Below are 72,089 nucleotides of genomic sequence, written 5' to 3' on the forward strand. Positions count from 1 at the left end.
TTTCTTCGTCGGGGCACCATCACTGGAGCATCGCTGAAGAACTTGACAGACGGCATTAGGGTTCCGACGATTGGGGGGCGGGGGGGCTGTGCGCACATGTTGTGCAATGGGTGCTAGTACTTGGCCCTTATATTGGCCCCCTATCCCTCATCAAACCTTGAGAACTCATACCCCCTTAAAGAGCATTTGAGATTTTATAGGTTTGCTGCCATAGCCATTAAAGTGTCTAAAATGGGGACACTTTTTTCAAATGGTCACAAAATCTTGTACACTTTGAGCTTTTACCTGAATTTTTTTACGCATGACAACAAATATACAAGGATCACATCTACGAAGTTTGGGGCAAAAACTACTTTCAAAAAAATTTTAAAAAATCCCGAGCCACAAAAAGTTTGAAAAATCGTGAAAAAGAGAAAACGAGTCGTCTTGCCATGAAACTTCACGTGAAGGCTAAAGGGACCATTGTATGAATTTACAAGCCATAAAAATGGCATTGGCATGTAGAAATATGAAGATGTGCCTAAACCCACCTGCCACCCTATTAATCCACGTCTTGTGCATCCCGTATCTCTGGCCTACGTAATGCCCGACTGCCCGCCCGCCCGCTCATTTTGTCGGTTGGCTTAGGCATACGGAGTTCATTCCCAGTCTAAGATCGGACCAAATTGAGGGTTGCAGCAGCAGGATCAGCAGCACGCAAAGGGGGACCCGGCTATCCTTGGCTTGTGGATCCCGCCCCTCTGGCCGGCTGAGCGCCCGCACGCTTGTTTCGTGGGTTCACTTAGGCATACGGAGTTCATTCCCAGTCTAAGCATACGGAGTTCATTCCCAGTCTAAGATCAGACCGGACCGAGGGTTGTGACAGCACCTGCTGGGCTCGGGCATGTGCTGGTGCCACATTTTTCTTCACCGGGGCACCATCGTCGAAGCATTGTCGGAGAACCTGACCGGCGGCATTAGGTTTTCGACGATCGGGGGGGCCGGGGGGTGTGCGCACATGATGTGCGATGGGTGGTGGTACTTGGCCCTTATATTGGCCCCCGATCCCTCATCAAACCTTGAGAACTCACACCCCCTTAATGAGCATTTGAGATTTTATAGGTTTGCTGCCATAGCCATTAAAGTGTTTAAAATGGGGACACTTTTTTCAAATGGTCACAAAATCTTGTACACTTCAAGTTTTTAGCTGAATTTTTTTGTGCATGCCAACAAAAATACAAGGATCATGTCTACCAAGTTTGGGTCCAAAACTCCTTTCGAAAAAATTTTAAAAAATCTCGAACCGCAAAAAGTTTCAAAAATCATGAAAAAAAGAAAATGAGTCGTCTTGCCATGAAACTTCACGTGAAGGCTTAAGGGACCATTGTATGAATTTACAAGCCATAAAAATGGCATTGGCACATAGAAATATGAAGAGGTGCCTAAACCCACCTACCACCCTATCAATCCACGTCTTATGCATCCCGTCTCTCTGGTCAACGTAGTGCCCGACCGCTCGCCCGCTCATTTTGTCGGTTGGCTTAGGCATACGGAGTTCATTCCCAGTCTAAGATTGGATCAGACCGAGGGTTTCGGCAGCAGGATCGGTAGCACACAGAAGGGGACTCGACCGATCCCCGGCTTGTGCATCCTGCCCCTCTGCCGGCTAAGCGCCCGCACGCTTATTTCGTGTTTTCACTTAGGCATACGGAGTTCATTCCCAGACCAAGATAGGACCAGACCGAGGGTTGCGGCAGCACATACTGGGCTCGGGCATGGGCTGGTGCTGCATTTTTCTTCGTCGAGGCACCATCGTTGGAGCATCGTCGGAAAACCTGACTGACAACATTAGGGTTCCGACGATTGGGGGGCCGGGGGGTGTGCGCACATGATGTGTGATGGGTGCTGGTACTTGGCCCTTATATTGGGCCCCTATCTCTCATCAAACCTCGAGAACTCACACCCCCTTAAAAAGCATTTGAGATTTTACAGATTTGCTGCCAGTAGCCATTAAAGTGTCTGAAATGTGGACACTTTTCTCAAATGGTCACAAAATCTTGTACACTTCGAGGTTTTAGCTGAATTTTTTATGTATGCCAACAAAAATACAAGGATCACATCTACCAAGCTTGGGGCCAAAACTCCTTTGGAAAAAATTTTAAAAATTCTGAACCGTAAAAAGTTTCAAAAATCGTGAAAAATAGAAAACGAGTCGTCTTGCCATGAAACTTCACGTGAAGGCTTAAGGGACCATTGTTGGAAATTTACAAGCCATAAAAATGGCATTGGCATGCAGAAAGATGAAGATATGCTGAAACGCACCTACCACCCTATCGATCTACAGCTTGCGCATCCTGCCTCTCTGGCCGACGTAGTGCCCGCCTACCCGTCCGCCCACTTGTTTCGTTGGTTGGCTTAGGCATACGGAGTTCATGCCCAGTCTAAGATCATACCGGACCGAGGGTTGTGGCAGCAGGACCGGTAGCACGCAGAGGGGGACCCGATCGATCCCTGGCTTGTGCATCCCGCCCCTTTAGCCGGCTGAGTACCCGCACGCTCATTTTGTGGGTTAACTTAGGCATACGGAGTTCATTCCCAGTCTAAGATCGGACCAGACCAAGGGTTGGGGCAGCACATGCTGGGCTCGGGCATGTGCTAGTGCTGCATTTTTCTTCGCCGGGGCACCTTCGTCGGAGCATCGCTGGAGAACCTGACCGACGGCATTGGGGTTTCGGCAATCGGGGGGGCCGGGGGGTGTGCGCACGTGATGTGCGATTGGTGCTGGTACTTGGCCCTTATATTGGCCCCCTATCCCTCATCAAACCTTGAGAACTCAGACCCCTTTAAAGAGCATTTGAGATTTTACAGGTTTGCTGCCAGTAGCCATTAAGTGTCTAAAATAGGGACACTTTTTTCAAATGGTCACAAAATCTTGTACACTTCGAGTTTTTAGCTGAATTTTTTTGTGCATGCCAACAAAAATACAAGGATGACGTCTACCAAGTTTTAGGCCAAAACTCCTTCCAAAAAAATTTTAAAAAATCCCGAACCGCAAAAAGTTTCAAAAATCGTGAAAAATAGAAAACGAGTCGTCTTGCCATGAAACTTCATGTGAAGGCTTAAGGGACCATTGTATGAATTTACAAGCCATAAAAGTGGCATTGGCATGCAGAAATATGGAGATGAGCCTAAACCCACCTAGCACCCTATCGATCCACGGCTTGCGCATCCCGTCTTTCTGGCCGGCGTAGTGCCCGCTCGCCCGCCCGTCCGCTCGTTTCATCGGTTGGTCTAGGCATTCGGAGTTCATTCCCAGTCTAAGATCAGACTGAACTGAGGGTTGCAGCCGCAAGATCACCAGCACGTGGATGGGGACTCGGTCGATCCCCGGCTTACGCATCCCGCCCCTCTGGCCGGCTGAGCGCCCGCACGCTCGTTTCGTGATTTGACTTAGGCATACGGAGTTCATTCCCAGTCTAAGATCGGACCGGACCGAGGGCTACGACAGCACATACTGGACTCGGGCATTTGCTGGTGCCACATTTTTCTTCACTGGGGCACCATATCGGAGCATCATCAGAGAACCTGACCAGCGGCATTGGGGTTCCGGTGATCGGGGGGGTTGGGGGGTGTGCGCACATGTTATGCAATGGGTGCTGGTACTTGGCCCTTATATTGGCCCCCTATCCCTCATCAAACCTCGAAAACTCACACCCCCTTAAATAGCATTTGAGATTTTAAAGGTTTGCTACCAGTAGCTATTAAAGTGTCTAAAATGGGGATACTTTTTTAAAATGGTCACAAAGTCTTGTACACTTCGAGTTTTTAGCTGAATTTTTTTATGCATGCAAAAAAAAAATACAAGGATCATGTCTATGAAGTTTGGGGCCAAAACTCCTTCCTAAAAAATTTTAAAAAATCCCGAACTGCAAAAAGTTTCAAAAATCGTGAAAAATAGAAAACAAGTTGTCTTGCCATGAAACTTCACGTGAAGGTTTAAGGGACCATTGTATGAATTTACAAGCCATAAAAATGGCATTGGCACGTAGAAATATGAAGATGTGCCTAAACCCACCTATCACCCTATCGATCCACAGCTTACGCATCCCGTCTCTCTGGCCGACGTAGTGCTCGCCCGCCCGCCCACCTGCTCGTTTCGTCAGTTGGCTTAGGCATACTGAGTTCATTCCCAGTCTAAGATCAGACCGGACCGAAGGTTGCGGTAACAGGATTGGCAGCACGCAGAGCGAGACCCGGTCGATCCCCGGCTTGCGCATCCCGCCCCTCTGGCCAGCTAAGCGCCTGCATGCTCGTTTCGTGAGTTGACTTAGGCATACGAAGTTCATACCCAATCTAAGCATACGGAGATCATTCCCAGTCTAAGATCAGACTAGACCGAGGGTTGCGGCAACACATGCTAGGCTCGGGCATTTGCTAGTGCCATATTTTTCTTCACCGGGGCACCATCGCCAGAGTGTCGTCGGAGAACCTGACCGACGACATTGGGGTTCTGGCGATCGGGGGGGCAGGGGGTGTGCGCACATGATGTGCAATGGGTACTGGGACTTGGCCCTTATATTGGCCCCCTATCCCTCATCAAACCTGGTGAACTCACACCTCCTTAAAGAGCATTTGACATTTTACAGGTTTGCTGCCAGTAGCCACTAAAGTGTCTGAAATAGGGACACTTTTTTCAAATGGTCACAAAATCTTGTAGTGCCCGCCCGCTCCTTTCGTCGATTGGCTTAGGCATACAAAGTTCATTCCTAGTCGAAGATCAGACCAGACCGAGGGTTGCGACAGCAGGATCGGTAGCACACAGAGGGGGACCCGGTCGATCCCTGACTTGTGCATCCCGACCCTCTGGCCGGCTGAGTGCCCACATGCTTGTTTCATGGGTTGACTTAGGCAGACGGAGTTCATTCCCAGTCTAAGATCGGATCGAACCGAGGGTTACGACAGCACATGCTGGGCTCGAGCATGTGCTGGTGCCACATTTTTCTTCGCCGAGGCACCATCACAGGAGCATCGTCAGAGAACTTGACCGGCAGCATTGGGGTTCCAACGATCGGGGGGGCCGAGGAGGGTGTGCGCACATGATGTGCGATGGGTGCTGCATTTTTCTTCGTCGGGGCACCTTCGTCGGAGCATCGCTGGAGAACCTGATCGACGGCATTGGGGTTCCGACGATTAGGGGGTGGGAGATGTGCGCACATGATGTGCGATGGGTGCTGGTACTTGGCCCTTATATTGGCCCCCTATCCCTCATCAAACCTGGTGTACTCACACCCCTTAAAGAGCATTTGAGATTTTATAGGTTTGTTGCCAGTAGCCATTAAAGTGTCTGAAATAGGGACACTTTTTTCAAATGGTCACAAAATCTTGTACACTTCGACTTTTTAGCTGAATTTTTTTTTTCATGCCAACAAAAATACAAGGATCATGTCTACCAAGTTTGGGGCCAAAACTCCTTCTGAAAAAATTTTAAAAAATCCTGAACCAGGAAAAGTTTTGAAAATCGTTAAAAATAAAAAACAAGTCGTCTTGCCATGAAACTTCACGTGAAGGCTTAAGGCACCATTGTATGAATTTACAAGCCATAAAAATGGCATTGGCACATAGAAATATGTAGATGTTCCTAAACTCACCTACCACCATATCGATCAACGGCTTGTGCATCCCGTCTCTCTGGCCGGCATAGAGCCCGCCAGCCTGCCCGCTCGTTTTGTCGGTTGGCTTAGGCATACGGTGTTAATGCCCAGTCTAAGATCAGATCGGATCGAGGGTTACGGCAGCAAGGTCAGTAGCACGCAAAGGGGGACCCGACTGATCCCCGGTTTGTACATCCAGCCCCTTTGTCCAGTTGAGTGCCCATACGCTCATTTCGTGGGTAGACTTAGGCATACGGAGTTCATTCCCAGTCTAAGCATACAGAGTTCACTCCCAGTCTAAGATCGGACCGAACCGAGGGTTGTAGTAGCACATTCTAGGCTCGGGCATGTGCTGGTGCCGTATTTTTCTTCATCGGGGCACCATCACCGGACTATCACCAGAGAACCTGACCGACGGCATTAGGGTTCTGACAATCGAGGGGGTCGGGGTGGTGGGCACACATGATGTGCGATGGGTGCTGGTACTTGGCCCTTATATTGGCCTCCTATCCCTTATCAAACCTCAAGAACTCACACCCCCTTAAAGAGCATTTGAGATTTTATAGGTTTGCCCATCCGCCCGCTTGTTTCGTCGGTTGGCTTAGGCATACGGAGTTCATTTCCAGTCTAAGATCAAACCGGACCGAGGGTTGTGCCAGCAGGATTGGCAGCACGCAGAGGTGGACCCGGTCGATCCTCGGCTTGCGCATGCCGCCCCTCTGGCCGGCTGAGCGCGCACATGCTTTTTTCATGGGTTGACTTGGGCATACGGAGTTCATTCCCAGTCTAAGCATACGGAGTTCATTCCCAGTTGAAGATCGGACCGGATCGAGGGTTGCGGCAGCACATGCTGGGCTCGGGCATGTGCTGCTGCAACATTTTTCTTCGCCGGGCCTGATCGGCGTTGTTAGGGTTCCGATCATCGGGGGGGCCGGGGGGGTGTGCGTAAATGATGTGTGATGGGTGCTGGTACTTGGCCCTTATATTGGGCCCCTATCCCTCATCAAACCTCGAGAACTCACACCCCCTTAAAGAGCATTTGAGATTTTACAAGTTTGCTTCCAGTAGCCATTAAAGTGTCTAAAATGGGGACACTTTTTTCAAATGGTCACAAAATCTTGTACACTTCGAGTTTTTAACTGAATTTTTTTTTGCATGCCAAAAAAAATACAAGAATCACGTCTACCAAGTTTGGGGCCAAAACTCTTTCCAAAAAAATTTTAAAAAATCTCGAACCACAAAAGGTTTCAAAAATTGTGAAAAATAGAAAATGAGTCGTCTTGCCACGAACCTTCACGTGAAGGCTTAAGGGACCATTGTATGAATTTACAAGCCATAAAAATGGCATTGGCATAGAGAGATATGAAGATATGCCTAAACCCACCTACCACCCTATCGATCCACGGTTTGCGCATCCCGTCTCTCTGGCCGCCCGCCCGCCCGCTGGTTTCATCGGTTAACTTAGGCATACGAAGTTCATTCCCAGTCTAAGAATGGACTGGACCGAGGGTTGCGACAACAGGATCACAGCAAGTAGAGAAGGACCGGTCGATCCCCGACTTGCGCATCCCGCCCCTCTGGCCGGTTGAGCGCCCGCAGGCTCATTTCGTGGGTTGACTTAGGCATACGGAGTTCATTCCCAGTCTAAGATCGGACTGGACCGAGGGTTGCGGCAGCACATACTAGGCTCGGGCATGTGCTGGTGCCGTATTTTTCTTCGCCGGGGCACCATCGTCGGAGGATCACAGGAGAACCTGATCGGCGGCATTGGGGTTCCGACGATCGGGGGGGCCGGGGGCATGTGCGCACATGATGTGCGATCGATGCTGGTACTTGGCCTTGGCCCCCTATCCCTCATCAAACCTCAAGAACTCACACCCCTTAAAGAGCATTTGAGATTTTAAAGGTTTGCTGCCAGTAGCCATTAAAGTGTCTGAAATGGGGACACTTTTTTCAAATGGTCACAAAATCTTGTACACTTCGAGGTTTTAGCTGAATTTTTTTGTGTATGCCAACAAAAATACAAGGATCACGTCTACCAAGCTTGGGGCCAAAACTCTGGAAAAAATTTTAAAAAATCTTGAACCGTAAAAAGTTTGAAAAATCGTGAAAAATAGAAAACGAGTCGTCTTGCCATGAAACTTCACGTGAAGGCTTAAGGGACCATTGTTGGAAATTTACAAGCCATAAAAATGGCATTGGCACGTAGAAATATGAAGATGTGCCTAAACCCACCTATCGCCCTATCGATCCACGGCTTACGCATCCCGTCTCTCTGGCCGGCGTAGTGCTTGCCCGCCCACCTGCCTGTTCGTTTCGTCAGCTGGCTTAGGCATACGGAGTTCATTCCCAGTCTAAGATCAGACCGCAACCCTCGTTTCGCGGGTTGACTTAAGCATACGAGTTCATTCCAGTCTAAGCATATGGAGTTCATTCCCAGTCCAACATCGGACCGGACCGAGGGTTACGATAGCACATGCTGGGCTCGAGCATGTGCTGGTGTTGCATTTTTCTTCGTCGGGGACCATCGTCGAAGCATCGCCGGAGAACCTGACCAACGGCATTTGGGTTCCGGCGATCGGGGGGCCGGCGGGTGTGCACACAAGATGTGCGATGGGTGCTGGTGCTTGGCTCTTATATTGTCCCCCTATCCCTCATCAAACCTCGAGAACTCACACCACCTTAAAGAGCATTTGAGATTTTACCGGTTTGCTGCCAGTAGCCATTAAAGTATCTGAAATGGGGACACTTTTTTCAAATGGTAACAAAATCTTGTACACTTTGAGTTTTTAGCTGAATTATTTTGTGCATGCCACCAAAAATACAAGGATCATGTCTACTGAGTTTGGCACCAAAACCCCTTCCGAAAAAATTTTAAAAAATCTCGAACCGTAAAATGTTTGAAAAATCTTGAAAAATAGAAAACGAGTCGTCTTACCATGAAACTTAACGTGAAGGCTTAAAGGACCATTGTATGAATTTACAAGCCATAAAATGGCATTGGCACGTAGAAATATGAAGATGTGCCTAAACCCACCTGCTACCATATCGATCCACGGCTTGCGCATCCCGTCTCTCTAGTCGGCGTAGTGCCCGCCCGCCCACCCGTTCGTTTTGTCGATTGGCTTAGGCATACGGAGTTCATTCCCAGTCTAAGATTGGACCGAAATGAGGGTTGCGGCAGCAGGATCGGTAGCACATAGAGAGGGACCCGGTCGATCCCCGACTTGCGCATCCCGCCCCTTTGGCTGGCTGAACGCCCGCACGCTGGTTTTGTGGGTTGACTTAGGCATACGGAGTTCATTCCCAGTCTAAGCATACAGAGTTCATTCCCAGTCTAAGATCAGACCAGACCGAGGGTTGTGGCAGCACATGCTGGGCTCGTGCACGAGCTGGTGCCGTATTTTTCTTTGTCGGGGCACCATCGTCGGAGCATCGTCGGAGAACCTGACTAGCCGCATTTCGGTTTCGGCGATCGGGGGGTGTGCGCAAATGATGTGCGATGGGTGTTGGTACTTGGCCCTTATATTGGCCTCCTATCCCTTATCAAACCTTCAGAACTCAAACCCCTTAAAGAGCATTTGAGATTTTACAGGTTTGCTGCTAGTAGCCATTAAAGTGTCTGAAATGAGGACACTTTTTTCAGATGGTCACAAAATCTTGTACACTTTGAGTTTTTAGCTGAATTTTTTTGTGCATACCAACAAAAATACAAGGATCACTTCTAATAAGTTTGGGGTGAAAACTCCTTCCAAAATAATTTTAAAAAATCCTGAACCACAAAAAGTTTCAAAAATCGTGAAAAATAGAAAACGAGTCGTCTTGCCATGAAACTTCATGTGAAGGCTTAAGGGACCATTGTATGAATTTACAAGCCATAAAAATGGCATTGGCACACAGAAATAAGAAGATGTCTCTAAACCCACCTACCACCCTATCGATCCACCGCTTGCGCATCCTGTCTCTCTGGCCGGCGTAGTGCCCGCTCCCCCGCCCGCTCATTTCGTCGGTTGGCTTAGGCATACGGAGTTCATTCCCAGTCTAAGATCGGACCGGACCGAGGGTTACGGTAGGAGGATCGACAGCACGCAGAGAAGGACCCGACCGATACCTAGCTTGCTCATCCCGCCCCTCTGGCCGACTAAGCGCCCGCACGCTCGTTTCATGGGTTGACTTAGGCCTACGGAGTTCATTCCCAGTCTAGGATCGGACCGAATCGAGGGTTGCAGCAGCACATGCTGGGCTCAGACATGTGCTGGTGCCGCCTTTTTCTTCACCGGGGCACCAGCACCGGAGCATCACCGAAGAACCTGACCGGCAGCATTAGGGTTCCGGCGATCGGGAGGGCCAAGGGTGGCGTGCGCGCATGATGTGTGATGGGTGCTGGTAATTGGCCCTTATATTGGCCTCCTATCCGTCATCAAACCCCGAGAACTCACACCCCCTTAAAGAGCATTCGAGATTTTACAAGTTTGCTGCCAGTAGCCATTAAAGTGTCTAAAATGGGGACACTTTTTTCAAATGGTCACAAAATTTTGTACACTTCAAGTTTTTAGCTGAATTTTTTTGTGCATCCCAATAAAAATACAAGGATCACGTCTACCAAGTTTGGGGTCAAAAATCGTTCCAAAAAAATTTTAAAAAATCTCGAGTCACAAAAAGTTTCAAAAATCATGAAAAATAGAAAACGAGTCGTCTTGCCATGAAACTTCACGTGAAGGCTTAAGGGACCATTGTATGAATTTACAAGCCATAAAAATGGCATTGGCACACAGAAATATGAAGATGTGCCTAAACCCAACTAGCACCCTATCGATCCACGGCTTGCGCATCCCGTCTCTCTGGCCGGCGTAGTGCCCGCCCACCAGCCCGCCTGCTCGTTTCGTCGATTGGCTTAGGCATACGGAGTTCATTCCCAGTCTAAAATCAGATTGGACTGAGGGTTGCGGCAGTAGGATCGGTAGCACGCAAAGGGGTACCCGGTCGATCCCGACTTGCGCATCCCTCCCTTCTAGCCGGCTGAGCGCCCGCACGCTCATTTCATTGGTTGACAAAGGCATACGGAGTTCATTCTCAGTCTAAGCATATGAAGTTCATTCCCAGTCTAAGATCAGACTGGATAGAGGGTTGCGGCAGCACATGCTGGGCTCGGGCATGTGCTGGTATCGCATTTTTCTTCGTCAGGACACCATCACCGCAGAACTTAATCGACGGCACTAGGGTTCCGACGATCCGGGGGGGCCGGGGAGGTGTGCGCACATGATGTGCGATGGGTGCTGGTACTTGGCCCTTATATTGGTCCCCTATCCCTCATCAAACCTTGAGAACTCACACCCCCTTAAAGAGCATTTGAGATTTTACAGGTTTGCTTCCAGTAACCATTAAAGTGTCTGAAATGGGGACACTTTTTTCAAATGGTTACAAAATCTTGTACACTTCGAGTTTTTAGCTGAATTTTTTTGTGCATGCCATCAAAAATACGAGGATCACGTCTACCAAGTTTGGGCCAAAACTTCTTCCAAAAAAATTTGAAAAAATCCCGAACTGTAAAAAGTTTCAAAAATCGTGAAAAATAAAAAATGAGTTGCCTTGCCATGGAACTTCACGTGAAGGCTTAAGGGACCATTGTATGAATTTACGAGCCACCCACCTACCACCCTATCGATCCACGGCTTACGCATCTCGTCTATCTGGCCGGCATAATGCCCGTCTGCCCGCCCGTCCGCTCGTTTCGTCCGTTGGCTTAGGCATATGGAGTTCATTGCTAGTCTAAGATCCAACTGGACCGAGGGTTGTGGTAGCAGGATCGGCAGCACACAGAGGGGGACCTGACCAATCCCCGACTTGCGCATCCCGCCCCTTTGGCCGGCTGAGCGCCCGTACGCTCGCTCCGTGGGTTGACTGAGGCGTATGGAGTTCATTCCCAGTCTAAGCATACGGAGTTCATTCCCAGTCTAAGATCAGACCGAACCGAGGGTTGCGACAGCACATACTGGGCTCGGGCATGTGCTGGTGCCGTATTTTTCTTCGTCGGGGCACCATCGTCGGAGCATCGCCGGAGAACCTGATCGGCGGCATTAGGGTTCGGACGATCAGGGGGGCTTGGGGGGTGTGCGCACATGATGTGCGATGGGTGCTGGTACTTGGCCCTTATATTGGCCCCCTATCCCTCATCAAACCTTGAGAACTCACACCCCCTTAAAGAGCATTTGAGATTTTACAGGTTTGCTGCCAGTAGCCATTAAAGTATTTGAAATGGGGACACTTTTTTCAAATGGTCACAAAATCTTGTACACTTCGAGTTTTTAGCTGCATTTTTTTTGTGCTTGCCAACAAAAATACAAGGATCACGTCTACCAAGTTTGGGGCCAAAACCCCTTTCGAAAAAATTTTAAAAAATCCCGAACCGTAAAAAGTTTCAAAAATTGTGAAAAATAGAAAATGAGTCATCTTGCCATGAAACTTCACGTGAAGGCTTAAGGGACCATTGTATGAATTTACAAGCCATAAAAATGGCATTGGCATGCAGAAATATGAAGATGTATGCAAACCCACCTACCACCCTATCAATCCACAGCTTGCGCATCCCGTCTTTCTGGTCGGCGTAGTGCCCGCCCGCCTGCCCCCTCGCTCGTTTCGTCCGTTGGCTTAGGCATACGGAGTTCATTCCCAGTCTAAGAACAGACCAGACCGAGGGTTGCGGTAGTAGGATCGGCAGCACGCAGAGGGGGACCCGATCGATCCTCGACTTGCGCATCTCGCCCCTCTGGCCGGTTGAGTGCCCGTACTTTCGTTTTGTGCGTTGACTTAGGCATACGGAGTTCATTCCCAGTCTGAGCATATAGAGTTCATTCTCAGTCTAAGATCGGACCAGACCGAGGGTTGCGGTAGAACATGTTGGGCTCGAGTATGTGCTGGTGCCGCATTTTTCTTTGTCGGGGCACCATCGCCGGAGCATTCCCGGAGCATCGTCGGAGAACCTGACGGACGGCATTGGGGTTCCGGTGATCGGGGGGCCGGGGGGTGTGCGCACATGATGTGCGATGGGTGCTGGTACTTGGCCCCTATATTGGTCCCCTATCCCTCATCAAACCTCGACAACTCACACCCCCTTAAAGAGCATTTGAGATTTTACAGGTTTGCTGCCAGTAGCCATTAAAGTGTCTGAAATGGGGACACTTTTTTCAAATGGTCACAAAATCTTGTACACTTTTAGCTGAATGTTTTTGCGCATGGCAACAAAAATACAAGGATCACGTCTACGAAGTTTGGGGCCAAAACTCCTTCCAAAAAATTTTTAAAAAATCTTGAACCGCAAAAAGTTTTGAAAATCATGAAAAATAGAAAACGAGTCATCTTGCCATGAAACTTCACGTGAAGGCTTAAGGGACCATTGTATGAATTTACAAGCCATAAAAATGGCATTGGCATGCAAAAATATGAGGATGTGCCTAAACCCACCTACCACCCTATCGATCCACGGCTTGCGCATCCCGTCTTTCTAGCCGGCGTAGTGCCCGCCTGCTCGCTCGCTCGTTTCATCTGTTGGCTTAGGCATACAGAGTTCATTCCCAGTCTAAGATCTGACCAGACCGAGGGTTGGGGCAGCAGGATTGGTAGCACGCAAAGGGGGACCTGGTCGATCCCCGGCTTGCGCATCTCGCCCCTCTGGTCGACTGAGCGCCCGCATGCTCGTCTCATGGGTTGACTTAGGCATACAGAGTTCATTCCCAGTCTAAGCGTATGGAGTTCATTCCGAGTCTAATATCGGATCAGACCGAGGTTTGTGGCAGCACATGCAGCGCTCGGGCATGTGCTGGTGCCGTATTTTTCTTCATCGGGGCACCATCACCGGAGCATCGTCGGAGAACCTAACCGACGGCATTGGGGTTTCGACGATCGGGGGGTCGGGGGGTGTGCGCACATGATGTATGATGGCTGCTGGTACTAAGCCCCTATATTGGCCCCCTATCCCTCATCAAACCTCGAGAACTCACACCCCCTTAAAGAGCATTTGAGATTTTACAGGTTTACTGCCAGTAGCCATTAAAGTGTCTAAAAGGGGGACACTTTTTTCAAATGGTCACAAAATCTTGTACACTTCGAATTTTTAGCTGAATTTTTTTGTGCAAGCCAACAAAAATACAAGGATCACGTCTACCAATTTGGGGCCAAAACTCCTTCTGAAAAAATTTTTAAAAATCCCGAACCGAAAAAAGTTTCAAAAATCGTGAAAAATAGAAAATGAGTCGTCTTGCCATGAAACTTCACGTGAAGGCTTAAGGGACCATTGTATGAATTTACAAGCCATAAAAATTTCATTGGCACGTAGAAATATGAAGATGTGCCTAAGCCCACCTACCACCCTATTGATTCACGGCATGCACATCCCGTCTCTCTGGCTGGCGTAGTGCCCGCCCGCCTGCCCGCCCGCTCGTTTCTTCGGTTGGCTTAGGCATATAGAATTCATTCCTAGTCTAAGATCAGACTAAATCGAGGGTTGCGACAGCAGGATCGGTAGCATGCACAGGGGGTCCCGATCGATCCTCGGCTTGCGCAACCCGCCCCTCTAGAAGGTTGAGCACCCGTACGCTCGTTTCGTGGGTTAACCTAGGCATACAGAGATCATTCCTAGTCTAAGCATATGGAGTTCATTCCCTGTCTAAGATCGGACCAGATCGAGGGTTGCAACAGCACATGCTGGGCTCGAGCATGTGCTGGTGCCATATTTTTCTTCGCAGGGGCACCATCGCCGGAGCATCGCCGGAGCATCGCCGGAGAACCTAACTGACGGCATTGGGGTTCTGGCGATCGAGGGGGCCGGGGGGGTGTGCACACATGATGTGTGATGGGTGCTGGTACGTGGCCCTTATATTAGCCCCCTACCCTCATCAAACCTCGAGAACTCACACCCCCTTAAATAGCATTTGAGATTTTACAGGTTTGCTGCCAATAGCCATTAAAGTGTCTGAAAATGGGGACACTTTTTTCAAATGGTCGCAAAATCTTGTACACTTCGAGTTTTTAGCTGAATTTTTTTTTGCATGCCTATAAAAAATACAAGGATCACGACTACCAAGTTTGGGGCCAAAACTCCTTTTGAAAAAATTTTAAAAAATCCCGAACCGTAAAAAGTTTTGAAAATCATGAAAAATAGAAAACGAGTCGTCTTGTCATGAAACCTCACGTGAAGGCTTAAGGGACCATTGTATGAATTTACAAGCCATAAAAATGGCATTGGCACATAGAAATATGAAGATGTGCCTAAACCCACCTACCACCCTATCGATCCACGGCTTGCGGATCTCGTCTCTTTGGCCGGCGTAGTGCCCGCCTAGCCGCTTGTTTCGTCAGGTGGCTTAGGCATACGGAGTTCATTCCTAGTCTAAGATTGGACCCGACTGAGGGTTACGGCACCAGGATTGACAGCACGCAGAGGGGGACCCGATTGGTCCCTAGCGTGCGCATCCCGCCCCTTTGGTCGGTTGAGCGCCCGCACGCTCGTTTCGTGGGTTGACTTAGGCATACGGAGTTCATTCCCAGTCTAAGATCGGACCAGACCGAGGGTTGCGACAGCACATGCTGGGCTCGGGCATGTGCTGGTGTCGCATTTTTCTTCATCGGGGCACCATCGTCGGAGCATCACCAGAGAACCTGACCAATGGCATTGGGTTTCCGGCGATCGGGGGGGCTGGGGTTGTGCACACATGATGTGCGATGGGTGTTGGTACTTAGCCCTTACATTGGCCCCCTATCCCTCATCAAACCTCGAGAACTCACACCCCTTAAAGAGCATTGAGATTTTATAGGTTTGCTGTCAGTAGCCATTAAAGTGCCGGAAATAGGGACACTTTTTTCATATGGTCACAAAATCTTTTACACTTCGAGTTTTTAGCTAAATTTTTTTGTGCATGCCTATAAAAAATACAAGGATCACGTCTACTAAGTTTGGGGCCAAAACTCCTTCCGAGAAAATTTTAAAAAATCTTGAACCGTAAAAAGTTTCAAAAATGGTGAAAAATAGAAAACGAGTCGTCTTGGCATGAAACTTCACGTAAAGCCTTAAGGGACCGTTGTATGAATTTACAAGCCATAAAAATGGCATTGGCACACAGAAATATGAAGATGTGCCTAAACCCACCTACCACCCTATCGATCCACGGCTTGCGCATCCCGTCTCTCTGGACACCGTGGTGCCCACCCGCCCGCTTGTTTCGTCGGTTGGCTTAGGCATACGGAGTTCATTCCCAATCTATGATCAGACCGGATCGAGGGTTGCAGTATCAGGATCAGCAGTACACAGAGGGGGACCCGATCGATCCTCGGCTTGCGCATCCCGCCCCTCTTGTAGGCTGAGCACCCGCACGCTCGTTTCGTGGGTTGACTTAGGCATACGGAGTTCATTCCCAGTCTAAGCATACGGAGTTCATTCCCAGTCTAAGATCAGGCCAGAATGAGGGTTGCGACGGCACATGCTGGGCTCAGGAATGTGTTGGTGTCGCATTTTTCTTCACCGGGGTACCATTGACGGAGCATCGCTGGAGAACCTGACCGGTGGCATTGCGGTTCCGGCGAACGGGGGGGCCGGGGGGTGTGTGCACATGATGTGCGATGGGTGCTGGTACTTGGCCCTTATATTGGCCCCCTATCCCTCATCAAACCTTGAGAACTCACACCCCCTTAAAGAGCATTTGAGATTTTACAGGTTTGCTGCCAGTAGCCATTAAAGTGTCTGAAATGGGGACACTTTTTTGAAATGGTCACAAAATCTTTTACACTTCACGTTTTTAGCTGAATTTTTTTTTGCATACCAAGAAAAATACAAGGATCACGTCTACCAAGTTTGGGGCCAAAACGCCTTCTGAAAAAATTTTAAAAAATCTCGAACCGCAAAAAGTTTCCAAAATCGTGAAAAATAAAAAACGAGTCGTCCTGCCATGAAACATGACGTGAAGGCTTAAGGGACCATTGTTTGAATTTACAAGCCATAAAAATGGCATTGGCATGTAGAAATATGAAAATGTACCTAAACCCACCTACCACCCTATCGATCCACGGCTTGCACATCCCGTCTCTCTGGTCGGCATAGTGCCCGCCCGCCCGCCCGCTCGTTTCATTGATTCGCTTAGGCATACAGAGTTCATTCCTAGTCTAAGATAAGACTAGACCAAAGGTTGCGGTAACAGGATCAGCGGCATGCAGAGGGGGACCCGACCGATCCCTGGCTTGCGCATCCCGCCCCTTTAGCCGGCTGAGCGACCGCACGCTTGTTTCATGGGTTGACTTAGGCATACGGAGTTCATTCGAAGTCTAAGCATACGGAGTTCATTCCCAGTCTAAGATCGAACCGTACCGAGGGTTGTGACAGCACATGCTGTGCTCGGGCATGTGCTAGTGCCACATTTTTCTTCATCGGGGCACCATCATCTGAGCATCACCGAATTGAGGGTTACGGCAGATCATGCTAGGCTCGGGCATGTGCTCGTGTTGCATTTTTCTCCGTCGGGGCACCATCGCCAGAGAACTTGACCGGCGGCATTAGCGTTCCGGCAATTGGGGGGGCCGGGGGGGTGTGCGCACGTGATGTGTGATGGGAACTGGCACTTGGCCCTTATATTGGCCCCCTATCCCTCATCAAACCTCGAGAACTCACACCCCCGTAAGGAGCATTTCAGATTTTACAGGTTTGCTGCCAGTAGCCATTAAAGTGTCTAAAATGGGGACACTTTTTTCAAATGGTCACAAAATCTTGTACAGTTCGAGTTTTTAGCTGAATTTTTTTGTGCATGCCAACAAAAATAGAAGGATCATCGGAGAACCTGACCGGCGGCATTGGGGTTCCGACGATCGGGGGGGCCGGGTGGTGGTGTGCGCACATGATGTGCGATGGGTGCTGGTACTTGGCCCTTATATTGGCCCCCTATCCCTCATCAAACCTCGAGAACTCACACCCCTTAAAGAGCATTTGAGATTTTATAGGTTTGCTGCCAGTAGCCATTAAAGTGTCTAAAATGGGGACACTTTTTTCAAATGGTCACAAAATCTTGTACAGTTCGAGTTTTTAGCTGAATTTTTTTGTGCATGCCAACAAGAATACAAGGATCATGTCTACCAAGTTTGGGCCAAAAACTGCTTTCAAAAAAATTTTAAAAAATCCCGAACCGTAAAAAGTTTTGAAAATCGTGAAAAATAGAAAACGAGTCGTCTTGCCACGAAACTTCACGTGAAGGCTTCAGGGACCATTGTGTGAATTTACAAGCCATAAAAATGGCATCGGCACATAGAAATATTAAGATGTGCCTAAACCCACCTACCACCCTATCCATCCACGGCTTGCACATCCCGTCTCTCTGGCCGGCGTAGTGCCCGCCCGCCCGCCTGCCCGCTCGTTTCATCGGTTAGCTTAGGTATACGGAGTTCATTCCCAGTCTAAGATCAGACTGGATCGAGGGTGACGGTAGCAGGATTGGTAGCATGTAGAGGGGGACCCGATCGATCCCCGGCTTGCGCAACCCGCCCCTCTGGCCGGCTCAGCGCCCGCATGCTGATTTTGTGGGTTGACTTAGGCATACAGAGTTCATTCCCAATCTAAGATCGGACCAGACCGAAGGTTGCTACAGCACATGCTAGGCTCGGGCATGTGCTGGTGCTGCATTTTTCTTCGTCGGGGCACTATTGTCGGAGTATCATCGGAGAACCTGACCGGCGGCATTGCGGTTCCTGCGATCAGGGGGGCCGGGGGTGTGCGCATAGGATGTGCGATGGGTGCTGGTACTTGGCCCTTATATTGGCCCCTTATCCCTCGTCAAACCTCAAGAACTCACACCCCCCTAAAGAGCATTTGAGATTTTACAGGTTTGCTGCCAGTAGCCATTAAAATGTTTGAAATGTGGACACTTTTTTCAAATGGTCACAAAATCTTGTACACTTCAAGTTTTTGGTCGTATTTTTTTGTGCATGCCAAAAAAAAAATATAAGGATCATGTCTACCAAGTTTGGGGCCAAAACACCTTCCGAAAAAATTTTAAAAAATCTCGAACCACAAAAAGTTTCAAAAATCGTGAAAAATAGAAAACGAGTCGTCTTGCCATGAAACTTCCCGTGAAGGCTTAAGGGACCATTGTATGAATTTACAAGCCATAAAAATGGTATTGGCACATAGAAATATGAAGATGTGCCCAAACCCACTTACCACCCTATCGATCCACGGCTTGTGCATCCCGTCTCTCTGGCCGACGTAGTGCCCGCCCGCCCGCCCGCTCGTTTCGTCGGTTGGCATAGGCATACGGAGTTCATTCCCAGTCTAAGATCAGATCGGATCGAGGGTTGCGGCAGCAAGATAGGCAGCACGCAAAGGGGGACCAGACCGATCCCCGGCTTGCGCACCCCTCCCCTCTGGCGGAGAAGCGCCTGCACGCTCGTTTCGTGGGTTGACTTAGGCGTACGGAGTTCATTCCCAGTCTAAGCATACAGAGTTCATTCCCAGTCTAAGATCGAACCAGACCGAGGGTTGTGGCAGCACATGCTGGGCTCGGACATGTGCTGGTGCCGCATTTTTCTTCGTCGGGGCACCACCGTCGGATCATCGCCGGAGAACCTGACTGGCGGCATTGGGGTTCCGGTGATTGGGGGGGCCGGGGGGTGTGCGCACATGATGTGTGATGGGTGCTGGTACTTGGCCCTTATATTGGCCCCCTATCCCTTATCAAACCTCGACAACTCACACCCCCTTAAAGAGCATTTGAGATTTTACAGGTTTGCTGCCAGTAGCAATTAAAGTGTCTGAAATGGGGACACTTTTTTCAAATGGTCACAAAATCTTGTACACTTCGAGTTTTTAGCTGAATTTTTTTATGCATGCCGACAAAAATACAAGGATCACGTCTACCTTGTTTGGGGCCAAAACTCCTCCCGAAAAAATTTTAAAAAATTTCGAACCACAAAAAGTTTTAAAAATCGTGAAAAATAGAAAACGAGTCGTCTTGCCATGAAACTCCACGTGAAGGCTTAAAGGACCATTTTATGAATTTACAAGCCATAAAAATGGTATTGGCACGTAGAAATATAAAGATGTTCCTAAACCCACCTACCGCCCTATCCATCCACAGCTTGCGCATCCCGTCTCTCTGGCCGATGTTGTGCCCGCCCGCCTGCCCGCTCGTTTTGTCGGTTGGCTTAGGCATACAGAGTTCATTCCCAGTCTAAGATCAGACCGGACCAAGGGTTGCGGCAGCAGGATCGGCAGCACATAGAGGGGGACCCGGCCGATTTTACAGGTTTGCTGCCAGTAGCCATTAATGTGTCTGAAATGGGGACACTTTTTTCGAATGGTCACAAAATCTTGTAAACTTTGAGTTTTTAGCTGAATTTTTTTGTGCATGCCAACAAAATACAAGGATCACATCTACCAAGTTTGGGTCCAAAACGCCTTTCAAAAATATTTTAAAAAGTCTCGAACCGTAAAAAGTTTCGAAAATCGTGAAAAATAGAAAACGAGTCATCTTGCCATGAAACTTCACGTGAAAGCTTAAGGGACCATTGTATGAATTTACAAGCCATAAAAATGGCATTGGCACGTACAAATATGAAGATGTGCCTAAACCCACCTACCACCCTATCGATCCACGGCTTACGCATCCTGTCTGTCTGGCCGACGTAGTGCTCGCCCGTCGGGGGGTGGTGTGCGCACATGATGTGCGATGGGTGCTGGTACTTGGTCCTTATATTAGCCCCTTATCCCTCATCAAACCTTAAGAACTCACACCCCCTGAAAGAGCATTTGAGATTTTACAGGTTTGCTGCCAGTAGCCAATAAAGTGTCTGAAATGGGGACACTTTTTTCAAATGGTCACAAAATATTGTACACTTCGAGTTTTTAGCTGAATTTTTTGTGCATGCCAACAAAAATACAAGGATCACGTCTAGCAAGGTTTTAGCCAAAACTCCTTCCGAGAAAATTTTAAAAAATCCCGAACCTCAAAAAGTTTCAAAAATCATGAAAAATACAAAACGAGTCGTCTTGCCATGAAACTTCACGTGAACGCTTAAGGGACCATTGTATGAATTACAAGCCATAAAAATAGCATTGGCATGTAGAAATATGAAGATGTGGCTAAACCCACCTACCACCCTATCAATCCACGTCTTGCGCATCCCGTCTCTCTGGCCGGTGTAGTGCCCGCCCGCCCGCTCGTTTCGTCGGTTGGCTTAGGCATACGAAGTTCATTCACAGTCTAAGATCAAAGCGGACCGAGTGTTGCGGTAGCAGGATCGACAGTACGCAGAGGGGGACCCGACCTATCCCCGGATTGTGCATCCCGCCCCTCTGGCCGACTGAGCGACCGCACGGTCGTTTCATGGGTTGAGTTAGGCATACGGAGTTCATTCCCAGTCTAAGCATGCGAAGTTTATTCCCAGTCTAAGATCGGACCGGACCAAGAGCTGCAGCAGCACATGCTGGGCTCGGGCATATGCTGGTGCCGCATTTTTCTTCGTCGGGGCACCATCGTCGGAGCATCGTCGGAGAACCTGACCGGTGACATTGGGGTTCCGGCGATCGGGTGAGTCGGGGGGGGAGGTGTGCGCACATGATGTGCGATGGGTGCTGGTACTTGGCCCTTATATTGGCCCCCTATCCCTAATCAAACCTCAAGAACTCACCCCCTTAAGAGCATTTGAGATTTTACAGGTTTGCTACAAGTAGCCATTAAAGTGTCTAAAATGGGGACACCTTTTTCAAATGGTCACAAAATCTTGTACACTTCGAGTTTTTAGCTGAATTGTTTTGTGCATGCCAAAAAAAATACAAGGATCATATCTACCAAGTTTGGGGCCAAAACTCTTTCCGAAAAAATTTTAAAAAATCCCGAACCGCAAAAAGTTTCAAAAATCATGAAAAATAGAAAACGAGTCGTCCTGCCATGAAACTTGACGTGAAGGCTTAAGTGAGCATTGTATGAATTTAGAAGCCATAAAAATGGCGTTGGCATGCAGAAATATAAAGATGTGGTTAAACACACCTACCACCCTATCGATCCACGGCTTGCGCATCCCGTCTGTCTGGCCGGCGTAGTGCCCGCCCGCCCACTCGCCCGCTCGTTTCGTCGGTTGGCTTAGGTATATAGAGTTCATTCCCAGTCTAAGATCGGACCACACTGAGGGTTGCGATAGTAGGATCGACAGCATGCAGAGGAGGACCCGACCGATCTCGGACTTGTGCATCCCGCCCCTCTGGCCGGCTGAGCGCCCGCGCGCTCGTTTCATGGGCTGACTTAGTCATACGAAGTTCATTCCCAGTGTAAGCATATGGAGTTCATTCCCAATGTAAGCATAAAGAGTTCAGACCGAGGGTTGCGACAGCACATGCCGGGCTCGGGCATGTGCTGGTGCCTCATTTTTCTTCGTCGGGGCACCATCGCCGTAGCATCACCAGAGAACCTGATCGACAGCAATGGGGTTCCGGGGATCGGGGGGGCCGGGGGGTGTGCGCACATGATGTGCAATGGGTGCTGGTACTTGGCCCTTATATTGACCCCCTATCGCTCATCAAACCTCAAGAACTCACACCCCCTTAAAGGGCATTTGAGATTTTACAGGTTTGCTGCCAGTAGCCATTAAAGTGTCTGAAATTGGGACACCCTTTTCAAATGGTCACAAAATCTTGTACACTTCGAGTTTTTAGCAGAATTTTTTTGTGCATGCCAACAAAAATACAAGGATCACATCTACCAAGTTTGGGGCCAAAACTCCTTTGGAAAAAATTTTAAAAAATCTCGAACCGTAAAAAGTTTCAAAAATCGTGAAAAATAGAAAACGAGTCGTCTTGCCATGAAACTTCACGTGAAGGCTTAAGGGACCATTGTATCAATTTACAAGCCATAAAAATGGCATTGGAACGTAGAAATATGAAGATGAGCCTAAACCCACCTACCACCCAATCGATCCAAGGCTTGCGCATCCTGTCTCTCTGGCCAACATAGTGCCCGCCCGCCCGCCCTCCCGCTCGTTTCATCGGTTCGCTTAGGCATACAGAGTTCATTCCCAGTCTAAGATCGAACCAGACCGAGGGTTGCGGCAGTAGGATCAGCAGCACGTAGAGGGGGACCCGGTCGATCCCCGGCTTGTGCATCCCGCCCCTCTGGTCGACTAAGCGCCTGCACGCTCATTTCGTGGGTTGACTTAGGCATACAGAGTTCATTCCCAGTCTAAGCATACGGAGTTCATTCCCAGTCTAAGATCAGACCGGACTGAGGGTTGGGGTAGCACATGCTGGGCTCGGGCAAGTGCTGGTGCTACATTTTTCTTCGCCGGGGCACCATCACCGGAGCATCGTCAGAGAACCTCACCAGCGGCATTGGGGTTCCGGAGATCGGGGGGGTCGGGGGTGTGCGCATATGATGTGTGATGGGTGCTGGTACTTGGCCCTTATATTGGCCCCCTATCCCTTATCAAACCTCGAGAACTCACACCCCCTTAAAGAGTATTTGAGATTTTATAGGTTTGCTGCCAGTAGCCATTAAAGTGTCTGAAATGGGGACATTTTTTTCAAATGGTCACAAAATCTTGTACACTTTGAGTTTTTAGCTGAATTGTTTGTGCATGCCAACAAAAATATCGATTGGCTTAGGCATACGGAGTTCATTCCCAGTCTAAGATCGGACCAGACAGAGGGTTGCGGCAGTAGGATCGGTAGCACGCAGAGGGGGACCCAGTCGATCCCCGGCTTGCGCATCCCGCCCCTCTGGCCAGCTGAGCACCCGCACGCTCATTTCATGGGCTGGCTTAGGCATACGGAGTTCATTCCCAGTCTAAGCGTACGGAGTTCAATCCTAGTCTAAGATCGAACCGGACCAAGGGTTGCGACAGCACATGCTGGGCTCGGGCATGTGTTGGTGCCACTTTTTTCTTCGTCGGGGCACCATCGTCGGAGCATCGCCGGAGAACCTGATCGGCGGCATTGGGGTTCCGGCGATCGAGGGGGCTGGGGTGGGTGTGCGCACATGATGTGCGATGGGTGCTGGTACTTGGCCCTTATATTGGCCCCATATCCCTCATCAAACCTAGAGAACTCACACCCCCTTAAAGGCATTTGAGATTTTATAGGTTTGTTGCAAGTAGGCATTAAAGTGTCTGAAATGGGGACACTTTTTTCAAATGGTCACAAAATCTTGTACACTTCAAGTTTTTAGCTGAATTTTTTTGTGCATACCAACAAAAATACAAGGATAACGTCTACCAAGTTTGGGGCCAAAACTCCTTCCGAAAAAATTTTAAAAAATCCTGAACCGCAAAAAGTTTCAAAAATCTTGAAAAATAGAAAACGAGTTGTCTTGCCATGAAACTTCACGTGAAGGCTTAAGGGACCATTGTATCAATTTACAAGCCATAAAAATGGCATTGGCACGCAGAAATATGAAGATGTGCCTAATCCCACCTACCACCCTATCGATCCACGGCTTGCACATCCCGTCTTTCTGGTCGGCGTAGTGCCCTCTCGCCCGCTCGTTTCATCGGTTGGCTTAGGCATACGGAGTTCATTCCTAGTCTAAGATCAAACTAGATTGAGGGTTACGATAGCAGGATTGGTAACACATAGAGGGGGACCCGGCCAATCCCCAGCTTGCGCATCCCGCCCCTCTGGCCGGTTGAGCACCCGCACGCTAGTTTCGTTGGTTGACTTAGGCATACGGAGTTCATTCCCAGTCTAAGCATATGGAGTTCATTCCCAGTCTAAGCATACGGAGTTAATTCCCAGTCTAAGATCGGACTGGACCGAGGGTTACGGTAGCACATGCTAGGCTCGGGCATGTGTTGGTGCCGTATTTTTCTTCACCGGGGCACCATCACCGAAGGATCGCCGGAGAACCTGACCGACGGCATTGGGGTTCCAGCGATCGGGGGAGCCGGGGGGTGTGCGCACATGATGTGCGATGGGTGCTGGTACTTGGCCTTTATATTGGACCCCTATCCCTTATCAAACCTCGAGAACTCACACCCACTTAAAGAGCATTTGAGATTTTACAAGTTTGCTGCCAGTACCCATTAAAGTGTCTGAAATGGGGACACTTTTTTCAAATGCTCGCAAAATCTTGTACACTTCGAGTTTTTAGCTGAATATTTTTATGCATGCCAACAAAAATACAAGGATCATGTCTACCAGGTTTGGGGCCAAAACTCCTTCTGAAAAAATTTTAAGAAATCTCGAACCATAAAAAGTTTTGAAAATCGTGAAAAATGGAAAACGAGTCGTCTTGCCATGAAACTTCACGTGAAGGCTTAAGGGACCATTGTATCAATTTACAAGCCATAAAATGGCATTTGCACGTAGAAATATGAAGATGTGCCTAAACCCACCTACCAACCTATCGATCCACGGGTTGCGCATCCCGTTTCTCTGGCCAGCGTAATTCTCGCCTGCCCGCCCACTCGTTTTGTCGGTTGGCTTAGGCATACGGAGTTCATTCCCAGTCTAAGATCGAACCAGACCCAGGGTTGCGATAGAAGGATCGGCAACACGTAGAGGAGGACCCGACCGATCCCCGGCTTGCGCATCCTGCCCCTCTGGCCGGCTGAGCACCCGCATGCTAGTTTCGTTGGTTGACTTAGGCATACGGAGTTCATTCCCAATCTAAGCATACGGAGTTCATTCCCAGTCTAAGATCGGACTGGACTGAGGGTTGTGGTAGCACATGCTGGGCTCAGGGATTTGTTGATATCATATTTTTCTTCACCGGGGCACCATCGCCGGAGCATCACCGGAGAACCTGATCGACGGCATTGGGGTTCCGACGATCGGGGTGGCCGAGGGGGTGTGCGCACATGATGTGCAATGGGTGCTGGTACTTGGCCCTTATATTGGCCCCCTATCCCTCATCAAACCTCGGGAACTCACACCCCCTTAAAGAGCATTTGAGATTTTACAGGTTTGCTGCCGGTAGCCATTCAAGTGTCTGAAAATGGGGACACTTTTTTCAAATGGTCACAAAATCTTGTACACTTCAAGTTTTTAGTTGAATTTTTTTGTGCATGCCAAAAAAAATACAAGGATCACGTCTACCAAGTTTGGGGCAAAAACTCCTTCCGAAAAAATTTTAAAAAATCTCGAACCGCAGAAAGTTTCAACAATCGTGAAAAATAGAAAATGAGTCGTCTTGCCATGAAACTTCACGTGAAGGCTTAAGGGACCATTGTATGAATTTAAAATCCATAAAAATGGCATTGGCACACAGAAATATGAAGATGTACCTAAACCCACCTACCACCCTATCGATCCACGACTTGCGCATCCCGTCTCTCTGGCCGGCGTAGTGCCCTTCGCCCGCTCATTTCATCGGTTGGCTTAGGCATACGGAGTTCATTCCCTTTCTAAGATTGAACCGGATCGAGGGTTGCGATAGCAGGATCGGCAGGACATAGACGGGGACCTGGCCGATCCCTGGCTTACGCATCCCGCCCCTCTGGCTGGCTGAGCACCCGCACGCTCGTTTCGTGAGTTGACTTAGGCAAACGGAGTTCATTCCCAGCCTAAGCATACGGAGTTCATTCCCGGTCTAAGATCAGACCGGACCGAGGGTTGCAGTAGCACATGCTGGGCTCGAGCATGTGTTGGTGTCGCATTTTTCTTCACCAAGGCACCATCGTCGGAGCATTGTCGGAGAACCTGACCGACGACATTGAGGTTTCGATGATCGGGGGGCCGGGGGTGTGCACGCATGATATGTGAAGGGTGCTGGCACTTGGCCCTTATATTGGCCCCCTATCCCTTGTCAAACCTCGAGAACTCACACCCCCTTAAAGAGCTTTTGAGATTTTACAGGTTTGCTGCCAGTAGCTATTAAAGTGTTTGAAATGGGGACACGTTTTTCAAATGGTCACAAAATCTTGTACACTTCGAGTTTTTAGCTGAATTTTTTTGCACATGCCAACAGAAATACAAGGATCACGTCTACCAAGTTTGGGGTGAAAAATCCTTTCGAAAAAATTTTAAAAAATCCCGAACCGCAAAAAGTTTTAAAAATCGTGAAAAATAGAAAACGAGTCGTCTTGCCATGAAACTTCACGTGAAGGCTTAAGGGACCAGTGTATTAATTTACAAGCCATAAAAATGGCATTGGCACGTAGAAATATGAAGATGTGCCTAAACCCACCTGCCACCCTATCGATCCACGACTTTCGCATCCCGTCTCTCTGGCCGGCATAGTGCCCGCCTACCCGCCCGCCCGCTCGTTTCGTCGGTTGGCCTAGGCATATGGAGTTCATTCCCAGTCTAAGATCAGACCGCATCGAGGGTTACGGTAGCAAGATCGGCAGCACGCGCAGGGGGACCCGGCCGATCCCCGGCTTGCGCATGCCTCCTCTCTGGCCGGCTGAGCACCCGCAAGCTCGTTTCGTGGGTTGACTTAGGCATACAGAGTTCATTCCCAATCTAAGCATATGGAGTTCATCCCCAGTCTAAGATCGGATCAGATCGAGGGTTGTAGTAGCACATGCTGGGCTCGGGCATGTGTTGGTGCCGCATTTTTCTTCGTCGGGGCACGATCGCCGGAGCATCGCCGGAGAACCTGACTGGCGACATTTGGGTTCCGACGATCGGGGGGGCCGGGTGGGGTGTGCGCACATGATGTGCAATGGGTGCTGGTACTTGGCCCTTATATTGGCCCCCTATCCCTCATCAAACCTCGAGAACTCACACCCCCTTAAAGAGCATTTGAGATTTTACAGGTTTGCTGCCAGTAGCCATTAAAGTGTCTAAAATGGGGACACTTTTTTCAAATGGTCACAAAATCTTGTACACTTCGAGTTTTTAGCTGAATTTTTTTGTGCTTGCCAACAAAAATACAAGGATCACGTCTACCAAGTTTGGAGCCAAAACACCATCCGAAAAAATTTTAAAAAAATCTCGAACTGTAAAAAGTTTCAAAAATCATGAAAAATAGAAAACGAGTAGTCTTGGCATGAAACTTCACGTGACGGCTTAAGGGACAATTGTATGAATTTACAAGCCATAAAAATGGCATTGGTTTGCAGATATATGGGGATTTGCCTAAACCCACCTACCACCCTATCGATCCACGGCTTGTGCATCTCGCCTCTCTGGCTGGCATAGTGCCCGTCCGCCTGCCCGCCCGCTCGTTTCGTCGGTTCGCTTAAGCATACGAAGTTCATTCCCTATCTAAGATCGGACCATACCAAGGGTTGCAGTAGCAGGATCGACAGCACGCAGAGGGGGACCCGATCGATCCCCGACTTACGCATCCCGCCCCTCTGGCCGGCTGAGCGCCCGTACGCTCGTTTCGTGGGTTGACTTAGGCATACGGAGTTCATTCCCATTCTAAGCATGCGGAGTTCATTCCCATTCTAAGATCGGACTGGACCAAGGGTTGCGATAGCACATGCTGGGCTCGGGCACGTGCTGGTGCCATATTTTTCTTCGTCGGGGCATCGTTGTCGGAGCATCTCCGGAGAACCTAACCGGCGGCATTGGGGTTTCGACGATCGGGGGGCCGGGGGGTGTGCGCAAATGATGTGCGATGGGTGCTGGTACTTGGCCCTTATATTGGCCCCCTAACCCTCATCAAACCTCAAGAACTCACACCCCCTTAAAGAGCATTTGTGATTTTACAGGTTTGCTGCCAGTAGCCATTAAAGTGTCTAAAATGGGGACAATTTTTTCAAATGGTTACAAAATCTTGTACACTTCGAGTTTTTGGCTGCATTTTTTTGTGCATGCCAAAAAAAATACAAGGATCACGTCTACCAAGTTTGGGGCCAAAAATCCTTCTGAAAAATTTTAAAAAATCCTGAACCGTAAAAAGTTTGAAAATCATGAAAAATAGAAAACGAGTCGTCTTGCCATGAAACTTCACGTGAAGGCTTAAAGGACCATTGTATGAATTTACAAGCCATGAAAATGGCATTGGCATGTAGAAATATGAAGATGTGCCTTAACACACCTACCACCCTATCAATCCAGGGCTTGCGCATCCCACTTCTCTGGCCGGCATAGTGCCCGTCCGCCCGTCCGCCTGCTCGTTTCGTCGATTGGCATAGGCATACAGAGTTCATTCCCACTCTAAGATTGGACCAAACTGAAGGGTGCAGCTGCAAGATAGGCAGCACGTAGAGGAGCACCTGACCGATCCCCAGCTTGCGCATCCCGCCCCTCTGGCCGGCTGATTGCACACACGCTCGTTTCATGGCTTGACTTAGGCATACGGAGTTCATTCCCAGCCTAAGCATACAGAGTTCATTCCCAGTCAAAGATCAGATAGGACCAAGGGTTGCAGTAGCACATGCTGGGCTCGAGAATGTGTTGGTGCCGCATTTTTCTTCATCGAGGCACCATCGTCGGAGAACCTGATCGATGGCATTGGGGTTCCGACGATCAGAGGGGCCGGGGGGGTGTGCGTACATGATTTGTGATGGGTGCTGGTACTTGGGCCTTATATTGGCCCCCTATCCCTCATCAAACCTCGAGAACTCACACCCCCTTAAAAAGCATTTGAGATTTTACAGGTTTGCTACCAGTAGCCATTAAAGTGTCTGAAATGGGGACACTTTTTTCAAATGGTCACAAAATCATGTTCACTTCAAGTTTTTAGCTGAATGTTTTTGTGCATGCCAAAAAAAATACAAGGATCACGTCTTCCAAGTTTGGGGCCAAAACTCCTTCCGAAAAAATTATAAAAAATCCCAAACCGCAAAAAGTTTCAAAAATCATGAAAAATAGAAAACGAGTTGTCTTGGGATGAAACTTCACGTGCATGCTTAAGGGACCATTGTATGATTTTACAAGCCATAAAAATGGCATTTACACGAAGAAATATGAAGATGTGCCTAAACCCACCTACCACCCTATCGATCCACGGCTTGCGCATCCCGCCTCTCTGCCCGGCATAGTGCCCGCCCGCACGCTTGTTTCGTCGGTTGGCTTAGGCATACAGAGTTCACTCCCAGTCTATGATCGGACCAGACCGAGGGTTGCGACAGTAGGATCGATAGCACGTAGAGGGCGACCCAACCTCTCTGGCCGACATAGTGCCCGCCCGCCCACCCGCTCGCTCATTTCGTCGGTTGGCTTAGGCATACGGAGTTCATTCCCAGTCTAAGCTTCGATCGGATCAAGGGTTACGACAGCAGGATCGGTAGCTCGCAGAGGGGGACCTGGCCGATCCCCAGCTTGCGATCCCGCCCCTCTAGTCGGCTGAGCACCCGCACGCTTGTTTCGTGGGTTGACTTAGGGATACGGAGTTCATTCCCAGTCTAAGCTTATGGAGTTCATTCCCAGTCTAAGGTCAGAATGGACCGAGGGTTGCGACAGTACATGCTGGGCTCGGGCATGTGTTGGTGCCACATTTTTCTTCACCGGGGCACCATCGTCGGAGAACCTAACTGGCGGCATTAGGGTTCCGACGATCGGGGGGGCCGGGGGGTTGTGTGCACAGGATGTGCGATGGGTGTAGGTACTTGGCCCTTATATTGGCCCCCTATCCCTCATCAAACCTCGAGAACTGACACCCCCTTAAAGAGCATTTGAGATTTTACAGGTTTGCTGCCAGTAGCCATTAAGTGTCTGAAATGGGGACACTTTTTTCAAATGGTCACAAAAACTTGTACACTTCGAGTTTTAGCTGAATATTTTTATGCTTGCCAATAAAAATACAAGGATCACATCTACCGAGTTTGGGGTCAAAACTCCTTTCGAAAAAATTTTAAAAAATCTCGAACCATAAAAAGTTTTGAAAACCGTGAAAAATAGAAAACGAGTCGTCTTGCCATGAAACTTCACGTGAAGGCTTAAGGAACCATTGTATGAATTTACAAGCCATAAAAATGACATTGGCACGCTGAAATATGAAGATGTGCCTAAACCCACCTACCACCCTATCGATCCACGACTTGCGCATCCCGTCTCTCTTGCCAGCGTAGTGCTCGCCCGCCCACCTGCCCTCGTTTCATCGGTTGGTTTAGGCATACGGAGTTCATTCCCAGTCTAAGATCGGATCAGACTGAGGGTTGTGGCAGTAAGATCATAGCACATAGAGGGGGACCCGACCTATCCCCGGCTTACGCAGCCCACCCCTCTGGCCGGCTGAGTACCCGCATGCTCATTTCGTGGGTTGACTTAGGCATATGAAATTCATTCCCAGGCTAAGCATACGGAGTTCATTCCCAGCCTAAGATCAGACCAGCTCGAGGGTTGCGGCAGCACACGCTGTGCTCGGGCATGTGTTGCTGCCATTTTTTTCTTCACCGAGGCACCATAGTCGGTGAACCTGACCGACGGCATTAGAGTTCCGACAATCGAGGGGGCCGGGGGGGTGTGCATGCATGATGTGCGATGGGTGCTGGTACTTGGCCCTTATATTGGTCCCCTATCCCTCATCAAACCTTGAGAACTCACACCCCTTTAAAAAGCATTTGAGATTTTACAAGTTTGCTGCCAGTAGCCATTAAAGTGTCTGAAATGGGGACACTTTTTTCAAATGGTCACAAAATCTTATACACTTCGAGTTTTTAGCTGAATTTTTTTTTATATGCCAAAAAAAATACAAGGATCACGTCTACCAAGTTTGGGGCCAAAACTCCTTCTGAAAAAATTTTAAAAAATCCCAAACCGTAAAAAGTTTCAAAAATCATGAAAAATAGAAAACGATTCATCTTGCACGTGAAGGCTTAAGGGACCATTGTATGAATTTACAAGCCATAAAAATGGCATTGGCACGTAGAAATAGGAAGATGTGCCTAAACCCACCTACCACCCTATCGATCCACGGCTTGCGCATCCCGTCTCTCTGGCAGGCGTAATGCCCGCCCGCTCATTCCGTCGGTTGGCTTAGGCATACGGAGTTCATTCCCAGTCTAAGATCGGATCAGACTAAGGGTTGCGGCAGTAGGATCGGTAACACACAGAGAGGGACCCGACCGATCCTCGGCTTGCGTATCCTGCCCCTCTGGCCGATTGAGCGCCCACACGTTCGTTTCGTGGGTTGACTTAGGCATACGGAGTTCATTGCCAGTCTAAGCATATGAAGTTCATTCCCAGTCTAAGATTGGACCAGATCGGGGGTTGCGACAGCACATGTTGGGCTCGGGCATGTGCTGGTGCCGCATTTTTCTTCGTCAGGGCACAATCGTCGGAGAACCTGACCGACGACATTGGGGTTCCGACGATCGGGGGGTGTGCACACATGATGTGCGATGGGTGCTAGTACTTGGCCCTTATATTGGCCCTCTATCCCTCATCAAACCTCGAAACTCACACCCCCTTAAAGAGCATTTGAGATTTTATAGGTTTGCTGCTAGTAGCCATTAAAGTGTCTGAAATGGGGACACTTTTTTCGAATGGTCACAAAATCTTGTACACTTCGAGTTTTTAGCTGAATTGTTTTGTGCATGCCAACAAAAATACAAGGATCATGCCAACAAAAATACAAGGATCATGTCTGCCAGGTTTATGGCGAAAACACCTTCCGAAAAAATTTTAAAAAATCTCGCACCTTAAAAAGTTTCAAAAATCGTGAAAAATGGAAAATGAGTCGTCTTGCCATTAAACTTTACGTGAAGGCTTAAGGGACCATTGTATGAATTTACAGGCCATAAAAATTTCATTGGCACATAGAAATATGAAGATGTCCCTCAACCCACCTACCATCCTATCGATCCACGGCTTGCGCATCCCGTCTCTCTGGCCGACGTAGTGCCCGTCTGCCCACCCGTACGCTCGTTTCGTCGGTTGGCTTAGGCATACAGAGTTCTTTCCCAGTCTAAGATCTGACCAAACTGAGGGTTGCTGCAGCAGGATTGGCAGCACACAGAGGGGGACCCGGCCGATCCCCGGCTTGTGCATCCCGCCCCTCTGGCCGGCTGAGCGCCCGTACGCTCGTTTCGTGGGTTGACTTAGGCATACGGAGTTCATTCCCAGTCTAAGCATACAGAGTTCATTCCTAGTCTAAGATTGGATCGGACCGAGGGTTGTGGTAGCACATGCTGGGCTCCGGCATGTGCTGGTGGCACTTTTTTCTTCGTCGGGGCACCATCACCGGAGCATCACCGGAGAACCTGATCGACGGCATTGGGGTTCCGACGATCGGGGGGCCGGGGGGTGTGCGCACATGATGTGCGATGGGTGCTGGTACATGGCCCTTATATTGGCCCCTTATCCCTCATCAAACCTCAAGAACTCACACCCCCTTAAAGAGCATTTGAGATTTTACAAGTTTGCTGCCAGTAGCCATTAAAGTGTCTGAAATGGGGACACTTTTTTCAAATGGTCACAAAATCTTGTACACTTCGAGTTTTTAGCTGAATTTTTTGTGCATGCCAAAAAAAATACAAGGATCACGTCTACCAAGTTTGGGGCCAAAATTCCTTTCGAAAAAATTTTAAAAAATCTCGAACCGTAAAAAGTTTTGAAAATCATGAAAAATAGAAAACGAGTCGTCTTGCCATGAAACTTCATGTGAAGGCTTAAGGGACCATTGTATGAATTTACAAGCCATAGAAGTGGCATTAGCATATAGAAATATGAAGATGTGCCTAAACCCACCTACTACCCTATCGATCCACAGCTTGCGCATCCCGTCTCTCTGGCCGACGTAGTGCCCTCCCGCCCACCCGCTTGTTTCGTCGGTTGGCTTAGGCATATGGAGTTCATTCCCAGTCTAAGATCAGACCAGACTGAGGGTTGTGGCAGTAGGATCGACAGCATGCAGAGGGGGACCCGATCGATCCTCACCTTGCGCATCCCACCCCTGTGGCCGGCCGAGCGCCCGCACGCTCGTTTCGTGGGTTGACTTAGGCATACGGAGTTCATTCCCAGTCTAAGCATATGGAGTTCTTTCCCAGTGTAAGATTGGACCGGACCGAGGGTTACGGCAGCACATGCTGTGCTTGGGCATGTGCTGCTGCCACATTTTTCTTCGTCGGGGCACCATCGCCAGAGCATCGCCGGAGAACCTGACCGGCGGCGTTGGGGTCCGGAGATCAGGGGGGTCGGGAGGGTGTGCGCACAAGATGTGCAGTGGGTGCTGGAACTTGGCCCTTATGTTGGCCCCCTATCCCTCATCAATCCTCAGAACTCACACCCCCTTAAAGGGCATTTGAGATTTTACAGGTTTGCTGCCAGTACCCATTAGAGTGTCTGAAATGGGGACACTTTTTTCAAATGGTCACAAAATCTTGTACATTTCGAGTTTCTAGCTGAATTTTTTTGTGCATGCCAAAAAAAATACAAGGATCACGTCTACCAAGTTTTTGGCCAAACCTCCCAAAAAAATTTTAAAAAACTTGGAACCGTAAAAAGTTTCAAAAATCGTGAAAAATAGAAAACGAGTCGTCTTACCGTGAAACTTCACGTGAAGGCTTAAAGGACCATTGTATGTATTTACAAGCCATAAAAATGGCATTGGCATGAAGAAATATGAAGATGTGCCTAAACCCACCTACCACCCCATCGACCCACTGCTTGCGCTTCTCGTCTCTCTGGCCGGAGTACTGCCCGCCCACCTGTCCGCCCGCTCATGTCATCGGTTGACTTAGGCATACGAATTTCATTCCTAGTCTAGGATCAGATCGGACCAAGGGTTACGGCAGCCGGATCGATAGCATGCAGAAGGGGACTCAGCCAATCCCGGCTTGTGCATCCCACCCCTCTGGCCGGCTGAGCACCCGTATGCTCATTTTGTGGGTTGACTTAGGCATACGGAGTTCATTCCCAGTCTAAGCATACAGAGTTCATTCCTAGTCTAAGATCGGACCAGACCAAGGGTTGCAGCCGCACATGCTAGGCTCGGGAATGTGCTGGTGCTATATTTTTCTTCGTCGGGGCACCATCGTCGAAGCATCGTCAGAGAACCTAACCGGCGGCATTAGGGTTCCGGCGATCGGGGGGGCCGGGGGGGTGTGCGCACATGATGTGTGATGTGTGCTGGTACCTGGCCCTTATATTGGCCCCCTATCCCTCATCAAACCTCAAGAACTCAAACCCTCTTAAAGAGCATTTAAGATTTCACAGGTTTGCTACCAGTAGCCATTAAAGTGTCTGAAATGGGGACACTTTTTTCAAATGGTCACAAAATCTTGTACACTTCGAGTTTTTAGCTGAATTTTTTTGTGCGTGCCAACAAAAATACAAGGATCACGTCTACCAAGTTTGGGGCTAAAACTCCTTTCAAAAAAATTTTAAAAAATCCCAAACCGTAAAAAGTTTCAAAAATCCTGAAAAATAGAAAAGGAGTCGTCTTGCCATGGAACTTCACGTGAAGGCTTAAGAGACCATTGTATGAATTTACAAGCCATAAAAATAGCATTGGCATGTAGAGATACGAAGATGTGCCTAAACCCACCTACCACCCTATCGATCCATGGCTTGTGCATCCCGTCTCTCTGGCCGACGTAGTGCCCGCCTGCCCGCCCGCTCATTTCATCTTTTGGCTTAGGCATACGGAGTTCATTCCCAGTCTAAGATCAGACCAGACTGAGGGTTGCCATAGTAGGATCGGTAGCATGCAGACGGGGACCAGGTCGATCCCCGGCTTGCGCAACCTGCCCCTCTGGCAGGCTGAGTGCCCGCTCGCTCGTTTCATGGGTTGACTTAGGCATACAAAGTTCATTCCCAGTCTAAGCATACGGAGTTCATTCCCAGTCTAAGATTGAACTGGACCGAGGGTTGCGGTAGCACATCCTGGGCTCGGGCATGTGCTGGTGCTGCATTTTGCTTCACCGGGGCACCATCGTCGGAGCATCGTCGAAGAACCTAACCGGAGGCATTGGGGTTTCGACGATCGAGGGGCTGGGGGTGTGTGCACATGATGTGCGATGGGTGCTAGTACTTGGCCCTTATATTGGCCCCTTATCCCTCATTAAACCTCGAGAACTCACACCCCTTTAAAGAGCATTTGAGATTTTATAGGTTTGCTGCCAGTAGCCATTAATGTGCAAAAATGGGGACACTTTTTTCAAATGGTCACAAAATCTTGTACACTTCGAGTTTTTAGCTGAATTTTTTTGTGCATGCCAAAAAAAATACAAGGATCGCGTCTACCAACTTTGGGGCCAAAATGCCTTCCGAAAAAATTTAAAAAAAATCCTAAACCGTAAAAAGTTTCAAAAATCATGAAAAATAGAAAACGAGTCGTCTTGCCATGAAACTTCAAGTGAAGGCTTAAGGGACCATTGTATGAATTTACGAGCCATAAAAATGGCATTGGCATGCAGAAATATGAAGATGTGCCTAAACTCACCTACCACCCTATCGATCCACGGCTTGCGCATCCCATCTCCTTGGCCGACGTAGTGCCCGCCCGCCCGCCCGCTCATTTCGTCGGTTGGCTTAGGCATACGAAGTTCATTCCCAGTCTAAGATTCAACCAGGCCGAGGGTTACGGCAGCAGGATCGGCAGCACGCAGAGGGGGACCCGAGTGATCCCCGGCTTGCGCATCTTGCCCCTTTGGCTGGCTGAGCGCCCACACACCCGTTCCATGGGTTAACTTAGGCATACGGAGTTCATTCCCAGTCTAAGCATACGGAGTTCATTCCCAATCTAAGATCGGACCAGACCAAGGGTTGCGGCAGCACATGCTGGGCTCGGGCATGTGCTGGAGGACCTGACCGGCGGCATTGGGGTTTCGACAATCGGGGGGCCGGGGGGTCTGTGCACATGATGTACGATGGGTACTGGTACTTGGCCTTTATATTGGCCCCCTATCCCTCAGCAAACCTCATGAACTCACACCCCCTTAAAGAGCATTTGAGATTTTATAGGTTTGCTGCCAGTTGGGGACACTTTTTTCAAATGGTTACAAAATCTTGTACACTTCGAGTTTTTAGCTGAATTTTTTTGTGCATGCCAAAAAAAATACAAGGATCACGTCTACCAAGTTTGGGGCCAAAACTCCCTCCAAAAGAATTTAAAAAAATCCCGAACCGCAAAAAGTTTCAAAAATCATGAAAAATAGAAAACGAGTTGTCTTGCCTTGAAACTTCACGTGAAGGCTTAAGGGACCATTGTATGAATTTACAAGCCATAAAAATGGCATTGGCATGCAGAAATATGAAGATGTGCCTAAGCTCACCTATCATCCTATCGATTCACGGCTTTCGCATCCCGTCTCTCTGGCCGGCGTAGTGCCCGTCCACCCGCTTGCCCGCTCATTTTGTTGGTTGGCTTAGGCATACGGAGTTCATTCCCAGTCTAAGATCAGACCAGATCGAGGGTTGTGGTAGTAGGATCGGCAGCACACAGAGGGGGACCCGATCGATCCCCGGCTTGCGCATCCCGCTCCTCTGGCCGGCTGAGTGCCCGCACACTCGTTTCATGGGTTGACTTAGGCATGCGGAGTTCATTCCCAATATAAGCATACAAAGTTTATTCCCAGTCTAAGATCGGATCAGACCGAGGGTTGTGGCAGCACATGCTGGGCTCGAGCATGTGTTGGTGCCACATTTTTCTTCATCAAGGCACCATCGCCAGAGAACCTGACCGACGGCATTGGGGTTCCGTCGATCGGGGGGGTCGGGGGGGTGTGCACACATGATGTGCAATGGGTGCTGGTACTTGGCCCTTATATTGGCCCCCTATCCCTTATCAGACCTCAAGAACTCACACCCCCTTAAAGAGCATTTGATATTTTAAAGGTTTACTGCCAGTAGCCATTAAAGTGTCTGAAATGGGGGCACTTTTTTCAAATGGTCACAAAATCTTGTACACTTCGTGTTTTTAGCTGAATTTTTTTGTGCTTGCCAACAAAAATACAAGGCTCACGTCTACCAAGTTTGGGGCCAAAAATCCTTCTGAAAAAATTTTAAAAAATCCCTAACCGCAAAAAATTTCAAAAATCGTGAAAAATAGAAAATGAGTCATCTTGCCAAGAACCTTCACGTGAAGGCTTAAGGGACCATTGTATGAATTTACAAGCCAAAAAAATGGCAATGGCACACAGAAATATGAAGATGTGCCTAAACCCACCTACCACCCTATCGATCCACGGCTTGCGCATCCCGTCTCTCTGGCCGGCGTAGTGCCCGCCCGCCCGCCCGGCCGCTCGTTTCATCGGTTGGCTTAGGCATACGGAGTTTATTCCTAATCTAAGATCAGGCTAGACTGAGGGTTGAGGCAGCAGGATCCGCAGCATACAGAGGGGGACCCGATCGATCCTTGACTTGCGCATCCCGCCCCTCTGGCCGACTGAGGGCCCGCACGCTCGTTTCGTGGGTTGACTTAGGCATACGGAGTTCATTCCCAGTCTAAGCATACGGAGTTCATTCCTAGTCTAAGATCAGACCAGACCGAGGGTTGCGACAGCACATGCTGGGCTCGGGCATGTGTTGGTGCCGCATTTTTCTTCGTCGGGGCACCATCACCGGAGCATCGTCGGAGAACCTGACCGACGGCATTGGGGTTTTGGCTATCGGGGGGCCGGGGGTGTGTGCGCACATGATGTACGATGGGTGCTGGTACTTGGCCCTTATATTGGCTCCCTATCCCTCATCAAACCTCGTGAACTCACACCCCCTTAAGGAGCATTTGAGATTTTACAGGTTTGCTGCCAGTAGCCATTAAAGTGTATGAAATGGAGACAATTTTTTCAAATGGTCACAAAATCTTGTACACTTTGAGTTTTTAGCTAAATTTTTTTATGCATGCCAACAAAAATACAAGGATCACGTCTACCAAGTTTGGGGCCAAAACTCCTTCCGAAAAAATTTTAAAAAATCCCGAACCGTAAAAAGTTTCAAAAATTGTGACAAATAGAAAACCAGTTGTCTTGCCATGAAACTTCACGTGAAGGCTTAAGGGACCATTGTATGAATTTACAAGCCATAAAAATTGCATTGGCACATAGAAATATGAAGATGTGCCTAAACCCACCTACCACCCTATCGATCCACGGCTTGCTCATCCCGTCACTCTGGCCGACGTAGTGCCCACCCGCCCGCCCGTCCGCTCATTTCGTCGGTTGGCTTAGGTATACGGAGTTCATTCCTAGTCTAAGATTGCACCGAACTGATGATTGTGATAGTAAGATCGACAGCATGCAAAGGCAGACCCGGTTGATCCCCGGCTTATGCATCCCCCCCTTCTGGCCGGCTGAGAGCCCGCACGCTCGTTTCATGGGTTGACTCAAGCATACGGAGTTCATTCCCAGTCTAAGCTTACGGAGTTCATTCCCAGTCTAAGCTTATGGAGTTCATTCCCAATCTAAGATCAGATCGGACCGAGGGTTGCGACAGCACATGCTAGGCTCGGGCATGTGCTGGTGCCATATTTTTTTTCGCTGCGGCACCATCGCCGGAGAACCTGACCGGCGGCATTGGGGTTCCGATGATCGAGGGGGCTGGGGGGTGTGCGCACATGATGTGCGATGGGTGCTGGTACTGGTCCCTTATATTGGCCCCCTATCCCTCATCAAACCTCGTGAACTCACACCCCCTTAAAGAGCATTTGACATTTTACAGGTTTTCTGCCAGTAGACATTAAAGTGTCTGAAATGGGAACACTTTTTTCAAATGGTCACAAAATCTTGTACACTTCGAGTTTTTAGCTGAATTTTTTTATGCATGCCAAAAAAAATACAAGGATCATGTCTACCAAGTTTGGGGTGAAAACTCCTTCAAAAAAAATTTTAAAAAATCCCGAACCACAAAATGTTTCATCAGTTGGCTTAGGAATACGGAGTTCATTCCCAGTCTAAGATCGGATCGGATCGAGGGTTGTGGCAGCAAGATCGGCAGCACATAGAGGGGGACCCGACCAATCCCCGGCTTACGCATCCCGCCTCTCTGGTCGGCTGAGCACCCGTACGCTCGTTTCATGGGTTGACATAGGCATACGGAGTTCATTCACAGTGTAAGCATACGGACTTCAATCCCAGTCTAAGATCGAATCAGACCGAGGGTTGCGGCAGCACATGCTGGGCTTGAGACTGTGTTGGTGTCGCATTTTTGTTCACCAGGGCACCATCACCGGAGAACCTGATCGGCGGCATAAGGGTTCCAGCGATCAGGGGGCCGGGGGGTGTGCGCACATGATGTGCGATGGGTGCTGGTACTTGGCCCTTATATTGGCCCCCTATCGCTCATCAAACCTCAAGAACTCACACCTCCTTAAAGAGCATTTGAGATTTTACAGGTTTGCTGCCAGTAGCAATTAAAGTGTCTGAAATGTGGACACTTTTTTCAAACTGTCACAAAATCTTGTACACTTCGAGTTTTTAGCTGAATTTTTTTGTGCATGCCAATAAAAATACAAGGATCACGTCTATCAAGTTTGGGGCCAAAACTCCTTTCAAAAAAATTTTAAAAAATCCTGAACCACAAAAAGTTTCAAAAATCGTGAAAAATAGAAAACGAGTCGTCTTGCCATGAAACTTCATGTGAAGGCTTAAGGGACCATTGTATGAATTTACAAGCCATAAAAATGGCATTGGCACATAGAAATATGAAGTTGTGCCTAAACTCACCTACCACCCTATCGATCCACGGCTCGCGCATCCCGTCACTCTGGCCGACGTAGTGCCTGCCCTCCCGCCCGCTCGTTTCGTCGGTTGGCTTAGGCATACGGAGTTCATTCCTAGTCTAAGATCAGACCGGATCAAGGGTTGTGGCAGCAGGATTGGCAACATGCAGAGGAGGACTCGATCGATCCCCGGCTTGCGCATCCTGCCCCTCTGGCCGGCTGAGCACCCGCACGCTCGTTTCGTGGGTTGACTTAGGCATACGGAGTTCATTCCCAGTCTAAGATCAGACCGGAACGAGGGTTGCGGCAGCACATGCTGGGCTCGGGCATGTGTTGGTGCCACATTTTTCTTCGTCGGGGCATCGTCGGAGAACCTTACCGACGGTATTGGGGTTTCGACGATCGGGGGGGCCGGGGGGTGTGCGCACATGATGTGCGATGGGTGCTAGTATTTGGACCTAATATTGGCCCCCTATCCCTCATCAAACCTCGAGAACTCACACCCCCTTAAAGAGCATTTGAGATTTTATAGGTTTGCTGCCAGAAGCAATTAAAGTGTCTGAAATGGGGACACTTTTTTCAAATGGTCACAAAATCTTGTACACTTCAAGTTTTTAGCTAAATTTTTTTGTGCATGCCAGCAAAAATACAAGGATCATGTCTACCATGTTTGGGGTCAAAACTCGTTTCAAAAAATTTTAAAAAATCTTGAATCGTAAAAAGATTTAAAAATCGTGAAAAATAGAAAACGAGTCGTCTTGCCATGAAACTTGACGTGAAGGCTTAAGGGACCATTGTATGAATTTACAAGCCATAAAAATCGCATTGGCACATAGAAATATGAAGATGTGCCTAAACCCACCTACCACCCTATCTATCCACGGCTTACGCATCCCGTCTCTTTGGTCGACGTAGTGCCCACCCGGGGACCCGTTCGTTTCGTCGGTTGGCTTAGGCATACGGAGTTCACTCCCAGTCTAAGATCGGACCGGATCGAGGGTTGTGGCGGCAAGATCAGCAGCACGTAGAGGGGGACTCGAACGATCCCCCACTTACGTATCCCGCCCCTCTGGCTAGCTGAGCACCCATACATTTGTTTCATGGGTTGACTTAGGCATACGGAGTTCATTCCCAGTCTAAGCATACGGAGTTCTTTCCCAGTCTAAGATCGGACCGGACCGAGGGTTGCGACTGCACATGCTGGGCTCGGGCATGTGTTGGTGTTGTATTTTTCTTCACCGGGGCACCATCGTATTTTTCTTCACCGGAGAACCTGATCGGAGGCATTGGGGTTTCAACGATCGGGGGGTCAGGGGGTGTGCGCACATGAAGTGCGATGGGTGCTGGTACTTGGCCCCTATATTGGCCCCCTACCCCTCATCAAACCTCGAGAACTCACACCCCCTTAAAGAGCATTTGAGATTTTACAGGTTTGCTACCAGTAGCCATTAAAGTGTCTGAAATTGGGATACTTTTTTCAAATGGTCACAAAATCTTGTACACTTTGAGTTTTTAGCTGAATTCTTTTGTGCATGCCAAAAAAAATACAAGTATCACGTCTACCAAGTTTGGGGCCAAAACTCCTTCCGAAAAAATTTTAAAAAATCCTGAACGTCAAAAAGTTTCAAAAATCATGAAAAATAGAAAACAAGTCGTCTTGCTATGAAACTTCACATGAAGGCTTAAGGGACCATTGTATGAATTTAAAAGCCATAAAAATGGCATTGGCACACAGAAATATGAAGATGTGCCTAAACCCACCTATCACCCTATCGATCCACGGCTTACGCATCTCGTCTCTCTAGCCAACGTAGTGCCCGCCCGCCTGCCCGTCCACTCATTTCGTCGATTGGCTTAGGCATACATAATTCATTCCCAGTCTAAGATCAGACCGGACCGAGGGTTACGACAGTAGGATCGATAGCACGCCCCTCTGGCCGGCAGAGCACCCGCACGCTCGTTTCGTGGGTTGACTTAGGCATGCGAAGTTCATTCCCAGTCTAAGATCGGACCGGACCGAGGGTTGCGACAGTACATGCTGGGCTCGGGCATGTGTTGGTGCCATATTTTTCTTCACTGGGGCACCATCGCCGGAGCATTGTCGGAGAACTTGACCGACGGCATTGGGGTTTCGGTGATCAGGGGGGTCGGGGGGTGTGCGCACATGATGTGCGATGGGTGCTGGTACTTGGCCATTATATTGGCCCCCTATCCCTCATCAAACCTTGAGAACTCACACCCCCTTAAAGAGCATTTGAGATTTTACAGGTTTGCTACCAGTAGCCATTAAAGTGTCTAAAATGGGGACACTTTTTTGAAATGGTCACAAAATCTTGTACACTTCGAGTTTTTAGTTGAATTTTTTCGTGCATGCCAACAAAATCTTGCGCATCCTGCCCCTCTGGCCGACTGAGCGCTCGCACGCTCGTTCCTTGGGTTGACTTAGGCATACGGAGTTCATTCCCAGTTTAAGCTTACGGAGTTCATTCCCAGTCTAAGCTTACGAAGTTCATTCTGAAATGGGAACACTTTTTTCAAATGGTCACAAAATCTTGTACACTTCGAGTTTTTAGCTGAATTTTTTCGTGCTTGCCAACAAAAATACAAGGATCACATGCACCAAGTTTGGGGCCAAAAATCCTTTCGAAAAAATTTTAAAAAATCCAGAAACGCAAAAAGTTTCAAAAATCTTGAAAAATAGAAAACGAGTCATCTTGCCATGAAACTTCACGTGAAGGCTTAAGGGACCATTGTATGAATTTACAAGCCATACAAATGGCATCAGTACATAGAAATATGAAGATTTGCCTAAACCCACCCACCACCCTATCGATCCACAGCTTGCGCATCCTATCTACCTGGCAGGCGTAGTGCCCACCCGCCTGCCCGCCCACTCGTTTTGTCGGTTGGCTTAGGCATACGAAGTTCATTCCCAGTCTAACATCAGATCAGACTGAGGGTTGCGGTAGCAGGATCAGCAGCACGTAGAGGGGGACCCGATCGATCCTCGACTTGTGCATCCCGCCCCTCTGGCCGGTTGAGCACCCGTATGCTCGTTTCATGGGTTGACTTAGGCGTACGCAGTTCATTCCCAGTCTAAGCATACGGAGTTCATTCCCAGTCTAAGATCAGTCCAGACCGAGGGTTTCGGCAGCACATGCTGGGCTCGAGCATGTGCTGGTGCCGTATTTTTCTTCGTCGGGGCACCATCGCCAGAGCATCGCTGGAGAACCTGACCGGTGGCATTAAGGTTTCGATGATCAAGGGGGCCAGGAGGGGTGTGCGCACATGATGTGCGATGGGTGCTGGTACTGGGCCATTATATTGGCCTCGTATCCCTCATCAAACCTCGAGAACTCACACTCCGTTAAAGAGCATTTGAGATTTTATAGGTTTGCTGCCAGTAGCCATTAAAGTGTCTGAAATAGGGACACTTTTTTCAAATGGTCACAAAATCTTGTACACTTCGAGTTTTTAGCTAAATTTTTTTATGCATGCCAATAAAAATACAAGGATCACGTCTACCAAGTTTGGGGCTAAAACTCCTTCCGAAAAAATTTTAAAAAATCCGGAACCGAAAAAAGTTTCAAAAATCGTGAAAAATAGAAAACTAGTCGTCTTGCGATGAAACTTCACGTGAAGGCTTAAAGGACCATTGTATGAATTTACAGGCCATAAAAATGGCATTGGTACGCAGAAATATGAAGATGTGCCTAAACCCACCTACCACCCTATCGATCCACGGCTTACGCATCCGGTCTCTTTGGCCGACGTAGTGTCCGCCCGCCCGTTCGCTCGTTTCATCGGTTGGCTTAGGCATACGAAGTTCATTCCCAGTCTAAGATCGGACCGGATCGAGGGTTGCAGCAGCAGGATCGACAGCACGCTGAGGGGGACCTGACTGATTCCCGGCTTACGCATCCCGCCCCTCTGGCCGGTTGAGCACCCGCACCCGCACGCTCGTTTCGTGGGTTGACTTAGGCATACGAAGTTCATTCCCAGTCTAAGCATACGGAGTCCATTCCCAGTCTAAGATCAGATCAGACCAAGGGTTACGGCAGCACATGCTGGGCTCGACCATGTGTTGGTGCTATAATTTTCTTCACCGGGGCACCATCGTTGGAGCATCGTTGGAGAACCAGATCGGCGGCATTGGGGTTCCAACGATCGGGGGGCCGGGGGGTGTGCGCACATGATGTGCGATGGGTGCTGGTACTTGGCCCTTATATTGGCCCCTTATCCCTCATCAAACCTCGAGAACTCACACCCCCTTAAAGAGCATTTGAGATTTTACAGGTTTGCTGCCAATAGCCATTAAAGTGTCTAAAATGGGGACACTTTTTTCAAATGGTCACAAAATCTTGTACACTGCGAGTTTTTAGCTGAATTTTTTTTTGCACACCAAAAAAAATACAAGGATCACATCTACCAAGTTTGGCACCAAAACTCCTTCCGAAAAAATTTTAAAAAATCCCGAACCGCAAAAAGTTTTGGAAATCGTAAAAAATAGAAAATGAGTCGTCTTGCCATGAAACTTCAGGTGAAGGCTTAAGGGACCATTGTATGAATTTACAAGCCATAAAAATGGCATTGGCACGCAGAAATATGAAGATGTGCCTAAACCCACCTACCACCCTATCGATCCATGGCTTGCACATCCCGTCTCTCTGGCCGACGTTGTGCCCGCCCGCCCGCTCATTTCGTCGATTGGCTTAAGCATACAGAGTTCATTCCCAGTCCAAGATCAAACTGGACTGAGGGTTGCGATAGCACGTAGAGGGTGACCCGGCCGATCCCCGACTTGCGCATCCCGCCCCTCTGGTCGGCTGAGCGCCTGCACGCTCGTTTCTTGGATTGACTTAGGCATACGGGGTTCATTCGCAGTCTAAGCGTACGGAGTTCATTCCCAGTCTAAGATCGGACCGGACCAAGGGTTAAAGCAGCACATGATGGGCACGGGGGTGTGCTCGTGCCGCATTTTTCTTCATCGGGGCATCATCGTCGGAGAACCTGACCGATGGCATTAGGGTTCCGACGATCGGGGGGGCCGGGGGGGTGTGCGCACATGATGTGAGACGGGTGCTGGTACTTGGCCCTTATATTGGCCCCCTATCCCTCATCAAACCTCGAGAACTCACACCCCTTTAAAGAGCATTTGAGATTTTATAGGTTTGCTGCCAGTAGCCATTAAGGTGTTTGAAATGGGGACACTTTTTTGAAATTGTCACAAAATCTTGCACACTTCGAGTTTTTAGCTGAAGTTTTTTGTGCATGCCAAAATAAATACAAGGATCACGTCTACCAAGTTTGGGGCCAAAAATCCTTCTGAAAAAATTTTAAAAAATCCTGAACCGTAAAAAGTTTTAAAAATCGTGACAAATAGAAAACGAGTCGTCTTGCCATGAAACTTCAGGTGAAGGCTTAAGGGACCATTTTATGAATTTACAAGCCATAAAAATGGCATTGGCATGCAGAAATATGAAGATGTGCCTAAACACACCTACCACCCTATCGACCCACAGCTTGCGCGTCCCATCTCACTGGCTGGTGTAGTGCCCGACCGCCCGCCCCTCCGCTCGTTTCGTCGGTTGGCTTAGGCATACGAAGTTCATTCCCAATCTAAGATTGAACCGGACCGAGGGTTGCAATAGCAGGATCAACAGCACACAGAGAGGGACCCGACCGATCCCCGGCTTGCGCATCCCGCCCCTTTGACCGGCTGAGTGCCTGCACACTCTTTTCATGGGTTGAGTTAGGCATACGGAATTCATTCCCAGTCTAAGCATACGGAGTTCATTCCCAGTCTAAGATCAGATCGGACCGAGGGTTACGGCAGCACATGCTGGGCTCGTGCATGTGCCGGTGTAGCATTTTTCTTCGTCGGGGCACCATCACCGGAGCATCGTCGGAGAACCTGACCGACGACATTGAGGTTTTGGCGATCGGGGGGCCGGGGGTGTGCGCACATGATGTATGATGGGTGCTGGTACTTGGCCCTTATATTGGCCCCCTATCTCTCATCAAACCTTGAGAACTCACACTACCTTAAAGAGCATTTGAGATTTTACAAGTTTGCTGCCAGTAGCCATTAAAGTGTCTGAAATGGGGACACTTTTTTCGAATGGTCACAAAATCTTGTACACTTCGATTTTTTTGCTGAATTTTTTTGTGCATGCCAAGAAAAATCCAAGGATCATGTCTACCAAGTTTGGGGCCAAAAATCCTTCCAAAAAAAATTTTAAAAAATCCCAAGCCGCAAATAGTTTTGAAAATTGTGAAAAATAGAAAATGAGTCGTCTTGCCGTGAAACTTCACGTGAAGGCTTAAAGGAACATTGTATGAATTTACAAGCCATAAAAATGGCATTGGCACGCAGAAATATGAAGATGTGCCTAAACCCACCTACCACCCTATCGATCCACGGCTTGCGCATCCCGTCTCTCTGGCCGGTGTAGTGCCCGCCCGCCCGCTCGTTTCGTCGGTTGACTGAGGCATACGGAGTTCATTCCCAGTCTAAGATCGGATCAAACTGAGGGTTAGGGTAGCAGGATCGGCAGCACGCAGAGGGGGACTTGGTCGATGCCCGGCTTGCGCATCCCGCCCCTCTGGCCAGTTGAGCGCCCGCACGCTCGTTTCGTGGGTTGACTTAGGCATACTGAGTTCATTCCCGGTCTAAGCATACGGAGTTCATTCCCGGTCTAAGATCAGACCAGACTGAGGGTTGCGGCAGCACATGCTGGGCTCGGGCATGTGCTGGTGCTGCATTTTTCATCTCCGGGGCACCATCGCCGGAGCATCGCCGGAGAACCTGACCGACGGCATTGGGGTTTCAGTGATCGGGGGGGCCGGGGGGATGTGTGCATATGATATGCGATGGGTGTTGGTACTTGGCCCTTATATTGGCCCCCTATCCCTCATCAAACCTTAAGAACTCACACCCCCTTAAAGAGCATATGAGATTTTACAGGTTTGCTGGCAGTAGCTATTAAAGTGTCTGAAATAGGGACACTTTTTTCAAATGGTCACAAAATATTGTACACTTTGAGTTTTTAGCTGAATTTTTTTATGCATGCCAACAAAAATACAAGGATCACATCTACCAACTTTGGGGCCAAAACCCGTTCCGAAAAAATTTTAAAAACTCTCGAACCATAAAATGTTTTGAAAATCGTAAAAAATAGTAAACGAGTCGTCTTCCCATGAAACTTCACGTGAAGGCTTAAGGGACCATTGTAGAATTTACAAGCCATAAAAATGGCATTGGCATGCAAAAATATGAAGATTGCCTTAACCCACCTACCACCCTATCGATCCACGGCTTGCGCATCCCGCCTCTCTGGCCGATGTAGTGCCCGCCCGCCCGCCCGCTCGTTTCGTCGGTAGGCTTAGGCATACGGAGTTCATTCCCAGTATAAGATCGGACCAGAAAGAGGGTTGCGGCAGCAGGATAGGCAGCACGCAGAGGGGGATCGGGTCGATCCCCGGCTTGCGCATCCCGCCCCTCTGGCAGGCTGAGCGCCCGCACGCTCATTTTTGGGTCAACATAGGCATATGAGGTTCATTTTCAGTCTATGATTGGACCAGACCGAGGGTTGCGCCAGCACATGCTGGGCTCAGGCCTGTGCTGGTGCCGTATTTTTCTTCGTCGGGGTGCCATCGCCGGAGCATCACTGGTGAACGTGACCGGCGGCATTGGGGTTCCGGCGATCGAAGGGGCCGGGTGGATTTGGACACATGATGTGTGATGGGTGCTGGTACTTGGCCCTTATATTGGCCCCCAATCCCTCATCAAACCTCAAGAACTCAAACCCCCTTAAAGTGCATTTGAGATTTTACAGGTTTGCTGCCAGTAGCCATTAAAGTGTCTGAAAGAGGACACTTTTTTCTAATGGTCACAAAATCTTGTACACTTCGATTTTTTAGCTGAATCTTTTTGTGCAAGCCAAAAAAAAATAAAAGAATCATGTCTACCAAATTTGGGGCCAAAACTCCTTCCGAAAAAATTTTAAAAAATCCCGAGCCGCAAAAAGTTTCAAAAATCGTGAAAAATAGAAAACGAGACGTCTTGCCATGAAACTTCACGTGAAGGCTTAAGGGACCATTGTATTATTTTACAAGCCATAAAAATGGCATTGGCATGCAGAAATATGAAGATGTGCCTAAACCCACCTACCACCCTATCGATCCACGGCTTGTGCATCCCGTCTCTCTGGCCGACGTAGTGCCCGCCCGCCCCCCCGCCCACCCGCCCGTCCGCTCATTTCGTCGGTTGGCTTAGGCATACGGAGTTCATTCCCAATCTAAGATCGAACCGGACTGAAGGTTGCGGCAGCAGGATTAGTAGCACGCAGAGAGGCACCCGGTCGATCCCTGGCTTGCACATCCCGCCCCTCTGGCCGGTTGAACACCCACACGCTCGTTTCATGGGTTGACTTAGGCATACGGAGTTCATTCCCAGTCTAAGTAGACGGAGTTCATTCCCAGTTTAAGATTGGATCAGACCGAGGGTTGCGACAGCACATGCTGGGCTCTGGCATGTGTTGGTGCCGCATTTTTCTTCGTCGGGGCACCATCACCGGAGCATCGTCGGAGAGCCTGACCGACGGCATTAGGGTTCCGTCAATCGGGGGGCGAGGGGGGTGTGCACACATGATGTGCGATGGGTGCTGGTATTTGGCCCTTATATTGCCCCCTATCCCTCATCAAACCTTAAGAACTCACACCCCCTTAAAGAGCATTTGAGATTTTACAGGTTTGCTGCCAGTAGCCATTAAAGTGTCTGAAATGGGGACACCTTTGGCAAATGATCACAAAATCTTGTACACTTTGAGTTTTTAGCTGAATTTTTTTGTGCACGCCAACAAAAAGACAAGGATCACGTCTACCTAGTTTGGGGCCAAAACTCCTTCCGAAAAAATTTTAAAAAATCTCGAACCGCAAAAAGTTTTAAAAATCATGAAAAATAGAAAACGAGTCGTCTTGCTATGAAACTTCACGTGAAGGCTTAAGGGACCATTTTATGAATTTACAAGCCATAAAAATGGCATTGGCATGTAGAAATATGAAGATGTGCCTAAACCCACCTACCACCCTATCGATCCACGGCTTGCGCATCCCATCTCTCTGGCCGACGTAGTGCCCGCCCGCTCGTTTCGTCGGTTGGCTTAGGCATACGGAGTTCATTCCCAGTCTAAGATCTGACCAGACTGAGGGTTACGACAATAGAATAGATAGCAAGCAGAGGGGGACCCAGCTGATCCCCGGCTTGTGCATCCCGCCCCTCCCGACTGAGCACCCGCACGCTCGTTTCGTGGGTTGGCTTAGGCATACGGAGTTCATTCCCAGTCTAAGCATACGAAGTTCATTCCCAGTCTAAGATCAAACCGAACTAAGGGTTACGACAGCACATGCTGGGCTCGGGCATGTGTTGGTGCCGTATTTTTCTTCCCCGGGGCACCATCGTCGAAGAACCTGATCGGCGGCATTGGGGTTCTAACGATCGGGGGGGCGGGGGGGTGTGCGCACATGGTGTGTGATGCATGCTGGTACTTGGCCCTTATATTGACCCTCTATCCCTCGTCAAACCTTGAGAACTCACACCCCCTTAAAGAGCATTTAAGATTTTACATGTTTGCTGCCAGTAGACATTAAAGTATCTGAAATGGGAACACTTTTTTCAAATGGTCACACAATCTTGTTCACTTCGAGTTTTTAGCTGAATTTTTTTGTGCACGCTAACAAAAATACAAGGATCACATCTACCAAGTTTGGGGCCAAAACTCCTTCCGAAAAAATTTTAAAAAAATCCCGAACCGCAAAAAGTTTCGAAAATAGTGAAAAGTAGAAAACAAGTCGTCTTGCCACGAAACTTCACGTGAACGCTTAAGGGACCATTATATGAATTTACAAGCCATAAAAATAGCATTGGCATGCAGAAATATGAAGATGCGCCTAAACCCACCTACCACCCTATCGATCCACGGCTTGCGCATCCCGTCTCTCTGGTCGGTGTAGTGCACGCCCGCCAGCCCCCTCATTTCGTCGGTTGGATTAGGCATACGGAGTTCATTCCCAGTCTAAGATCAGACCGGACTGAGGGTTGCGGCAGCAGGATTGGAAGCACGCAAAGGAGGACCCGACCGATCCCCGACTTGCACATCCCGCCCCTCTGGCTGGTTGAGCACCTGCACGCTCGTTTCGTGGGTTGACTTAGGCATATAGAGTTCATTCCCAGTCTAAGCATACGGAGTTCATTCCCAGTCTAAGATTAGACCGAACCGAGGGTTACGACAGCACATTCTGGGCTCGGGCATGTGTTGGTGCCCGCATTTTTCTTCATCGGCGAGCATCGTCGGAGAACTTGACAGGCAACATTGGGGTTCCGGCGAACAAGGGGGTTGGGGGGTGTACGCACATGATGTGCGATAAGTGCTGGTACTTGGACCATATATTGGCCCCCTATCCCTCATCAAACCTCGAGAACTCACACCCCCTTAAAGAGAATTTGAGATTTTACAGGTTTGCTGCCAGTAGCCATTAAAGTGTCTAAAATAGGGACACTTTTTTGAAACGGTCACAAAATCGTGTACACTTCGAGTTTTTAGCTGAATTTTTTTGTGCATGCCAAAAAAAATACAAGGATGACGTCTACCAAGTTTGGGACCAAAAATCTTTCCGAACAAATTTCTAAAAATCTCGAACCGTAAAAAGTTTCAAAAATCGTGAAAAATAGAAAACAAGTCGTCTTGCCATGAAACTTCACGTGAAGGCTTAAGGGACCATTGTATGAATTTACAAGCCATAAAAATGGCATTTGCACGTAAAAATATGAAGATGTGCCTAAACCCACCTACCACCTTATCGATCCACGGCTTGCGCATCCCGTCTCTCTGGCCGGCGTAGTGCTTGCCCACCCGCCAACTCATTTTGTCGGTTGGCCAAGGCATACGGAGTTCATTCCCAGTCTAAGATTGGACTAGACCGAGAGTTGCGATAGCAGGATCGGCAGCACGCAGAGGGAGACCCGGCCGATCTCCGGCTTGCGCATCCCGCCCCTCTAGTCGGCTGACCACCTGCACGCTCGTTTCATGGATTGACTTAGGCATACGGAGTTCATTCCTAGTCTAAGCATATGGAGTTAATTCCTAGTCTAAGATCGGATCAGATTGAGGGTTACGACAGCACATGCTGGGCTCGGGCATGTGTTGGTGTCGCATTTTTCCTCGTCGGGGCACCATCGTCGGAGCATCATCGGAGAACCTGACCGACAGCATTGGGGTTCCGACGATCGGGGGGGTCGGGGGGGTTTGCACACATGATGTGCGATGGGTGCTGGTACTTGGCCCTTATATTGGCCCCCTATCCCTCATCAAACCTCGAGAACTCACACCCCCTTACAGAGCATTTGAGATTTTACAAGTTTGCTGCCAGTAGCCGTTAAAGTGTCTGAAATGAGGACACTTTTTTCAAAGGGTCACAAAATCTTGTACACTTCGAGTTTTTAGCTAAATGTTTTTATGCATGCCAACAAAAATACAAGGATCACATCTACCAAGCTTGGGGACAAATTATGAAAAAATTTTAAAAAATCCTGCCCACAAAAAGTTTCAAAAATCGTGAAAAATAGAAAACGAGTCGTCTTGCCATGAAACTTCACGTAAAGGCTTAAGGGACCATTGTATGAATTTACAAGCCATAAAAATGGCATTGGCATGCAGAAATATGAAGATGTGCCTAAACCCACCTACCACCCTATCGATCCATGGCTTGCACATCCCGTCTCTCTGGCCGGCGTAGTGCCCGCCCGCCCGTCCGCACGTTTCATCGATTGGCTTAGGCATACGGAGTTCATTGCCAGTCTAAGATCGGATCGGACCGAGGGTTGCAGTAGCAAGATTGGCAACACGTAGAGAGGGACCTGGTCGATCCCCGGCTTGCGCATCCTACCCCTCTGGTCGGCTGAGCACCCGTACGCTCGTTTCGTGGCTTGACTTAGGCATACGGAGTTCATTCCTAGTCTAAGCATACGGAGTTAATTCCCAGTCTAAGATCGGACCAGACCGAGGGTTGCGGCAGCATATGCTGGGCTCAGGCATGTGTTGGTGTCGCATTTTTCTTCATCGAGGCACCATCGTTGGAGCATCGCCGTAGAACCTGACCGGCGGCATTGGTGTTCCGACGATCGGAGGGGGCAGGGGGTGTGCGCATGTGATGTGCGATGGGTGCTCGTACTTGGCCCTTATATTGCCCCCCTATCCCTCATCAAACCTCGAGAACTCACACCCCCTTAAAGAGCATTTGAGATTTTATAGGTTTGCTGCCAGTAGCCATTAAAGAGTCTGAAATTGGGACACTTTTTTCAAATGGTCACAAAATCTTGTACACATGATTTGCGATGGGTGCTGGTACTTGGCCCTTATATTGGCCCCCTATCCCTCATCAAACCTCTAGAACACACACCCCCTTAAAGAGCATTTGAGATTTTACAGGTTTGCTGCCAGTAGCCATTACAGTGTCTGAAATGGGGACACTTTTTTCTAATGATCACAAAATCTTGTACACTTCAAGTTTTTAGCGCAATTATTTTGTGCATGCCAACAAAAATACAAGGATCACGTCTTCCAAGTTTGGGTCCAAAACTCCTTCCAAAAAAATTTTAAAAAATCTCGAACCGCAAAAAGTTTTGAAAATCGTGAAAAATAGAAAACGAGTCATCTTGCCAGGAAACTTAACGTGAAGGCTTAAGGGACCATTGTATGAATTTACAAGCCATAAAAATGGCATTGGCATGCAAAAATCTGAAGATGTGCGTAAACCCACCTACCACCCTATCGATCCATGGCTTGCGCAACCCATCTCTCTGGCCGATGTAGTGCCCGCCTGCCACCTTGCCCGCTCGTTTCATCGGTTGTCTTAGGCATACCTAGTTCATTCTCAGTCTAAGATCAGACCGGATCAAGGGTTGCGGTAGTAGGATCGGTAGTACGTAGAGGGGGACCCGACCGATCCCTGGCTTGCGCATCCCGTCTCTCTGGCCAGCGCGATGCCTGCCCGCCAACTGTCCGCTCGGTTCGTCGGTTGGCTTAGGCATATGGAGTTCATTCCCAGTCTAAGATTGAACCGGACCGAGGGTTACGACAGCAGGATCGACAGCACGCAGAGGGGGACTCGACTTGCGCATCCCGCCCATCTGGCCGACTGAGCTTCCGCACGCTCGTTTCGTGGGTTGACTTAGGCATACAGAGTTCATTCCCAGTCTAAGCATACGGAGTTCATTCCCAGTCTAAGATTGGATTGGACCGAGGGTCGCGGTAGCACATTCTGGGCTTGGGCATGTGCTGGTGCCACATTTTTCTTCGTCGAGGCACCATCAACGGAGCATCTCCGGAGAACCTGACCGGCGGCATTGTGGTTCCGACAATCGGGGTGGGGGTTTGCACACATGATGTGCGATGGGTGCTGGTCCTCTAGAACTCACACCCCCTTAAAGAGCATTTGAGATTTTACAGGTTTGCTGCCAGTAGCCATTAAAGTGTCTAAAATGGGGACACTTTTTTCGAATGATCACAAAGTCTTGTACACTTTGAGTTTTTAGGTGAATTTTTTTGTGCATGCCAACCAAATTACAAGGATCATGTCTACCAAGTTTGGGTCCAAAATTCCCTCTGAAAAAATTTTAAAAAATCTGGAACCGTAAAAAGTTTCAAAAATCGTGAAAAATAGAAAACGATTCGTCTTGCCATGAAACTTCACGTGATGGTTAATGGACCATCGTATGAATTTATAAGCCATAAAAATGGCATTGGCATGCAAAATATATGAGGATGTGCCTAAACCCACCTACCACCCTATCGATCCACCGCTTGCGCAACCCATCTCTCTGGCCGATGTAGTGCCCGCCTGCCACCCTGCCCACTCGTTTCATCGGTTGTCTTAGGCATACCTAGTTCATTCTCAGTCTAAGATCAGACCGGATCAAGGGTTACGGTAGTAGGATCGATAGTACACAGAGGGGGACCTGATCGATCCCCGGCTTAAGCATCCCGCCCCTCTGGCCGATTGAGCGCCCGTACGCTCGTTTCGTGGGTTGACTTAGGCATACGAAGTTCATTCCTAGTTTAAGATCGGATCAGACCAAGAGATGTGGCAGCAGATGCTGGGCTCGGGCATGTGCTGGTGCCGTATTTTTCTTCGTCGAGGCACCATCGTCGGAGCATTGCCAGAGAACCTGACCGACGGCATTGGGGTTTCGATGATCGGGGGATCGGGGGGTGTGCGCACATGATGTGCGATGGGTGCTGGTACTTGGCCCTTATATTGGCCCCCTATCCCTCATCAAACCTTGAGAACTCACACCCCCTTAAAGAGCATTTGAGATTTTACAGGTTCGCTGTCAGTAGCCATTAAAGTGTCTGAAATGGGGACACTTTTTTCAAATGGACACCAAATCTTCTACACTTTGATTTTTTAGCCGAATTTTTTTGTACATGCCAACAAAAAGATAGTGATCATGTCTACCAAGTTTGGGGCCAAAAATCTTTCCCAAAAAATTTTAAAAAATCCCGAACCGTAAAAAGTTTCAAAAATCATGAAAAATAGAAAACGAGTCATCTTGCCATGAAACTTCACGTGAAGGCTTAAGGGACCATTGTATGAATTTACAAGCCATAAAAATGGCATTGGCACATAGAAATATGAAGATGTGATTAGACCCACCTACCACCCTATCGATCCATGGCTTGCGCATCCCGTCTCTCTGGCTAGCGTAGTGCCCGCCCGCCCACCCGCCCGCTCGTTTTGTCGGTTGGCTTGGGCATACGGAGTTCATTCCCAGTCTAAGATCAGACCGGACTGAGGGTTGTGGCAGTAGGATCGGTAGCACGTAGAAGGGGACCCAGTCGATCCTCGGCTTGCGCATCCCGCCCCTCTGGCCGGCTGAGCGTCCGCACACTCGTTTCGTGGGTTGACTTAGACATACGGAGTTCATTCAAAGTCTAAGATCGGACCGGATCGAGGGTTGCGACAGCACATGCTGGGCTCGGGCATGTGCTGGTGTCGCACTTTTCTTCACCGGGGCACCATCGTCGGAACATCGTCAAAGAACCTGACCGGCGGCATTGGGGTTCCAATGATCGGGGTGGCCGGGGCGGTGTGCGCACATGATGTGCGATGGGTGCTGGTACTTGGCCCTTATATTGGCCCCTTATCCCTCATCAAACCTCACGAACTCACACCCCCTTAAAGTGCATTTGAGATTTTACAAATTTACTGCCAGTAGCCATAAAGTGTCTGAAATAGGGACACTTTTTTCAAATGGTCACAAAATCTTGTACACTTTGAGCTTTTAGCTGAATTTTTCTATTCATGTCAATAAAAATACAAGGATCACGTCTACCAAGTTTGGGGCCAAAACTCCATCCGAAAAAAGTTTAAAAAATCCCAAACCGTAAAAAGTTTCGAAGATCATGAAAAATAGAAAACGAGTCGTCTTGCCATGAAACTTCGCGTGAAGGCTTAAGGGACCATTGTATGAATTTACAAGCCATAAAAATAGCATTGGCAAGTAGAAATATGAAGATGTGCCTAAACCCACCTACCACCCTATCAATCCACGGCTTGCGCATCCCGCCTCTCTGGCCGACGTAATGCCTACCCGCCCTCTTGCCCGCTCGTTTCGTTGGTTGGCTTAGGCATACAGAGTTCATTCTCAGTCTAAGATCAGACTAGACCAAAGGTTGTGGCAGCAGGATCGGCAGCACATAGAGGGGGACATGGTCGATCCCCGGCTTGCGCATCCCACCCTTCTGGCCGGCTGAGCGCCCGCACGCTCGTTTTATGGGTTGACTTAGGCATACAGAGTTCATTCCTAGTCTAAGCATACGGAGTTCATTACCAATCTAAGATTGAACCACACCGAAGGCTGCGGCAGCACATGCTGGGCTCGGGCATGTGCTGGTGCTGCATTTTCTTCGCTGGGGCACCATCGCCGGAGCATCGTCGGAGAACCTGACCGGTGGCTTTGGGGTTCCGACGATCGGGGGGGCCGGGGGGTGTGCTTACTAGATGTGTGATGGGTGCTGGTACTTGGCCCTTATATTGGCCCCCTATCCCTCATCAAACCTCGAGAATTCACACCCCCTTACAGAGCATTTGACATTTTACAGGATTGCTGCAAGTAGCCATTAAAGTGTCTGAAATTGGGACACTTTTTTCAAATGGTCACAAAATCTTGTACACTTTGAGTTTTTAGCTGAATTTTTTTATGCATGCCAAAAAAAATACAAGGATCACGTCTACCTAGTTTGGGGCCAAAACTCCTTCCGAAAAAATTTTAAAAAATCCCGAACCAGAAAAAGTTTCAAAAATCATGAAAAATAGAAAACGAGTCGTCTTGCCATGAAACTTCACGTGAAGGCTTAAGGGACCATTGTATGAATTTACAAGCCATAAAAATGGCATTGGCATGCAGAAATATGAAGATGTGCCTAAACCCACCTACCACCCTATCGATCCACGGCATGCGTATCCCGTCTCTTTGGCTGACATAGTGCCCGCCCGCCCGCCCGCCCACTCGTTTCGTCGGTTGGCTTAGGCATACGGAGTTCATTCCCAGTCTAAGATTGGATCGAACCGAGGGTTGTGGTAGCAGGATCGGTAGCATGCAGAGGGGGACCCAATCGATCCCCGGCTTTCGCATCCCACCCCTCTGGCCGGCTGAGCACCCGCACGCTCGTTTCGTGGGTTGACTTAGGCATACAGAGTTCATTCCCAGTCTAAGCATACCGAGTTCATTCTCAGTCTAAGATCGGATCGGATCGAGGGTTACGACAGCATATGCTGGGCTCGGGCATGTACTGGTGCTGCATTTTTCTTCGCTGAGGCACCATTGTTGGAGCATCATCGGAGAACCTGACCGGCAGCATTGGGGTTCCTGAGATCGGGGGGGCCGAGGCGGGGTGTGCGCACATGATGGGCGATGGGTGCTGGTACTTGGCCCTTATATTGGCCCCCTATCCCTCGTCAAACCTCGAGAACTCACACCCCCTTAAAGAGCATTTGAAATTTTACAGGTTTGCTGCCAGTAGCCATTAAAGTTTCTGAAATGGGGACACTTTTTTCAAATGGTCACAAAATCTTGTACACTTCGAGTTTTTAGCTGAATGTTTTTGTGCATGCCAACAAAAATACAAGGATCATGTCTAAAAGGTTTGGGGCCAAAACTCCTTCCAAAAAAATTTTAAAAAATCCCGAACCCCAAAAAGTTTTAAAAATCACGAAAAATAGAAAACGAGTCGTCTTGCCATGAAACTTCACGTGAAGGCTTAAGAGACCATTGTATGAATTTACAAGCCATAAAAATGGTATTGCCACATAGAAATATGAAGATGTGCCTAAACCCACCTACCACCCTATCGATCCAGGACTTGCACATCCCACCTCTCTGATCGGCGTAGAGCCTGCCCACCCTCCCGCCTGCTCATTTCGTCAGTTGGCTTAGGCATATGGAGTTCATTCCCAGTCTAAGATTAGACCAGACCGAGGGTTGTGGCAGTACGCAGAGGGGGACCCGATCGATCCCTGACTTGCCCATCCCGCCCCTCTGACCGACTGAGCGGCCGCACGCTCGTTTCGTGGGTTGACTTGGGCAAATGGAGTTCCTTTCCAGCCTAAGCATACGGAGTTCATTCCCAGTCTAAGATCGGACCGGACCGAGGGTTACGACAGCACATGCTGTGCTCGGGCATGTGCTGGTGCCACATTTTTCTTCATTGGGGCACCATCGCCGGAGCATCACTGGAGAACCTGACCGACGACATTAGGGTTCCAGCGATCGGGGGGGCTGGGGGGTGTGCACACATGATGTGCGATGGGTGCTGGTACTTGGCCCTTATATTGGCCCCCTATCCCTCACCAAACCTTGAGAACTCACACCCCCTTAAAGAGCATTTGAGATTTTACAGGTTTGCTGCCAGTAGCCATTAAAGTGTCCGAAATGGGGACACTTTTTTCAAATGGTCACAAAATCTTGTACACTTTGAGTTTTTAGCTGAATTTTTTTGTGCATGCCAAAAAAAATACAGCAATCACGTCTACCAAGTTTAGGGCCAAAACTCCTTTCGAAAAAATTTTAAAAAATCTTGAACCCTAAAAAGTTTTGAAAATCATGAAAAATAGAAGACGAGTCGTCTTGGCATGAAATTCACGTGAAGGATTAAAGGACCATTGTATGAATTTACAAGCGATAAAAATGGCATTGGCATGCAGAAATATGAAGATGTGCCTAAACCCACCAACCACCCTATCGATCCACAGCTTGCGCATCCCGCCTCTCTCATCGACGTAATGCCCGCCTGGCTGCTCGTTTCGTCGGTTGGCTTAGGCATACAGAGTTCATTCCCAGTCTAAGATTGGACCAGACCGAGGGTTGCGGTAGCAGGATCGGTAGCACGTAGAGTGGGACCCGATCGATCCCCGGCTTGCGCATCCCGCCCCTCTGGCCGGCTGAGCGCCCATATGCTCGTTTCGTGGGTTGACTTCCACATACGGAGTTCATTCCCAGCCTAAGATTGGACCGGACCGAGGGTTGCGGTAGCACATGCTGGGCTCGGGCATGTGCTGGTGCCGTATTTTTCTTCATCGGGGCACCATCGTCGGAGAACCTGACCGGTGGCATTGGGGTTCCGACGATCGGGGGGGCCGGGGGGTGTGCGCGCATGATGTGCAATGGGTGCTGGAACTTGGCCCTTATATTGCCCCCCTATCCCTCATCAAATCTCAAGAATTCACACCCCCTTAAAGAGCATTTGAGATTTTACAGGTTTGCTGCCAGTAGCCATTAAAGTGTCTTAAATGGGGACACTTTTTTCAAATGGTCACAAAATCTTGTACACTTCGAGTTTTTAGCTGAATTTTTTTGTGTATGCCAACAAAAATACAAGGATCACGTCTACCAAGTTTGGGGCCAAAACTGCTTCCAAAAAAATTTTAAAAAATCCTGAACTGCAAAAAGTTTTGAAAATCATGAAAAATAGAAAACGAGTCGTCTTGCCATGAAACTTCACGTGAAGGCTTAAGGGACCATTGTATGAATTTACAAACCATAAAAATGGCATTGGCAGGCAGAAATATGAAGATGTGCCTAAACCCACCTACCACCCTATCGATCCACAGCTTGCGCATACCGTCTCTCTGGCCGACGTAGTGCCCGCCCGTTCGCTCGTTTCAGCGGTTGGATTAGGATACGGAGTTCATTCCTAGTCTAAGATTGAACCGAATCAAGGGTTGTGGCAGCAAGATCAGTAGCATGTAGAGGGGGACCAGGCCGATCCTTGGCTTGCGCATCCCGCCCCTCTGGCCGACTGAGCGCCCGTACGCTCGTTTCGTGGGTTGACTTAGGCATACGGAGTTCCTTCCCAGTCTAAGCATACGGAGTTCATTCCCAGTCTACGATCAGGCCAGACCGAGGGTTGCGACAGCACATGCTGGGCTCAGGCATCTGCTGGTGCTGCATTTTTCTACGCCGGGGCACCATCGCCTAAGCATCGCTGGAGAACCTGACCGACGGCATTGGGGTTCCGACGATCGGGGGGGTCGGGGGTGTGTACGCACATGATGTGCGATGGGTGCTGGTACATGGCCCTTATATTGGTCCCCTATCCCTCATCAAACCTTGAGAACTCACAACCCCTTAAAGAGCATTTGAGATTTTCCAGGTTTGCTGCCAGTAGCCATTAAAGTGTCTGAAATGGGGACACTTTTTTCATATGGCCACAAAATCTTGTACACTTCGAGCTATTAGCTGAATTTTTTTGTGCATGCCAAAAAAAATACAAGGACCACGTCTACCAAGTTTGGGCCCAAAAATCCTTCCGAAAAAATTTTAAAAAATCCTGAACCGCAAAAAGTTTTGAAAATCATGAAAAATAGAAAACGAGTCGTCTTGCCATGAAACTTCACGTGAAGGCTTAAGGGACCATTGTATGAATTTACAATCCATAAAAATGGCATTGGCACATAGAAAAATGAAGATGTACCTAAAACTACATACCACCCTATCGATCCATGACTTGCACATCCTGTCTCTCTGGCCGACGTAGTGCCCACCCGCCCGCCCGCTCGTTTCGTCGGTTGGCTTAGGCATACTGGAGTTCATTCCCAGTCTAAGATCAGACCGGACTGAGGGTTGCGGTAGCAAGATCGACAGCATATAGAGGGGGACCTGGCCGATCCCCGGCTTGTGCATCCCGCCCCTCTGGCCGGCTGAACGCCCGCATGCTCGTTTCGTGCGTTGACATAGGCATACGGAGTTCATTCCCAATCTAAGATCAGATCGGATTGAGGGTTACAGTAGCACATGCTGGGCTCGGGCATGTGCTGGTGCCTCATTTTTCTTCATCGGGGCACCATCGTCGGAGCATCGTCGGAGAACCTGACCGGCGGTATTAGCGTTCCGACGATCGGGGGGGCCGGGGGGTGTGCGCACATGATGTGCGATGGGTGCTGGTACTTGGCCCCTATATTGGCCCCCTATCCCCCATCAAACCTCAAGAACTCACACCCCTTTAAAGAGCATTTGAGATTTTACAGGTTTGCTGCCAGTAGCCATTAAAGTGTCTGAAATGGGGATAATTTTTTCAAATGGTCACAAAATCTTTTACACTTCGAGTTTTTAGCTGAATTTTTTTGTGCATGCCAACAAAAATACAAGGATCACGTCTACCAAGTTTGGGACCAAAAATCATTCTGAAAAACTTTTAAAAAATCCTGAACCGTAAAAAGTTTTGAAAATCATGAAAAATAGAAAACGAGTCGTATTGCCTTGAAACTTCACGTGAAGGCTTAAGGGACCATTGTATGAATTTACATTCCATAAAAATGGCATTGGCACATAGAAAAATGAATATGTACCTAAACCCACATACCACCTTATCGATCCACGGCTTGCGCATCCTGTCTCTCTGGCTGACGTAGTGCCCGCCCGCCCGTCCGCTCGTTTCGTCGATTGGCTTAGGCATACGGAGTTCATTCCCAATCTAAGATAGGACCAGACTGAGGGTTGCGGTAGTAGGAACGACAGCATGCAGAGGGGGACCCGGTCGATCCCTGGCTTGCGCATCCCACCCCTCTAGCCGACTGAGCGCCCGCACGCTCGTTTCGTGGGTTGACTTAGGCATATGGAGTTCATTCCCAGTCTAAGCATACGAAGTTCATTCCCGATCTAAGATCGGACCGGACCGAGGGTTGTGGCAGCACATGCTGGGCTTGAGCATGTGCTGGTGCCGCATTTTTCTTCGTCGGGGCACCATCACCGGAGCATCGTCGAAGAACCTGACCGGCGATATTGGGGTTCCGACGATCCGGGGGGCCAGAGGGGGTATGCTCACATGATGTGCGGTGGGTGCTGGTACTTGGCTCTTATATTGGCCCCCTATCCCTCATCAAACCTAGAGAACTCACACCCCCTTAAAGAGCATTTGAGATTTTACAGGTTTGCTGCCAGTAGCCATTAAAGTGTCTGAAATGCGGACACTTTTTTCAAATGGTCACAAAATCTTGTACACTTCGAGTTTTTAGCTGAATTTTTTTATGCATACCAACAAAAGTACAAGGATCACGTCTACCAAGTTTGGGGTAAAAACTCCTTCCGAAAAAATTTTAAAAAATCCCAAACTGTGAAAAGTTTCAAAAATCATGAAAAATAGAAAACAGGTCGTCTTGCCATGAAACTTCACGTGAAGGCTTAAGGGACCATTGTATGAATTTACAAGCCATAAAAATGGTATTGGCACACAGAAATATGAAGATGTGCCAAAACCCACCTACCACCCTATTGATCACGGTTTGCGCATCCCATCTCTCTGGCCAACGTAGTGCCCTCCCGCCCGTCCGCCCACCTGCCCACTCGTTTTGTCGGATGGTTGAGGCATACGGAGTTCATTCCCAGTCTAAGATCAGACCGGACCGAGGGTTGCGGCAGCACATGCTGGGTTCGAGCATGTGCTGGTGCCGCATTTTTCTTCATTGGGGCACCATTGTCGGAGCATAGTCGGAGAACCTGACCGGCGGCATTGGCGTTCCGGTGATCGAGGGGGCCGGGGGGTGTGCGCTCATGATGTGCGATGGGTGCTGGTACTTGGCCCTTATATTGGCCCCCTATCCCTCATCAAACCTCGAGAACTCACACCCCCTTAAAGAGCATTTGATATTTTACAGATTTGCTGCCAGTAGCCATTAAAGTGTCTAAAATGTGGACACTTCTTTTGAATGGTCACAAAATTTGTACCCTTCGAGTTTTTAGCTGAATTTTTTTGTAAATGCCAACAAAAATACAAGGATCACATCTACTATGTTTGGTGCCAAAACTCCTTCCGAAAAAATTTTAAAAAATCCCGAACCGTAAAAAGTTTTAAAAATCCTGAAAAATAGAAAACGAGTCGTCTCGCCATGAAACTTCATGTGAAAGCCTAAGGGACCATTGTATGAATTTACAAGCCAAAAAAATATCATTGGCATGTAGAAATATGAAGATGTGCCTAAACCCACCTACCACCCTATCGATCCACTACTTCGGCATCTCGCCTCTCTGGCCGGCGTAGTGCCCGCCTGCCCGCTCATTTTTTCGATTGGCTTAGGCATATGGAGTTTATTCACAGTCTAAGATCAGATCGGACTGAGGGTTGTGGCAGCAGGATTGGCAGCACACAGACGGGGACCCAACCGATCCCCGACTTGCGCATCTCACCCCTTTGGTCGACTGAGCACCCGCACGCCCGTTTTGTGGGTTGACTTAGGCATACGTAGTTCATTCCTAGTCTAAGCATATGGAGTTCATTCCCAATCTAAGATCGGATCAGACCGAGGGTTGTGGCAGCACATGCTGGGCTCGGGGATGTGCTGGTGCCGCATTTTTCTTCATCGGGGCACCATCGTCAGAGCATCATCGGAGAACCTGACCGACAGCATTGGGGTTCCGACGATCGAGGTGCCCGGGGGGGTGTGCGCACATGATGTGCGATGGGTGCTGGTACTTGGCCCTTATATTGGCCCCATATCCCTCATCAAACCTCGAGAACTCACACCCCCTGAAAGAGCATTTGAGATTTTACAGGTTTGGTGCTAGTAGCCATTAAAGTGCCTGAAATGGGGACACTTTTTTTAAATGGTCACAAAATCTTGTACACTTCGAGTTTTTAGTTGAATTTTTTTGTGCATGCCAACGAAAGTACAAGGATCACGTCTACCAAGTTTGGGGCCAAAACTCCTTCCGAAAAAATTTAAAAAAATCCCAAACCGCAAAAAGTTTCAAAAATCATGAAAAATAGAAATCGAGTCGTCTCGCCACGAAACTTCACGCAACGGCTTAAGGGACCATTGTATGAATTTACAAGCCATAAAAATGGCATTGGCACATAGAAATATGAAGATGTGCCTAAACCCACCTACCACCCTATCGATCCACGGCTTGCGCATCCCGTCTCTCTGGCCGGCGTAGTGCCTGCCCGCCCGCCCGCCCGCTCATTTCGTCGGTTGGCTTAGGCATACGGAGTTCATTCCCAGTCTAAGATCGGATCGGACCGAGGGTTATGGCAGCAGGATCGGCAGCACGTAGAGGGGGACCCGACCAATCCCCGGCTTGCGCATCTCGCCCCTCTAGCCAGCTGAGCACCTGCACGCTCGTTTCGTGGGTTGACTTAGGCATACAGGTTCATTTCCAGTCTAAGATCAGACCAGACCAAGGGTTACGGTAGCACATGCTCGGCTCGGGCCTGTGCTGGTGCCGTATTTTTCTTCATCGGGGCACCATCGTCGGAGCATCACCGAAGAACCTGACCGACGGCATTGGTGTTGCGACGATCGGGGGACCGGGGGGTGTGCGCACATGATGTGCGATGGGTGCTGGTACTTGGCCCTTATATTGGTCCCCTATCCCTCATCAAACCTTGAGAACTCACACCCCCTGAAAGAGCATTTGAGGTTTTACAGGTTTGCTGCCAGTAGCCATTAAAGTGTCTGAAATGGGGACACTTTTTTCAAATGGTCACAAAATCTTGTACACTTCGAGTTTTTAGCTGAATTTTTTTGTGCATGCCAACAAAAATACAAGGATCACATCTACCAAGTTTGGGGCCAAAACTCGTTCCGAAAAAATTTTAAAAAATCTCAAACCGCAAAAATTTCAAAAATCGTGAAAAATAGAAAACGAGTCGTCTCGCCATGAAACTTCACGTGAAGGCTTAAGGGACCATTGTATGAATTTACAAGCCATGAAAATGGCATTGGCACACAGAAATATGAAGATGTGCCTAAACGCACCTACCACCCTATTGATCCACGGCTTACGCATCCCGTCTCTCTGGCTGGCGTAGTGCCCGCCCGCTTGGCCGTCCGCTTGCTCGTTTCGTCGGTTGGCTTAGGCATACGAAGTTCATTCCCAGTCTAAGATCGGACCGGACCGAAGGTTGTGGCAACACATGTTGGGCTTGGGCATGTGCTGGTGCCGTATTTTTCTTCATCGGGGCACCATCACCGGAGAACCTGACCGGCGGCTTTGGGGTTCCGATGATCGGGGGGGCCAGGGGGGGTACGCGCACATGATGTATGTCGGGTGCTGATACTTGGCCCTTATATTGGCCCCTTATCCCTCATCAAACCTTGAGAACTCACACCCCCTTAAAGAGCATAGGAGATTTTACAGGTTTGTTGCCAGTAGCCATTAAAGTGTTTGAAATGGGGACACTTTTTTCAAATAGTGACAAAATCTTGTACACTTCGAGTTTTTAACTGATTTTTTTTTGTGCATGCCAACAAAAATAAAAGGATCACGTCTGCCAAGTTTGGGGCCAAAACACCTTTCAAAAAAATTTTAAAAAATCTCGAACCGCAAAAAGTTTTGAAAATTGTGAAAAATAGAAAATGACTCGTCTCGCCACGAAACTTCACATGAAGCCTTAAGGGACCACTGTATGAATTTACAAGCCATAAAAATGGCATTGGCATGTAAAAATATGAAGATGTGCCTAAACCCACCTACCACCCTATCGATCCACGGCTTGCGCAACTCGTCTCTTTGGCCGGCATAGTGCCCGCCCGTCTGCCCGTTCGTTTCATCGGCTGGCTTAGGCATACGGAGTTCATTCCCAGTCTAAGATCGGACCGGACCGAGGGTTGTGGCAACACATGTTGGGCTTGGGCATGTGCTGGTGCCACATTTTTCTTCGTCGGGGAACCATCTTCGGAGCATCGTCGGAGAACCTAACCGACGGCATTGGGGTTCCGGCGATCGGGGGGGCCGGGAGGGGTGTACGCACATGATGTGCGATGGGTACTGGTACTTAGCCCTTATATTGGCCCCCTCTCCCTCATCAAACCTCGAGAAATCACACCCCCTTAAAGAGCATTTGAGATTTTACAGGTTTGCTGCCAGTAGCCATTAAAGTGTCTGAAATGGGGACACTTTTTTCAAATGGTCACAAAATCTTGTACACTCCGAGTTTTTAGCTGAATTTTTTTGTGCATGCCAACAAAAATAAAAGGATCACGGCTACCAAGTTTGGGGCCAGGACTCCTTTCCAAAAAATTTTAAAAAATCTTGAACTGCAAAAAGATTCAAAAATACAATGATCACATCTACCAAGATTGGGGCCAAAACTCTTTCTGAAAAAATTTTAAAAAATCCCGAACCACAAAAAGTTTCAAAAATCGTGAAAAATAGAAAATGACTCGTCTTGCCATGAAACTTCACTGAAGGTTTAAGGGACCATTGTATGAATTTACAAGCCATAAAAATGGCATTGGCACACAGAAATATGAAGATGTGCCTAAACCCACCTACCACGCTATCGATCCACGGCATGCGCATCCCATCTCTCTGGCCGACGTAGTGCCCACTCGCCTGCCCGCCCAGTCATTTCGTCGGTTGTCTTAGGCATACGGTGTTCATTCCCAGTCCAAGATCGGACTGGACCGAGGGCTATGGCAGCAAGATCGACAGCATGCATAGGGGGACCCGGCCGATCCCCGACTTGCGCATCCCGCCCCTCTGGCCGGCTGAGCGCCCGCACACTCGTTTCATGGGTTGACTTAGGCATACGGAGTTCATTCCCAGTCTAAGCATATGGAGTTCATTCCCAGTCTAAGATCGGACCGGATAGAGGGTTGCGGCAGCACATGCTGGGCTCGGGCATGTGCTGGAGCCGTATTTTTCTTCACCGGGGCACCATCGTCGGAGCATCACTGGAGAACCTGACCGGCGGCATTGAGGTTCCTGTGATCGGGGGGCCGGGAGGGGGTGTGTGCACATGATGTGCGATGGGTGCCTGTACTTGGCCCTTATATGGTTCCCCTATCCCTCATCAAACCTTGAGAACTCACACCCCCTTAAGGAGCTTTTGAGATTTTACAGGTTTGCTGCCAGTAGCCATTAAAGTGTCTGAAATGGGGACACTTTTTTCAAATGGTCACAAAATCTTGTACACTTCGATTTTTTAGCTGAATTTTTTTGTGCATGCCAACAAAAATACAAGGATCACGTCTACCAAGTTTGGGGCCAAAAATTCTTCCGAAAAAATTTTAAAAAATCTCGAACCGTAAAAAGTTTCGTAAATCATGAAAAATAGAAAACAAGTCGTCTTGCCATGAAACTTCACGTGAAGGCTTAAGGGACCATTGTATGAATTTACAAGCCATAAAAATGGCATTGGCACATAGGAATATGAAGATGTGCCTAAACCCACCTATCACCCTATCGATCCACGGCTTGCGCATCCCGTCTCTTTGGCCGGCGTAGTGCCCACCCGCCTACCCGCTCGTTTTGTCAGTTGGCTTAGGCATACGGAGTTCATTCCCAGTCTAATATCAGACCGGATCAAAGGTTAAGGCAGCAGGATGGGCAGCATGCAAAGGGGGACCCAGTCTATCCCCGGCTTGCGCATCCCGTGCCTCTGGCCGACTGAGCGCCCGCACGCATACGGAGTTCATTCCTAGTCTAAGCATACAAAGTTCATTCCCAGTCTAAGATCGAACTAGATCGAGGGTTGCGGTAGCACATGTTGGGCTCAGCCATGTGCTGGTGCCACATTTTTCTTCGTCGGGGCACCATCGTTGGAGCATCACCGAAGAACCTGACCGGTGGCATTGGGGTTTCGACGATCCGGGGGGTCGGATGGGGGTGTGCGCACATGATGTGTGATGGGTGCTGGTGCTTGGCCCATATATTGGCCCCATATCCCTCATCAAACCTCGAGAACTCACTCCCCCTTAAAGAGCATATGGGATTTTACAGGTTTGCTGCCAGTAGCTGTTAAAGTGTCTAAAATGGGGACACTTTTTTCAAATGGTCACAAAATCTTGTACACTTCGAGTTTTTAGCTGAATTTTTTTGTTCATGACAACAAAAATACAAGGATCACGTCTACCAAGTTCGGGGCCAAAACTCCATTCGAAAAAATTTTAAAAAATCCAGAACCGTAAAAATTTTCCAAAATCGTGGAAAATAAAAAATGAGTCGTCTTGCCAGGAAACTTCACGTGAAGGCTTAAGGGACCATTGTATGAATTTACAAGCCATAAAAATGGCATTGGCATGCAAAAATATGAAGATGTGCCTAAACCCACCTACCACCCTATTGATCCACAGCTTGCGCTTCCCGCCTCTCTGGCTGACGCAGTGCCCGCCCGTCCGCTCGTTTTGTCAGTTGGCTTAGGCATACGGAGTTCATTTCCAGTCTAAGATTGGACCAGATCGAGGGTTGTAACAATAGGATCAGCAGCACGCAGAGGGGATCCGATCGATCCTCAGCTTGGGTATCCCGCCCCTCTGGCCGGCCAAGCGGCCACATGCTCTTTTCGTAGGTTGACTTAGGCATTCGGAGTTCATTCCCATTCTAAGCATAAGGAGTTCATTCCGAGTCTAAGATCAGACCGGACGAAAGGTTGCGGCAGCCCATGCTGGGCTCGGGCATGTGCTGGTGCCGCATTTTTCTTCGACGGGGCACCATCGCCGGAGCATCGTCGGAGAACCTTATCGACAGCAATGGGGTTCCGACGATCGGGGGGGCCGGGAGGGGTGTGCGCACATGCTGTGCGATGGGTGCTGGTACTTGGCCCCTATATTGGTCCCCTATCCCTCATCAAAGCTCGAGAACTCACTCCCCCTTAATGAGCATTTGAGATTTTACAGGTTTGCTGCCAGTAGCCATTAAATTGTCTGAAATGGGGACACTTTCTTCAAATGGTCACAAAATCTTGTACACTTCGAGTTTTAACCTGAATTGTTTTGTGCATGCCAACAAAAATACAAGGATCACGTCTACCAAGTTTGGGGGCAAAAATCCTTCCGAAAAAATTTTAAAAAATCCTGAACTACAAAAAGTTTTGAAAATCGTGAAAAATAGAAAACGAGTCCTCTTGCCATGAAACTTCACGTGAAGGCTTAAGGGACCATTGTATGAATTTACAAGCCATAAAAATGGCATTGGCACACAGAAATATGAAGATGTGCCTAAACCCACCTACCACCCGATCGATCCACGGCTTGTGCATCCCGTCTCTCTGGCCGGCATAGCGCCCGTCCGCCCGTTCGGTTCATCGGTTGGCTTAGGCATACGGAGTTCATTCCCAGTGTAAGATCGAACCGGACCGAGGGTTACAGCAACAGGATCAGCAGCATGCAGAGGGGGACCTGACCGATCCCTGGCTTGTGCATCCCATCCCTCTGCCCGGCTGAGCGCCCATATTTTTCTTCGTTGGGCCACCGTTGCGGGAGCATCGCAGGAGAACCTGACTGGTGGCATTGGGGTTCTGTCGATCGGGGGGGCCGGGGGGTGTGCTTACATGATGTGCGATGGGTGCTGGTACCTGGCCCTTATATTGGCCCCCTATCCCTCATCAATCCTCGAGAACTCACACCCCTTTAAAGAGCATTTGAGATTCTACAGGTTTGCTGCCAGTAGCCATTAAAGTGTCTGAAATGGGGACCCCTTTTCCAAATGGTCACAAAATCGTGTACACTTCGAGTTTTTAGTTGAATGTTTTTGTGCATGCCAACAAAAATACAAGGATCACATCTACCAAGTTTGGGGCTAAAACTCCTTTCGAAAAAATTTTAAAAAATCCCGAACCGTAAAAAGTTTTCAAAATCGTGAAAAATAGAAAATGAGTCGTCTTGCCATGAAACTTCACGTGAAGGCTTAAGCGACCATTTTATGAATTTACAAGCCATAAAAATGGCATTGGCATGTAGAAATATGAAGATGTGCCTAAACCCACCTACCACCCTATCGATCCACGGCTTGCGCATCCCGTCTCTCTGGCCGACGTAGTGCCCGCTCGCCCGCCCACCCGCTCGTTTCGTCGGTTGGCTTACGCATACGGAGTTCATTCCCAATATATGATCGGACCGGACCGAGGGTTACGACAGCAGGATTGACAGCATGCAAAGGGGGACCCCGATCGATTCCCGGCTTGCGCATCCCACCCCTCTGGTTGGCTGAACGCTCGGAAGCTCGTTTCGTGGGTTGACTTAGTCATACGGAGTTCATTCCCAGTCTAAGATCGGACCAAACCCAGGGTTGCGGCAGCACATGCTGGGCTCGGGCATGTGCTGGTGTCATATTTTTCTTCACCGGGGCACCATCGTCGGAGCATCACCGGAGAACCTGACCGGCGGCATTGGGGTTCTTGTGATCGGGGGGGTCGGGAGGGGGTGTGCGCACATGATGTGCGATGTGTGCTGTACTTGGCCCTTATATTGTTCCCCTATCCCTCATCAAACCTTGAGAACTCACACACCCTTCAAGAGCTTTTGAGATTTTACAAGTTTGCTACCAGTAGCCATTAAAGTGTCTGAAATGGGGACACTTTTTTCAAATGGTCACAAAATCTTGTACACTTTGAGTTTTTAGCTGCATTTTTTTTTTGCATGCCAACAAAAATACGAGGATCACGTCTACCAAGTTTGGGGTAAAAATACCTTCCGAAAAAATTTTAAAAAATCCCAAACCGTAAAAAGTTTCAAAAATCGTGAAAAATAGAAAACGGATCGTCTTGCCATGAAACTTCACATGATAAGGGACCATTGTATGAATTTACAAGCCATAAAAATGGCATTGGGATATAGAAATATGAAGATGTGCCTAAACCCACCTACCACCCTATCGATCCATGGCTTGCGCATCCCGTCTCTCTGGTTGGCGTAGTGCCCGTCCGTCCGCCCGTCCGCTCATTTCGTCGGTTGGCTTAGGCATACAAAGTTCATTCCCAGTCTAAGATCAGACCGGACTGAGGGTTGTGGCAGTAGGATTGACAGCACTAGAGGGGCACCCGACCGATCCCTGGCTTGCACATCCCGCCCCTCTGGCTGGCTAAGCGCTCGTACGCTCGTTTCGTGGGTTGACTTAGGCATACGGAGTTCATTCCAAGTCTAAGCATACGGAGTTCATTCCCAGTCTATGATCGGACCGGACTGATGGTTACGTCAGCACATGCTGGGCTTGGGCATGTGCTGTGTCGCATTTTCTTCGTCGGGGCACCATCGTCGGAGCATCACCAGAGAACCTGACCGGCGGCATTGGGGTTTCTGTGATCGGGGGGGTCGGGGGGGTGTGCGCACATGATGTGTGATGGGTGCTGGTACTTGGCCCTTATATTGTTCCCCTATCCCTCATCAAACCTTGAGAACTCACGCCCCCTTAAAGAGCTTTTGAGATTTTACTGGTTTGCTGCCAGTAGCCATTAAAGTGTCTGAAATGGGGACACTTTTTTCGAATGGTCACAAAATCTTGTACACTTCTAGTTTTTAGCTGAATTTTTTTATGCATCCCAACAAAAATACAAGGATCACGTCTACCAAGTTTGGGGCCAAAACTCCTTTCGAAAAAATTTTTAAAAATCCCAAACTGTAAAAAGTTTTAAAAATCGTGAAAAATAGAAAACGATTCGTCTTGCCTTGAAACTTCACGTGAAGGCTTAAGGGACCATTGTATGAATTTACAAGCCATAAAAATGGCATTGGCACCCAGAAATATGAAGATGTGCCTAAACCCACCTACCACCCTGTCGATCCACGACTTGCACATCCCTTCTCTCTGGCCGGCGTAGTGCCCGCCCGCCCACTCGTTTCGTCGGTTGGCTTAGGCATGCGGAGTTCATTTCCAGTCTAAGATCAGATAGGATCGAGGGTTGTGACAGCAAGATCAGCATCACGTAGAGGGGGACCTGATCGATCCCTAGCTTGCGTATCCCGCCCCTCTAGCCTACTGACCGCCTGCACACTCGTTTCGTGGGTTGACTTAGGCATACGAAGTTCATTCCCAGTCTAAGCATACGGAGTTCATTCCCAGTCTAAGATCGAACCAGACCGAGGGTTACGACAGCACATGCTGGGCTTGGGCATGTGCTGGTGTTGAATTTTTCTTCATCGGGGTACCATCGTTGGAGCATCATCGAGAACCTAACCGGCGGCATTGGGGTTCCGGCGATCGTGGGGGCGGGGGGTGTGCGCACTTGATGTGCTATGGGTGCTGGTACTTGGCCCTTATATTGGCCCCCTATCCCTCATCAAACCTCAAGAACTCACACCCCTTTAAAGAGCATTTGAGATTTTACAGGTTTGCTGCCAGTAGCCATTAAAATGTATGAAATGAGACAGTTTTTCAAATGGTCACAAAATCTTGTACACTTCAAGTTTTTAGCTGAATTTTTTTTTGCATGCCAAAAAAATACAAGGATCACGTCTACCAAGTTTGGGGCCAAAAATCCTTCCAAAAGAATTTTAAAAAATCTCGAACTGCAAAAAGTTTTGAATATCGTGAAAAATAGAAAACGAGTCATCTTGCCTTGAAACTTCACGTGAAGGCTTAAGGGACCACTGTATGAATTTACAAGCCATAAAAATGGCATTGGTATGCAGAAATATGAAGATGTGCCTAAACCCACCTACCACCCTATCGATCCACGGCTTGCGCATCCCGTCTCTCTGGCCAGCGTAGTGCCCGCCTGCCCGCCCG

This window comes from Durio zibethinus, chromosome 16 (genome assembly GCF_047325235.1).
Source record: "Durio zibethinus cultivar Kanyao isolate XHJ-2024 chromosome 16, ASM4732523v1, whole genome shotgun sequence".
Lineage (NCBI taxonomy): Eukaryota > Viridiplantae > Streptophyta > Magnoliopsida > Malvales > Malvaceae > Durio > Durio zibethinus.